The sequence below is a fragment of the Triticum urartu genome, chromosome 3A, assembly GCF_056163025.1.
Source record: "Triticum urartu cultivar PI428250 chromosome 3A, HENAU_Tu73, whole genome shotgun sequence".
Classification (NCBI taxonomy): Eukaryota; Viridiplantae; Streptophyta; class Magnoliopsida; order Poales; family Poaceae; genus Triticum; species Triticum urartu.
The window spans coordinates 469,260,872-469,332,960 of record NC_141875.1 but is presented as its reverse complement, the minus strand read 5'-3'; positions in this window follow the sequence as shown (position 1 = coordinate 469,332,960).

The window sequence follows — 72,089 nt, the reverse complement described above, 5'->3', positions numbered from 1 at the left end:
ACGAGTATGATTCTAGCAAAGCATTCTGTAGGATGCCCCTTAAAGTTAGGTTGGATGAATAGTAATATCAGAGATAAAGGGGTTACCTTAGTCCAAGAACCTAGGGTTAAAAATCCTAGTCGGCTTTGTCAGTGGACACAGAGTCCTTCACAATTCTGCTATCTTTGTCTTGTACGACTAGTCATCCATGGGTCTTCGTAAATGCGTCATGGGCCGACCAATGTGGCACAGGACGGAACCGAACGAAGGGCCTCACCTCGACCCACCGGACCTCACGCGGTGACACACCCTCTGCCCCCACGTCTCATTATCTTCTCACACCCACACATACCAACACAAACACCACACACACAGAAAATTTCTCCTGGTGCCTCTATTCCCCCCCTTGCATATACACACTCAAGGGAATGGAATCTCTTGTCGTGACGTCTATTCGTCTCTCTCTCTAGACCACTCTCATTTCTCGTGCTATCTCTCCCACGCCCCCCGTCGGCCCCTCTATCCATGCCTCTCTCGAATACGTGATACACACACACACCTCTCTAGGCCCCGCCAAATGCATCAACTACACATTCACACATGTTACATCACGTACCCCATTGATCTAAAAAGCCCTCTCTTCATGTTTATTTCACATACAACATTTCTTTTGAATAAAGTGTGGCCAAAAAATTATTTTAGTGTTTCTACATATATACAACATTACAAAGTTATATGGAGGAGTACGAACGCTAATTTGCATTGCATGGTGCCCACAATGATATTTATTCCGCACTGTGAATTTGTATATTTTTATACTATATACAAAGTTAGTCATAATAAAGAGAAACAAAGAGCATCTCTCTCTCCATCGCATACCCCCCTGTACGCCCCTTTCACGTATGCACACAAAACTATCTCCAGGTCCTCTAAAAGTAAGCCCCCAGAAAATTCACGCATGTTTCATCTTTCTCTCGCGATATATGCAATGACGATCATTGTATTTGAAGCGAAAGCACGATACATACATTGGACTTCAGAATCCACTCATTACGGTCACCATTTACATTTACTGGTTATTATACAGTCACGGGCTCACCGTACAACTATGTATTTGCTCATGACATGACTAGTTGACCTGTTAAACGCTCCACGTGGCACCTCTATTGTTGCATCACATTATCTCTACCATCGTGCCCACCTGTCGACTTGTATCTACTCTACATCTACACTCTTATAAAATACATAAAATACACTCTTATAAAAAACATAGTTGGTGATGATGGTGTGCCTGCCATCCTGCAATATAGGCCGTCCGATTTATATCTGACGGATAGGAAAGAAACTATGGCAATTTTGCAAAAAGGTACCCACACACCTCTCCACATTTGCAAATAAGGCCTTCCCTCGTTCATCCTTTTCTCTCACAACATAAACAAGTCATACAAATGCATCTTGATGTTACGTGCAACGCACGGGCATCTTGCTAGTAAGAATGAAAACAAACGACAAAAAAATATTTGGACGGTGGTTCGAAGTCATGACCGCGGGCACAGTGAACAAGGTGGCCTTGTATTGGTATGCTGAGCCGTATGTTTTAACACACAGGAGCTGGTGTGGTGATTATACACACACGCACGCATGCACACGAACTGCATCCACGCAACACTCACACAAACACATGCACCCACGCACGCAACACTCACACGTACACACGCAGCCATGCACACACGCAACACTCACACGCACACACGCAACACTCACACACACACATGCATGCACACACCAGTACACCACACGACCAACACACACTCTCACGCTCAAGTGCTCAACCTAAACGTGCATGCGCACACATCAGGCCCTGACAGACACATACACAACCAGGTGATTCCCGCGCACGGGTTGGAGCCTTGTCGAGCCTGCGTAAATTTGTGTTTATCTGACATTTTGCCTATGCGAACTGACAGGTGGGACCCACAAGGAACATGGTCAATTTAACTAGTCATCATGACGCCACGCAGACTATTTGGCCGGTCAACAGAGTGCAATCCGATGCTGAACTGTGAGCAAGTGACCATATAATCACCGCAAAATGTATATAGTGACCGTAATCAGCTTATTCTGAAGTTCGGTGACCGTATTACGCTTTTCTCTCTGTAGGCCCTCCAAAACTACATCTCTAAATGTTCTTGCATGTTACATCTAACAACTATGCAATACAGCACTACTACTACACTCTAACACAATAAATCATATGTGTTTTTAGTTTTACTAGATATCATATTGTTACTTATAATTATTCAGTTTGCATACATTAAAATTGCCTTTGAAATGTATGGCCAGTATCATCTACCGCACGGGAAAAATCCCGCCCTTTCCTATTTAATCGGGTTTGTATCGATGGATCATGCGAAACACCAAAACTATAGTACTATACAGTACAAGTGACAGTTCACTGGGCCGTCGTGTCGTCTACTCCTTCGTCGTAAGAGTGGAGCGCTCGCTTTCATAAATCTTGTAGTCCCTTTCGCTGACATGTGGGACATCAAGCTACCGGGTCCACGCGCCATACCGGAATACAGTGCAGAGTAGCCGGGGTGAAGCACCCCAGTCATGGCGCCGGCGTAGTAATGAGAAATGAGGCGTCAAATCACAAAGCTGCACCTTTCCCGCAGTTAAGTTGGAGGGACGAAGCAACCACCATTTCACTCGTTGCTAAATCCGCTTCTCCCTCATCTTCTTCAACTTAACCACGTGTTGCTTGTGTCGTTGTTCTGCCTCATGTGGGACGCGGATCGGCTTGGTAAAGCACTGACACATGGGACCGCATGTTAGCAAACCGCCAGGACAACGTCCTCCAAAAATAAGAAGCATAATCCTAGACTTACAAAGGGCTACGTAGCTGCTACGTATACTTTCCATCTAATCTATACGCCCCCCTGATTTTCAGGTGGGGTGGGCATAATCCTCTCCTTTAATCCAATCAAATAGTCCCACATCACATCAGTTCGTAACTTTACGTAAACCATTACGTGGATGTAGCATTGCTCAAATAAGAAACCTCCCCCGCCATCCGCGCGGCAAAATCACCTCCTTTTTACTAATCTTGATTTTATAATTTTTTAGATCAATATAATTGAGATTTGTATAGATAGCACACATGAGCAAAACCAAGTGGTACAGTTAAGGGCATCCACAATGTGTAGCCAAATGTGAAAATAGCTTTTGGCATCGTGGGAACCATTGTGGACGGTGTTGCCAAAGCCAAAAAGATGGAACCGAAGCTCCCTGATTGATTGATTGATTGAAGGAATAGAAAAATGCAACATCTCTCCTCTTTCTCCATGCTTGGACGCATGTAGTACAGTATAGAGCACAGATTCTACTCCCCTATCCCTTCTATCACAAATCACAAAGCAGTGAGGCGTCAAATCACAAAAGCACGGACGAAGCAACCATCATTTCACTCTTCTTTGACTCCGCTTCTCCATCATATTCTTCGAGAAACCATCTCACTGCACTAGTACTCCTAGTAGTACTAGTAAAGGACTTCCTGGATGCAAATAAGGCGGTTGTCTCGGCTTGTAGGCGGCACTTGCGAATGACTTACCGTGGTCTCCCTCAATGGTGTTCTCCGTTGAACGCACTTCGCCAAACCACCAAAAAAAGATATCGTCGACGTCACCGCAATGGGGAAGGAAGTCAAATATAGTTACTACCTCCATTTTTTTGTACACAAGGCCAGTATATCAAAATTACAATTTACAAAGGGCTACTAACACTAATCGAGGCAAAATTGATGGGGTTAGCAACCAAGGACATTAATATCCCATGCATGCATGCGGAAGTGAGAAGGTTGGTTTGCATGGCGCTGCATTAATCAAGCGATGAGGAGTGAGATGGTTAGCTCTTTGGTCTTTGGAGAAAAAAATACGCATTAATTGACACGTGAAACGAGGATTTGTATCGATTAAATCCCGCGAAGGAAAACCCCGCCTTTCTTTTTTAACACTAGTACTCCTAGTACGTACATACTTATCCTGTTTGGGTCTAGGCCTTGCATTGCCAAACTTCGCCACACATTTTCCCCAAGCTTGCCTAAAGTTTTCAAAATGAGAAGGAGGTACACTTGCGCACGGCTGTCGCAGTCGCACCGCACCCTCACACGGTCGCTCCTGCACGCCGCGGTCGCACCGCACCCTCACACAGTCGCTCCTGCATGCCGCAAACCCAACCAAGGGAACGCACCCTCACTGACACGTGCTGTTGTATGTGAACAAACCAAACCCAGCCATCCTATCGCTGACACATAATTTTCGTTCATAGAGTATGTTTATCCAACCGCATGTTGGGGAGTATCCGTATGGCCCGTGTGGTGGTCTGTTGGGGAAGAAGAAGAGGTGAGGAAGAAGGAAAGAAGGGTTAGGAGACGTAGGATATTCACCCAACCGCCTGAAATGGTAGACTGACCCAAGTCAGGCGACTTGCATAACAAATATATGTTTTTACACAACAAAAGATCCATAAAAACAACAACATAAAGAAAAACTATCACTGCTCGTGGAAAGAGACGGCCTCGTCGTCTTTGGCTGCCGGCGCGAACCAGTTGTCGCTGCCGACGTGTGTCTCCGCACCATGGTTGTCCTCGGCCTCCAGCTACTCGTTCAAGCAGAGCGTGCGGGCGCTCTGCACGAATGAGAGCACAGCCCGGTTTAAGTCGAGGATGTCTAGCGTCCGCGTCGAGTCTAGCGTCCGCCGCTCGATTCAAGTCCAGGACGTTCGGTTCCTCCTGCAGGAGGGCGTCGATGAGAGCGGCATCCACGCGCTCTGTGTCGAGTCGAGCCTCTGCCGCCCGGTTCAAGTCCAGGACGTCCGGTTCTGCCTGCAGGAGGGCCTTGATGGCAGCGGCATCCGCGCGCTCCGCCTCAAGTTGAGCCTCCGCCGCCCGGTTCACATCCATGACATCCGGTTCCGCCTGCAGGAGAGCCTCGATGGCAGCGGCATGCGCGCGTTCCATGTCGAGTTGAGCATCTGCCTCTCAGTCCTCCTTTAGTATCGCCATGTTGAACCGCTGGTCCGCCTGCACCATGGGGGACTCGGACGCTGGCACGAATTCGACGTCCATCGTCTCATACCCATCGAGGGCCTTCTGCGCCGCGACCTCCGCCATGAACATTGGATCGGCTTCCTCCTCCTCGTATCTTAGCTCCAGAGAACTCGGGTTGGCCCGCCGCAAAGCGAGCTTGGGAACAGAGGTCTGTGGCGCCGATCGCTGCCGCGATTTCTGCGCGGCGCTCCGGCGTCAGCATCTTGTAGTAAGTGATCTTGCAGCACACCATGGCCTTCCGGCGAACTAGAGGACGCTTGATGCGGGCTAGGGGATCGAAAGGTGGGGGAATGGGCTGGAGATTTTGTGTGGTTTTAGGGAAGTGGCTGGCGTAGGCCGAGCAGCGAAGGTTCTGGTGTGAATAGTGGTTCTGGTGACGACCAGTCAATCGGTTTTGACTATACATCGCTCTTGTCGCATTCGCGTTGCAGCCCGACACGCTGGACCCTCCACGTCGCTCACCAAATGGAACGCGCTTTGTCTTGCATTTTCGCTTGCTTGTGGGACCGCAGTTGAGAGCAAACCGACGTCCCTCCCCCTCCCCCGTCCGCGTCATTTATTATACCACCACTCCCTCCATTTTATGCGGAGTAAATAAAACAGGGGGAGTATACTATGGATGAGGATCCCCTAACGTGGTCGAACCCATTGAGTAACTGACATGCGGGGCCTAGCAAGCATGGGGTCCGCCAGTAAGTGACCGAAAAGGAGGGTAAGGCAGGGATACCTACGTCAGAGGATCCACTTCCACTATACTACTTTGACCAAATGTTAGAGTAATAATATATGACATGCAACTTACACAAATGTTAGAGTAATAATATATGACATGCAACTTACACAAAGCATACATGGTCTAATGCGTTTTTCGAGGCTAACTTTGACCAAATGTTAGAGTAATAATATATGACATGCAACTTACACAAAGCATACGATCAAATTCGTATGTGAAAGGAGTTTCCAATGATATAATTTTCACATTATACATCTCATGTACTATTAATCTTATCAATAGTCAAATTGGAAACCATCTCGAGTACAAATCTAGGAGTGCGTACGAATCTAACAATATTGATTGGGCGTTGTTGAATGTTGATACCTTTTTGATCAAAGTAGAGATACTTTGACTACACATAAAACTTATATGTAAACTAGAAAGGATAGGAGGGAGTATATTGTACGTTCAAAAACGAAACGAACATTGAATACCCTTTATATATGATTTGCGGATGCTATGATCACCGGTTCAAAATTTTGAATCCGCCTTAGGTATCACGTGCCACCACTCGTTCCCTCTCGATTTCATCTCGGGGTCCGGAGATCTATTGAAAGAGGACTAGGGTGGGTACATGCGAATGATACTCGGCGGAATGTTCAAATGAGGCATGCGGGAGGATGGACTCGATTGGAGGGCGACTTGATCAATGGAGAAGAGGGTTGGAGAGGAATGAGAAATAAGCAAACGCCATATGATTATACTTGAACGACTCAAATAAACAATAAGTTGTCTCGCTTGTCCTACATAGTGAAAGGCCTAATGCGCAACACGGAGCACTGACGCTTGAATATGGCCAGGAAAACAGGGAAACCGACATGTGGGGCACACCCGTCGGGATGACGTAGCGCAAACTAGTCCAATGGAGGAGCTGGCCCAAGATCTCCTCGCCACCGACGACCGTTCATGTGGGTCATTGGGGCCAACAACGGGGCGCAGCTCTAGCACCGCCTCTGGACACGGCGACCGCGCTGAGCGACACGCTCATATCGTCGCTAGACATGGTCGATTTCAGTGTGCCGAGGGTGGCATTAGTGCTGTGGCACGACCAACGGTATGTTGGGTTTGTGCCCAAGGTTGCCCCATCAAAGCATTGGGTAGCCAAAAATTTGGTTGAGGTATTGGTTGCCCATGATTTGGCCGACATTGGCAAGAAAAATGAACTAGAGTTGGCTAGAGTTCATTGGCATGCCAAAGAAATGGCAACCATCCAAACAAAGACCAATCTTTGGGTCATGACCAAAATTTTGGTTGAGGTATTGGTTTCCCATGATTTGGCCGACATTGGCAAGAAAAATGAACTAGAGTTGGGTAGAGTTCATTGGCATGCCAAAAAAATGGCAACCATCCAAACAAAGACCAATCTTTGGGTCATGACCAAAATTTTGGTAAGGTGCACATTGGCCACAATCCAAACACACCCCAACACCCGGCTCGTCGAGGATGCACGGGGCGTCGCGACGTGTCCACGGAGTGGTGTAGCGCGACCAACTGCATCCTCTGGACCTGAGACCATGACGGGTCATCTTGCTTTTTCAATGACATGCCGGGATCGCATGTGAGCAAAGGGCATCTCCAACGTTGCCACGACTGCAGTTGACTACCCTGGCACACCAAAACCCTTGTCCCTCGCGTCATCGCGCGGTGCGTTCCCAGCTGGCGCCAGGTGCCCGCATTCATGCCATCCGTTCGTATGTCGTCGTTAAGAGGCTCGGTGCCCGAGGAACCAACTCTGACGACTTAATGACGCACCCGGACGCTTGGCCTCACCGGAATGCGCTACTTAAAGCGGCAACGCCCAGCTAACCTCCACACCATAGCGCATCATCCTCCTACCTGGCACCACATCCGCCATGACCGCAAGTGCGAACGCTCTGCGGGAGAGCTTGTCTTCGGGGATGAAGCTCGAGGTCGCCGCCCTCGCTCAAGTCACCTCTCGCAATGCAATAGCGGTGTAGCCGGACGCGGACGCTACCACACAAGCGGTGGCCATGCTGGCGGCCGACAACGGGAGCACCGTCAGCCACGTGTCCTACTTGCCGACGTCCAACGTCCGGCACCGCCGAGGTCGGGGACTCCTCCGAGGATGAGTAGGGCATGGGAGGCGGCAGAGCATGGTGTGCCAACTGGCTGGTCCGTACCCCGTGTTCGACTCTTCCTCGCCAGAGACCGCACCTTCACTTCACGGGTCTTGAACCCCGCCCCCATATGTAGAGATCGCAGATGGAGGACGTCGGTCGCCGCCATAGAATAGGTTTAGGGTCGGGTTTCTTTTATTTTTCTGTCCTATAAAAGTTCGAAATGTAATGAAAATCTGTCGTGTTTGCATTAATCTCGGCCGGTGTATATAAACTTTCACAATAATATACATTTTATAGGAGTACTAGCAAGATGCCCGTGCGTTGCACGAAAGATCAAGATCTTGTGGGAGAAAAGGATGAACGAGGGAAAGCCTTATCTGCAAATGTGGAGAGGAGTGCGGGTAAATTGTCATAGTTTCCTTCCTATCCGTTAGATATAGATCGGACGGCCTATATTACAGGATGACAGGCACACCATCATCACCAACTCTGCTTTTTATTGAACCGAGACAAATCTAACATGCAAAGTAAAATAAACACATAGGGTCTATACGTTCACAAATTATCTTAGGCACTCCAATAGTACGTCCACTACACATTCACGCATTTCACATCTTTCTACATCTACGGGAACCTATGAAAGGGTTAACGTAAATTGCCTCTCTCTCTCCTCCCCTGATTTTCATGGTGGTGGGCCCCTCCCTTCCCCAATCTACAATCAACATCTCACACGTTTCACACTACGTTTATTACGTAACTGGGATTGTGTAGGTGTAGCATTACCCGTCCTAAAAAAACCAACTAAGCCAACCTCCCAGCATATCGCGCGGGAAAAGACCCCGCCGCGCCGTTTTAGTCGGGATTACCGGATTACTAGTAGTAGTATCGATGGAACGCGCGAAGCAACAAATTTTTTTGAAGGGGCGAAGCACCTAGTTTAAAAGGAAAAAAAGCGCTACACTCACAGCACTCCTGTCGCGGTCGCATTGCACCCCATACACGTTCGGTCCTCCACACGGCTCACGCAAACGGAACGCGCTTCGGCTTGCCTCTTCACTGACACGTGGGACTGCACTTGGAGAAACCGACCATGCGCCAAACTCCCCCCGCCCACCGCGCAAAAATCCTCCCCCCCACACTGTGACGCCCCCGATTTGACCGTACACTAATCATGCACGCAATTGTGTACGATCAAGATCAAGGACTCACCGGAAGATATCACAACACAACTCTACAAATAAAATAAGTCATACAAGCATCATATTACAAGCCAGGGGCCTCGAAGGCTCGAATACAAGAGCTCGATCATAGACGAGTCAGCGGAAGCAACAATATCTGAGTACAGACATAAGTTAAACAAGTTTGCCTTAAGAAGGCTAGCACAAACTGGGATACAGATCGAAAGAGGCGCAGGCCTCCTGCCTGGGATCCTCCTAACTACTCCTGGTCGTCATCAGCGGGCAGCACGTAGTAGTAGGCACCTCCGGTGTAGTAGGAGTCGTCGTCGACGGTGGCGTCTGGCTCTTGGGATCCAACATCTGGTTGCGACAACCAGGTAGAAGGGATAGAGGGAACAGAAGGAGAAAGCAACCGTGAGTACTCATCCAAAGTACTCGCAAGCAAGGAGCTACACTACATATGCATGGGTAAATGTGTAAAGGGCCATATCGGTGGACTGAACTGCAGAAAGCCAGAATAAGAGGGGGGATAGCTAATCCTGTCGAAGACTACGCTTCTGGCAGCCTCCGTCTTGCAGCATGTAGAAGAGAGTAGACTGAAGTCCTCCAAGTAGCATCGCATAACATAATCCTACCCGGCGATCCTCTCCTCGTTGCCCTGTTAGAGAGCGATCACCGGTTGTATCTGGCACTTGGAAGGGTGTGTTTTATTAAGTTTCTGGTTCTAGTTATCATAAGGTCAAGGTACAACTCCAAGTCGTCCTGTTACCGAAGATCACGGCTATTCGAATAGATTAACTTCCCTGCAGGGGTGCACCACATACCCCAACACGCTTGATCCCATTTGGCCGGACACACTTTTCGGGGTCATGCCCGGCCGCGAAAGATCAACACGTCGCAGCCCCACCTAGGCACAACAGAGAGGTCAGCACGCCGGTCTAAACCTAAGCGCACAGGGGTCTGGGCCCATCGCCCTTAGCACACCCGCACGTTGCGAACGCGGTCGGAAGCAGAACTAGCCCCCTTAATACAAGAGCAGGCTTACGTTCCAATCCGGCGCGCGCCGCTCAGTCGCTGACGTCACGAAGGCTTCGGCTGATACCACGACGCCGGGATACCCATAACTACTCCCGCGTAGATGGTTAGTGCGTATAAGCCAGATGGCCAGACTCAGATCAAATACCCAGATCTCGTTTAGCGTGTTAAGTATCCGCGAACGCTGACCAGGGCCAGGCCCACCTCTCTCCTAGGTGGTCTGAACCTGCCCTGTCGCTCCACCTCAACGCAGAGGAGCCGGAGGGAGAAAGTTACATGTTCGATAGGTTAGGGGGGTGTGGCGGACGAACGGGCTGCGTATCCGGGTTCGTCTCGTCGTTCTGAGCAACTTTGACGTACAAAGTTTTTACATCCGATCTACGGTTTATTTTATATTAATTTCCAAAGTTTTTAATTCATTTTTAGAATTAACAGAATTAATTTAATTTAAAATTGCCATTATGATGTCAGCATGAGGTCAGCGTGATGTCATCAGTCAACCAGTTAGTTGACTTAGTCAAACTGACAGGCAGGTCCCACATGTCATTGGCTGAAGACTAATTATCTGTTAACTTTTAATTAGCAGGTTTAATTAGAGTTAATTAGTTAACTAAATAGGGTTAGTTAAGTTAATTACTTCACTAATTAATTAATTAATTATTAATTAATTTTATTAAGTCATTTTTTATTTCCTTTTTCTTTTCTTCTCTTTTTTTTAACGTTCTGGGGCCGGGCCCCACATGTCTGTGGCCCATCGGGGCCTAGAGGGCGCGGGCGAGCGGGTGCGGGCGCTCGCCCGAACGGGGCGCGGGCAAGGCCGTGGCCGGCGATGGCCACCGGAGCGGCGGCGCGGCACCAGCAAGGGGAAGCAGGGGCGAGGCCAGGTGCAGTCGTGGTCGGCGGAGAGGCGGGGCCGCAAGGGCCACCGCAGGCGCGGCGGGCGCTAGGGAGGCGCAGCGGCAGCAGCGATGCGCGGCCACGGCGGGGCTCGCGCGGTCGCGGTCGAGGGACAGGGGAGAGGGAGGGGGTTTGCTCACTTCGGAGAGTAAGGTCTGGGCAACGGGGCGCGGGGAGCGACTCGGGGAGGAGGACGAGGAGGTCCGGCGTGGGGAGGAGATCCGGCGAGGTCGACGAGGCGACGGTGATTTGGGGAAGACGGTGAGGGGCTCCGGCGACGCAGTTCTCGTGCGGCGGGGCGAGGTCCCGCGTCAGCGTGGTCATGGACGGGCGGCGGGGCGCCGATGGGGCGACAGGAGGGGGCCGGCTCTACGAGGGGGGATGACGGCGACGTGGAGGCGGCGCTGGGGCGATGGGATCGGGGGGTTGCCCCGATCCAGATCGGGGAAGGGTGAGAGGGAGGAGTGGGAGAGAATGGGGGCGACGTGGGGGTGGGGGTTAGGGTTTCAGGGGGATAAGGTGGAGTGGGAGGGTCCGGCCGGGCCAGTGGGCTGGTCTGGCGGCCCATCGGCCTGTCGGGCCGAGGCCCAGATGGGGGTTTCCTTCCGTCTTTTTTTTTGTTTTACCTTTTGTCTTTTCTTTTTATTTATTCTTTTCTGTTTTAATTCATTTAAAAGCATCTAGGCTTTTTATAAAAATGCGTTTACTTCACCATAATTACCGATGCAATAATAGACATAGCCCAAACATTTTATTTTTAATATTTGAAAACTTTTATTGTCGACTTTAAATTTAAGTTAGAATTTGACGCGGTTTCGAATTATCCCGAGATTAGTAACAGTAATCGCAGATGTCACGGCATCATTAGGAGAGTTTTACTGTAGCCAAATTATCCGGGCGTTACAAATCTCCTCCACTACAAGAAATCTCGTCCCGAGATTTAGGAGGTAGAAGGAAACAACGCGGGGTATTCATCACGCAGGCGATCCTCGCGTTCCCAAGTGGCTTCGTCTTCAAAGTGATTCGACCACTGGACTTTGAGGAATTTGATCGCCTTCTGACGTGTGCGGCGTTTAGCTTGGTCAAGAATGCGGACCGGATGCTCTTTATAAGAGAGGTCCTGTTGCAATTCGAGCACTTCATGATCCACCACTCGGATTGGATCCTTGAAGCAACGGCAGAGTTGTGACACATGGAACACATCGTGAACCTGAGAAAGGTTCGGCGGAAGCTCGAGTTGATATGCCACCTTTCCACGCCTTTCGAGAATAGTGAAGGGACCGATATAGCGAGGAGCTAGCTTGCCCTTGATCCCGAAGCGGTGAGCACCCTTCATTGGTGTAACTCGAAGATAAGCCTTTTTGCCAGGTTGATAGACCATGTCTTGGTGATGACGGTCATACTGACTTTTCTGACGTGACTGAGCAATCTTGAGATTCTCGCGAATAATGCGGACTTGTTCTTCGGCCTGTTGGATAATATCCGGACCGAAGAGTGGATGTTCCCTCGTTTCTGACCAGTTTAGAGGGGTTCGACACTTTCGTCCATATAGCACTTCAAAGGGGGACATCTTCAGACTAGCTTGATAGCTATTATTATAAGAGAACTCGGCATATGGAAGAGATTCCTCCCATTTCTTGCCGAATGATATTACACAAGCTCGAAGCATGTCTTCGAGAACTTGGTTGACACGTTCAACCTGTCCTTGCGACTGACGATGAAACGCAGTACTGAACGACAGATGAGTTCCCATAGCTTCTTGGAAACTCGCCCAAAACCTTGAAGTGAATAAACTGCCACGGTCTGAACTGATAACCAGTGGGATACCGTGAAGTGAAACAATTCTGGCCATGTAGAGAGTAGCAAGCTGACTAGCAGTGATTGTCTCTTTGACCGCCAGAAAATGGGCAACTTTGGAAAGCCGGTCAATGACGACAAGAATAGCATCATTACCTTTCTGCGATTTGGGAAATCCAGTGACGAAGTCCATTTCAACATGGTCCCATTTCCATTCAGGAATGGAGATAGGTTGCAGAGTTCCAGCAGGCCTTTGATGCTCTGCTTTGATTCGGCGACAAACATCACACTCAGCAACATAACGAGCAATGTCCTGCTTCATATTAGACCACCAGAATCTTTGACGAATATCTTGGTACATCTTTGTACTACCAGGATGGATGGACAGAGGCGTATCATGAGCTTCTTGCATAACCCTTTTAGTCTTATCCAGGTTTTTCTTCGAACATGGTACCACTAGGCAGCCTTTGAAATACAAGGCACCATCGTCAGCAACAGTGAAGAATGAGGGCTTTCTTTTTTTGAGGTCGCGCTTAATCTTGAGGACTTCATCGTCACATTTCTGTATCCATTTGATGGTGTCCACAAGATCTGGTTTCGCAACCAGGGTATTGAGAGAACCCTTGGAAACAACATGGAGGTTCCGTTTGGGGAAACCTTCGGGAGGGGGAGCGAGTGATCCCGGAGGAACAATATGGAGGTTCAGCCTTCTAAATTCTTCGGCAAGCGAGGGCTGAACTTTGTGGACCTGGAGGTGGTTGCAGTAAGACTTGCGGCTCAAGGCATCAGCCATTACATTAGCCTTGCCGGGGGTATAGGATATACCCACGTCAAAGTCTGCAACAGTCTCCATCCATCTTTGCTGGCGTAGGTTCAAATCTGGCTGAGTAAACAGACACTTCAGACTTTGATGGTCGGTGAAGATCTCGCAACGATTACCGAGAAGGTAATGTCGCCACTGCTTCAGTGCATGAATGACAGCAGCAAGCTCGAGGTCGTGAACTGGGTAGTTTTCTTCATGAGGGCGCAGTTGACGAGAGGCATAAGCAATCACTCTGCGCTCTTGCATTAGAACACAGCCTAATCCTTGACGAGAAGCACCGCAATAAATGACGAAGTCCTTCTTAGTATCAGGTGGAGCAAGTACGGGGGCAGAAGTCAACTTGTCTTTGAGCGCCTGGAAACTTTCCTGACACTTGTCTGTCCAGTCAAACTTGACACCCTTATGCAACAGATTAGTCAGAGGCCTGGCAATCTTGGAGAAGTTCTCGACGAATCGACGGCAATAGCTGGCGAGACCGAGAAAACTTCGGACTTGCTTGACGTTCTTCGGAGGAGTCCAATTGAGAATATCCTGAACTCGTTCAGGGTTGACGGCAATACCATCCTTGGAGATGACATGCCCAAGATAGGTTACTTCGGGGAGCCAGAATTCACACTTGGAATACTTAGCATACAGTTGATGTTCTCGAAGCTTCTCCAGCACAAGACGCAGATGTCCAGCATGTTCTTCCTCGTTCTTGGAAAATACAAGGATATCATCCAGATAAACCACGACGAACTTGTCGAGGTAATCCATGAATATATAATTCATCAGACGAGAGAAGGTGGCGGGAGCATTCGTTAAGCCGAATGACATGACGGTGTACTCGTATGACCCATACCGAGTCACGAAGGCGGTTTTTGGGATGTCCTCTTCACGAACACGGATCTGGTGGTAACCCAACCTCAAGTCGAGTTTGGAGAACATTGATGAGCCAGCCAGTTGATCATAAAGGTCATTGATCCGAGGGAGAGGATATTTATTCTGAATGGTAGCTTGGTTTATAGGACGGTAGTCTTGGACTAATCGGTTTGTCCCATCCCTTTTCTTAACAAAGAGAGAAGGTGCTCCCCAAGGAGAGCAACTTGGGCGAATGAAACCTTTGACAAGAGATTTGTCGATCTCCTCCTTAAGCTCAATGAGTTCATGCGGCGGCATCTTGTAGGGTCGTTTAGCTATAGGGGTAGTGCCGGGTTTCAAGTCGATGACGAATTCGACAGCTCTAGCAGGGGGAATCCCTGGAAGTTCTTCCGGGAAGACGTCTTGGAATTCACGAACGATGGGAATGTTTTCAATGCCCTCGAGTGGTGCAGCGTTCAACGCATTCAAGGCATAAAGACGTGCCTCGGCGTTCTGAACTAGATGAGCTTGGTAAGCAATTATTTCATCAGAAGGGTGTAGCAGATGGACGACCTTAGTGGCGCAAACTATAGAAGCAGTATGCGCTTTCAACCAATCCATTCCCAGAATGAGGTCGATGCTACAGGACTTTAGTACGATGGGGGAGGCAAGGAATTCCAGTCCTTCAATTTCAACGGGAACGTTGTGACTAACCATAGAGGTTTGACACTGGCCCGCAGGAGTGTGTACCACAATCGCAGTGTTCATCTCTTCGTATTTAATACCATGCATGAATGCAAACTCAGCTGATATGAATGAATGTGATGCTCCTGTATCAAATAAAACAGATGCTGGTACTGAATTTACGAGGAGTGTACCCATCACGGTAGCAGGCTGGTCTAGAACTTCATTGAGATCAACATGGTTGGCATGAACACGACCATAAGACTTGGCACTGTTGTTGCGAGGCTGGTTGCTTCCACGGCCAGTTGCTGGGAGGGCCAGTTGATTCTGGTTCTGATTGCAATCCCTAGCACGGTGACCTGGCTGACCACACTTGTAGCAGAGACCATTATTGGGAGTGGGAACAGGAGCTTGTGGTGGTGGAGCTGGAAGTCTTGGCTGCCTAGTTGGAGGAGCAGGCAGACGAGGTGCAACATAGGTCTGCCTTGGGGCAGGTGCATTTGGCTGGTACATACTGTTGGGAATCCATATCTTACGCTTCTGTGAAGACGGGCCCGAAGATGAGCCCGTGTCACGGTTGCGCCTGTGAGAGCCCTGGTATTCCTGCAGACCAGTTTCGACATTGATGGCCTTGTTCACCAGAGTGGCGAAATCAGCAAAGTCATGCACTAGAAGTGCGAGCTTGATGTCAGCTTGAAGGCCATCACGGAACTTCTCCTGTCTACATGCATCAGTGGAAATGTCTTCTTCAGCATAGTGGGACAAGTCAAGAAACTCCCGCTGGTAAGCTTCCACAGTTTTGTTGCCTTGGGTGAGGTTGCGGAACTCACGCTTCTTCCGGTCCATGACTCCCCGAGGAATGAAGCGAGCACGGAAGGCAGCTTGGAAGTCTGGCCAGGTGATGATTGTTCCAGCTGGCAGAGTACGCCTGTGGCTGTCCCACCATTGAGCCGCGGGTCCTTTCAGGAAGAAGGAAGCAAAGGTGACATAGCTGGCAGGGGCTACATCAGCAGACTCCATCTCATAGGTGATGTCATAGAGCCAGTCGTCAGCATCCAGAGGCTGAGTTGAGCTGCGGTACACGGTTGGGTTGAGGCGCATGAAATCTTGCAGAGTCACTTGGGTTGGCTGCTGGTTCATATTGGGGCGAGGAAACTGAGCCATAATATTCTCCATGAACTGACGATTCAGCTCAAACTGTTGCATCATCCCAGCCATGTACTCAGGCGGTGGTGGGGCGTTGCCACGACGACCATGACCACCTGGTCTAACCATCCTGCTAATATTTAACAGGGATAGTTCAACATTGAGAAATTTGCAAAAACAAGAATCATTCATGATGAAACATGCACAACGAAAGGAGCACGATAGATACTACATAGTAGTCGGTTTATCTTACAAAAGAGATCATGCATAGAGTTCGTTACACAGTGTTCAGTACATAGGCTAAGACATCATAGGCGGCACACAGGCTCGCGGCGAATGCAGCTAACACTAATAAGCAAGTCTATGTCAGTCCCATGCGGTACTGCGGAGGTAGGTGTAGCCCGACAGCTGGTAGTGACGCGAAGGGAAGACCTCCACGCGAGTAGCCTGGGGTACGCGGATACTCTGGTGCGGAAACCGATGCGCAGGTGGCAGGAGAGGACCTAATGCAGGAGAGTAGCCTCCCACATCTGGCCAGCCGACGCCCTGGGGCATCACGGTCCGGGCAGGGTAGATCGCAGAACGCGACAGATCACCAGAGCGGACAGAGGGGTGCAACAGCGTCAGAGCACGATACAGGTGCTGACGGGTGTGTACAACTCGTGGCGAAGAGCTCGGTTAGCTCTATCCAGACCATCAGCATGCAGAACCAGGTTCTGATGGAAGAATGGCTCTCGGGTGACAGTGGAGTAGGCAGCAGTGTAGTAACCCCCCGCACCAACATCGGATGCGATAGCAATGTGCCTGAAGGGGGAGGTGTCCAATTCCTGATACTCTCCACGAAGACGTGTCAGAGCAGCATAAGCAGCATCGTGGACCGCCATATCGATAGTCACTCCAACACCATGAGCAGTGTGCAGCACGGTAGTGGAGTCATACTCCCGAGAGTAGAGGTGGACGATGGCACGGTACTGCTCCTGGTTGAAGTCCTGATACTCCTCATAGACGGTGTACTCAGGGTGCCAGCGATAACCCAGATAGGTCATCATCTCAACCAACACAGCAGGTGATCCTGAGGCACCAATGGCCGTCGTGTGGCGCACGACCTGCCTCGTGGGTTCCATCTGAAAACAAGGATGTTTTCACAGGAGTCAAATGACAATGTGGATAATGTTCAAGTACTACTCTAAAGAATAACTAGGGCTTATCCAACTTTGGGGTGAACGTGGTCATGGGATCCTAGTGTTAGAGTTAGTAAAATTGTTTAACCTGAGTAGGAGAGAGTTCAGTGTCCCAAAGTAAGGATCGAGGAGTAAAAGAGCCTAATACCACCCAGATGGCGATGTGGGCCCGTAAGGCAGACAGCCATGTTAGTAAAAGTTTTTGAAATGTCTAGACTCAACTTCGGCCAAGGAGTGTGGAAGGGGGATTCCTACAGGCAGTCGGCTCTGATACCAACTTGTGACGCCCCCGATTTGACCGTACACTAATCATGCACGCAATTGTGTACGATCAAGATCAAGGACTCACGGGAAGATATCACAACACAACTCTACAAATAAAATAAGTCATACAAGCATCATATTACAAGCCAGGGGCCTCGAAGGCTCGAATACAAGAGCTCGATCATAGACGAGTCAGCGGAAGCAACAATATCTGAGTACAGACATAAGTTAAACAAGTTTGCCTTAAGAAGGCTAGCACAAACTGGGATACAGATCGAAAGAGGCGCAGGCCTCCTGCCTGGGATCCTCCTAACTACTCCTGGTCGTCATCAGCGGGCAGCACGTAGTAGTAGGCACCTCCGGTGTAGTAGGAGTCATCGTCGACGGTGGCGTCTGGCTCTTGGGATCCAACATCTGGTTGCGACAACCAGGTAGAAGGGATAGAGGGAACAGAAGGAGAAAGCAACCGTGAGTACTCATCCAAAGTACTCGCAAGCAAGGAGCTACACTACATATGCATGGGTAAATGTGTAAAGGGCCATATCGGTGGACTGAACTGCAGAAAGCCAGAATAAGAGGGGGGATAGCTAATCCTGTCGAAGACTACGCTTCTGGCAGCCTCCGTCTTGCAGCATGTAGAAGAGAGTAGACTGAAGTCCTCCAAGTAGCATCGCATAACATAATCCTACCCGGCGATCCTCTCCTCGTCGCCCTGTTAGAGAGCGATCACCGGTTGTATCTGGCACTTGGAAGGGTGTGTTTTATTAAGTTTCCGGTTCTAGTTATCATAAGGTCAAGGTACAACCCCAAGTCGTCCTGTTACCGAAGATCACGGCTATTCGAATAGATTAACTTCCCTGCAGGGGTGCACCACATACCCCAACACGCTTGATCCCATTTGGCCGGACACACTTTTCGGGGTCATGCCCGGCCGCGAAAGATCAACACGTCGCAGCCCCACCTAGGCACAACAGAGAGGTCAGCACGCCGGTCTAAACCTAAGCGCACAGGGGTCTGGGCCCATCGCCCTTAGCACACCCGCACGTTGCGAACGCGGCCGGAAGTAGAACTAGCCCCCTTAATACAAGAGCAGGCTTACGTTCCAATCCGGCGCGCGCCGCTCAGTCGCTGACGTCACGAAGGCTTCGGCTGATACCACGACGCCGGGATACCCATAACTACTCCCGCGTAGATGGTTAGTGCGTATAAGCCAGATGGCCAGACTCAGATCAAATACCCAGATCTCGTTTAGCGTGTTAAGTATCCGCGAACGCTGACCAGGGCCAGGCCCACCTCTCTCCTAGGTGGTCTGAACCTGCCCTGTCGCTCCGCCTCAAAGATCCACTCGCGGGTGCTCCTACGAGCCGACCCATCTTTAATCACCACATGTATCAAGTATAAAGTACATAGTATAAACCCGCGATCACCTCCCGAGTGATCACGGCCCGATAGTATAGCACAGCAGACGGACAAGAATGTAGGGCCACAGATGGAAATACTAGCATCCTATACTAAGCAAGTAGGATTGCAGGTAAAGGTATCAACAGTAGTAGCAAGGATAGGCTATGCATCAGGATAGGAATAACGAAAACAGTAACATGCTACACTACTCTAATGCAAGCAGTATAGAGGAGAGTAGGCGATATCTGGTGATCAAAAGGGGGGGCTTGCCTGGTTGCTCTGGCAAGAGAGAGGGGTCGTCAACACTGTAGTCGTACTGGGTAGCAGCGGCGTCGGTCTCGGTGTCTAGCGAGAGAAGAGGGGGAAGAAACAATAAATATAATGCAAACAAATGCATGACGATGCATGACATGACAAAGCGGGGTGCTAGGTGTGCCCTAACGCGGTACGAGGTGGTACCGGTGAAGGGGGAAAATATCCGGGAAAGTATCCCCGGTGTTTCACGTTTTCGGGCAGAGGAGCCGGAGGGGGAAAGTTACGTGTTCGATAGGTTAGGGGGGTGTGGCGGACGAACGGGCTGCGTATCCGGGTTCGTCTCGTCGTTCTAAGCAACTTTGATGTACAAAGTTTTTACATCCGATCTACGGTTTATTTTATATTAATTTCCAAAGTTTTTAATTCATTTTTAGAATTAACAGAATTAATTTAATTTAAAATTGCCATTATGATGTCAGCATGAGGTCAGCATGATGTCATCAGTCAACCAGTTAGTTGACTTAGTCAAACTGACAGGCAGGTCCCACATGTCATTGGCTGAAGACTAATTATCTGTTAACTTTTAATTAGCAGGTTTAATTAGAGTTAATTAGTTAACTAAATAGGGTTAGTTAAGTTAATTACTTCACTAATTAATTAATTAATTATTAATTAATTTTATTAAGTCATTTTTTTATTTCCTTTTTCTTTTCTTCTCTTTTTTTAACGTTCTGGGGCCGGGCCCCACATGTCTGTGGCCCATCGGGGCCTAGAGGGCGCGGGCGAGCGGGTGCGGGCGCTAGGGGCGAGGCCAGGTGCAGTGGTGGCCGGCGGAGAGGCGGGGCCGCAAGGGCCACCGCAGGCGCGGCGGGCGCTAGGGAGGCGCAGCGGCAGCAGCGGTGCACGGCCACGGCGGGGCTTGCGCGGTCGCGGTCGAGGGACAGGGGAGAGGGAGGGGGTTTGCTCACTTCGGAGAGTAAGGTCTGGGCAACGGGGCGCGGGGAGCGACTCGGGGAGGAGGACGAGGAGGTCCGGCGTGGGGAGGAGATCCGGCGAGGTCGATGAGGCGACGACGATTTGGGGAAGGCAGTGAGGGGCTCCGGCGACACGGTCCTCGTGCGGCGGGGCGAGGTAGCTCCGGGCGAGGTCCCGCGTCAGCGTGGTCGTGGACGGGCGGCGGGGCGCCGGTGGGGCGACAGGAGGGGGCCGGCTCTGCGAGGGGGGATGACGGCGACGTGGAGGCGGCGCTGGGGCGATGGGATCGGGGGGTTGCCCCGATCTAGATCGGGGAAGGGCGAGAGGGAGGAGTGGGAGAGAATGGGGGCGACGTGGGGGTGGGGGTTAGGGTTTCAGGGGGATAAGGTGGAGTGGGAGGGTCCGGCCGGGCCAGTGGGCTGGTCTGGCGGCCCATCGGCCTGTCGGGCCGAGGCCCAGATGGGGGTTTCCTTCCGTCTTTTTTTGTTTTACCTTTTGTCTTTTCTTTTTATTTATTCTTTTCTGTTTTAATTCATTTAAAAGCATCTAGGCTTTTTATAAAAATGCGTTTACTTCACCATAATTACCGATGCAATAATAGACATAGCCCAAACATTTTATTTTTAATATTTGAAAACTTTTATTGTCGACTTTAAATTTAAGTTAGAATTTGACGCGGTTTCGAATTATCCCGAGATTAGTAACAGTAATCGCAGATGTCACGGCATCATTAGGAGAGTTTTACTGTAGCCAAATTATCCGGGCGTTACACACACCCAAAAATTCCCCCCCAAATCTAATTCAACCACCCTTCGGCCAACTAGCCAATAATATTCCCCAAACCCCCTCCCCCCTGTCCCCCTCCACTCCATTCGCTCCGCCAAATCCGCCCTCCCCGCCGCGCCGATACGCTGGCGCCGCGGTTCAGTGATCCTCTCGCTCCCATAGTACGCTCTCGTAGACTGCCGTCCTCTAGCCGCACCGCCACCTTTGGCTACGTTCTTGTGGAGGTGCACGATGGTCAGCGCTGCCACCGCTGGTGACATTCGTCTGGAGACGCACGACGGTCAGCTTCTCCCACGGTACACGCATTCTAGACTAAGGCCCCGTTCATGTCGGTGTAGCGCTGAATGTTAGCTGATAGACCCTGATAATCTCACTGTTTGCCGAAGTAGTTTACTGTCAATATGCTCTGCTTAAGAAGCTTCCTTGCCCTGTTCTGCACTCAATCTGCTTAGCTTAGATGGCATGCCACGGCCGATTAGTTGCTAAAATATCCTGCCATATATTTATTGTGACGTAGATTGCCATGGTCTAGTAGCCAATCTGTTAGGTGAAATAGCTCCACATAGTTTTATACTCTATCTTTGTTGCTGCGATGGCCTTCGATAGTTCGATGGCTGTGTGCTCGGCCTTATTGACTGCTGAAACAGCCTGCCATAATTTGGCACTCAAATCTGTTTGCTGAATTAGCTTTACATATATTTCGTTACTTAGATTTGCTCGTCCAAATATCTTGCCATAGCTTTAGACATCGACCTAGGTATTTTTTTCTGGACTTCATAAAAAAGCATATATGTTTTCCCTATAATATCTACTAGAAGAAATAATTTGTATGTCTAACAGATGGACATGACTTGGATAACTTCTGCTCGAAGATTCTCCGCTGCATATGTCGAGGGGGTTGAAAACTTCATGAACTTTATCAGAGCTGAGTACGATGGTCCGAAATCAGATGTGCTCTGCCCGTGTAGCAGTTGTATGAATTCAGTTACAAGACCCCAGTAAACTGTGCAAAATCATCTACACTTGTATGGGATGTCGGTCACATATACTAGGTGGGTTCATCATGGTGAAGCTGTGAACGCCAATGTTATTGACTACGTGGAAGCAGTAGATCACCATCTTGATCTACCTGATGCTCAGGTGGAAGAGGAGGAGGAGGTGGTGGTGGCGGAGTGTAACGCCCTCGATGCGGCTATAGCTCCCACGTGTCGAGGCACGACTTAGAGACATAACCGCATTGAAAGCAATGTCGCAAGTTAGGCAATCATCACAACATCCCATGTAATATAAATAGTAAAGGGGAGATACATAGTTGGCTTACACTCGCCATGTCAATCAAAGTACATAAATAGCATTACAACATCCAAACACTCATGGCCCGACTACGGTGCCAAAATAAAAGATAACCCAACATGCGACACGGTCCCGATCACCCCCAACTGGGCACCACTACTGACCATCAGGGAAAGACACGTAGTATCGTTGAGAGTCCTCGTCGAACTCCCACTTGAGCTCAAGCGCGTCACCTGGAGCGGAATCATCAGGCCCTGCATCTGGTTTGGAAGTAAACTGTGAGCCACAGGGGCTCAGCAATCTCGCACCCTCGCGATCAAGACTATTTAAGCTTAATAGGAAAGGCAAGGTAAATATGTGGAGCTGCAGCAAGCAACTAGCATACATGGTGGCTATCCTGTTCGCAAAAGAGAGCGAGAAGAGGAGGCAAAGCGCGAGCGAGAAACTAGGGAACAACCTACGCAAGCATTACTCCAACACCGTGTTCACTTCCCGGACTCCGCCGAGAAGAGACCATCACGATAACTCACACTGTTGATTCATTTTAACTAAGTTAAGGTTCAAGTTATCTACAACCGGACATTAACAAATTCCCATCTGCCCATAACCGCGGGCATGGCTTTCGAAAGTTCAAAACCCTACAGGGGAGTCCCAACTTAGCTCCTCCCGAGACGTTCCGATCAGACTCGGTATCTCGGTTCTACAAGACACTTCGACAGGTTAAAACAAATCCAGCAACACTGCCCGAATGTGCCGACAAATCCCGATAGGAGCTGCACATATATCGTTCTTAGGGCACACTCAGATTGTCCAAACTTCCGGTAGGCCAGCCTAGAGTTGCCCCTGGTAGCCACCGGCGGCTGACGAGGTGGACCAACACTTAGAGGAGCACTGGCCCGGGGGGGGGGGGGGGGTTTAAAATAAGATGACCCTCGGGCTCCGGAAACCCAAGGGAAAAAGAGGCTAGGTGGCAAAAGGTAAAACCAAGGTTGGGCATTTCTGGAAAATCTTTAATCAAGGCGAACTATCAAGGGGTTCCCATTATCACCCAACCGCGTAAGGAATGCAAAATCCGGGAACATAACACCGATATGACGGAAAACTAGGGTGGCAAGAGTGGAACAAAACACTAGGCGAGAGGCCGATCCTTCCACCCTTTACCAAGTATATAGATGCATTAAGATAACATGGCAATATAATGATAACCCAACAAGTAAATAAAGTTCCAACAAGGAACGGTCTCCAATCTTCACCTGCAACTAGCAACGCTATAAGAGGGGCTGAGCAAAGCGGTAACATAGCCAATCAATGGTTTTCTAGGACATGGTGGGTTAGAGGCTGAACATGGCAATTTGGGAGGCATGATAAGCAAGTGGTAGGCATCGTAGCATAGGCATAGCAAAAGAGCGAGCATCTAGCAAAGCAAAGATAGTAGTGATTTCGAGGGTATGATCATCTTGCCTGCAAAGTTGTCAGAGTTGACTGGATCCTCGAAAGTAAACTCAACGGGCTCCTCATTAGCAAACTCGTCTCCCGGCTCTACCCAAACAAGACAAACGAGCAAACGGAACACAATCAACCAGGTGCAAAGCTCAAACAATATGATGCAAGGATGGTATGCTATGCGGGATGCGATGCGGGATGCATATGCAAGATGTGACAAGGAATGCATGAACCTGGCCTCAACCTGGAAATCCAAGTGTGCCACTGGAAAGATGAGATGAAATCGCTTGAAAACGATATAAAGAACGCCGGAATCGGAGGTACGGTTTGGAAATGGCAAGCGATTCAAATATGGCCACGTTATGCGATTTACAGCAAGTAACCATCTAAATGCAACAAGATGAACATGCTACAACACCCAAACATGGCATCAAAATACATGGCAGGAATCCATTCATGAAGCTTAACAAAAGTCTAGCACTAAGCTACGGCCAATTCATCCATTAACAGGTTCAAACAAGCATGGCAAAAATGCATTTGACAAACAGATCTCAGACTTAGTGAAATTAACACTTGTCTGGAATTTCAGATCAGATAGCACTATTTGGAGCAACAAAACTACATGCTAAAGGACCTGAGCATGGCAAAGTAAAGCATGGCATGGAGCTACTCAAAGAGCTTAACAAAAGTCCCTTAGTAACCTTGAGCCAAAAGGGATCAGAAAATACGATTGCAAGCATGTGAACATGGCAAAAACATAATCAGTTCTCACACTTGGTGAAAACTGGAAATGCTGAAACAGATATCAAGTAGGCATGTTTACGAGCTCGATGCACTCACTACAGAGCAAGTCATGACAAGCTAAGCATACATCCATCAAGAATACACAAAATACAAGCTAGATATGGCAAGAACAATAACATAGCATGCACGGATCAACTACAACATCATCGGCAAAATCGCTAACAAGTAGACAATCTGCCCAGATTCACGAAATGACAAAAGTAGAGCTCGATTGACTCAAGCTAGGGTGCTCCATAATTGCAAACAAAGACATGGATGTATAGATCACTACAAGATTAACAAAACATCCTTACTGATCATCCTCAAAAGAGGCACGAATCACTAGGAAACAACAAGAACATATGGCCATATGAGATAAACAGATCAAGGACTTAGTGGAAACTGCTAAGTCCCTGAAATCAGCATTACCAAGTGCCTCACTTAGCAAGCTTGTGCTAGTCGCCACACACATCACAAAAATACATGGGTTGCACCTCTGGAAAGATGGCAAAACCCTTAACAAAACATATGTAGAGCTCATGGGCATATCATGCACACATTAATCATGGCAAAAATGACAAATATCTAAATGGAGCAGCAGATCTGACAATTATCTCAAGTAGCACTCTATAACAGCATTTTGGGCATCAAGATGAACTCAAATGAAAATGATGCAATGAGATGAAATGATGTACTCTCTGAGACGAACATTTTGATATGCTATATGACAAAATTGGAGCTACGGATGCGGAGTTATAGCACGATGAAAATTTCATAAAAGGCTAGGGTTAGGGCAAAAGTCAACCCTCGAGATTTTTGGATCCAGATCTGCACGGACTTCGAGGCGCTCGCCGGAATCAATGTTCACCGGAGTTGTGCCGGGGACTTGCCGAGGGGTGGAGGAGGCGACCGGATCAAGCGGGGCTGGCCGGAGCTTGGGCCAGGGAGGTACGGGACGGCGGAGGACGACGAGGGACGGCGCGTGGCGGCCGGACGGACTTGCGGTTGTCGCCGGACGACGGTGGCCGGCGATGGCGGCGAAGGGCGGCGTCGGGCGGTCAGGGCGGAGTGCGGGCAGCGCGGCGAGGGAGGTAGGTGGCGGCGGGGCGCGGCCCGGTTGGCGGCGCGGGAGGGCCGGCGGCGGAGGAGAAAAATGGTTAGGGTTTCGCCCGTGAATTTTCGGAGGGGGTTCTTTATATAGGCATAGAGGGAGCTAGGAGAGTCCAAATGAGGTGCGGTTTTCGGCCACGCGATCGTGATCGAACGCTCTAGATGATGGAGGAGGTTTTGGTGGGTTTTGGGCCAAATTGGAGGGGTCTTGGGCTACAACACACACGAGGCCTTTTCGGTCCCTCGGTTAACCGTTGGAGTATCAAACGAAGTCCAAATGATACGAAACTTGACAGGCGGTCTACCGGTAGTAAACAAAGGCCGCTTGGCAAGTCTCGGTCCAATCCGGAAATGTTTAATCCCCACACATGAAAGAAAGGTAGAAATGACCACCGGAGGAGAACGGAGCGCCGGAATGCAAAATGGACAACGGGGAAAATGCTCGAATGCATGAGATGAACACATATGCAAATGCAATGCACATGATGACATGATATGAGATGCATGACAACGACAACAACACACGGAGACAAAAACCCGAACCCAAGAAAATAAAATAACTTAAGCCCGGAAACGGCCAGAGTTGGATTACAAATTAGGAAAATTATATCCGGGGTGTTACACGGAGCCAGTGAGTTTGACCAACATTGAAACAATGCTACAAAATGCTCGTGCATTCCGTGAAGTTTCACCTGCAGAAGAACAATGCAATCTTGTTGTCACCCTAGGAAATAAGCTGTCAGTATTCTCAGCTATGGTCACCTTTCTTCAGGTGAAGACATCTGAGCGGATGACCAACAAATCATTCGATGCGATGTTGGCTGCTTTCCGCAAATCTTTCCCAGATGCATCTGAGATGCCACACACCTACAGTAAAATGAAGAATTTCCTTTGTGCAGTTGGAATTGGATATGATATGATCCATGTTTGTAAGAATAATTGTGTTCTATTCCGGAAGGATTATGCCAACTTAAGTGAATACCCGAAATGAAAATCATCAAGATGGAAAGATGGCGATGCTGTGAAGAGGATTCCACATAATGTTCTGAGACATTTTCCAATTACACCAAGATTGCAGAGGTTGTTTCATGATGCTGAAGCAAGAGAGGATGTACTGTGGCATTCTAGGAACCAGGAGTACAGAGATCAGAATGTAATGAGCCATCCATCTCATGGTAGTGAGTGGAAAAGCTTCAATGATAAACACAAAGATTTTGCTGCTGACCCGGGAAACATTAGACTTGGCTTAGCTTCAGATGGATTTAACCCGTTTGGCCACCAGAGCGCCACATATAGCATGTGGCCAGTGCTTGTTATCCCTTACAACATGCCTCCAAATGTCTGCACCAAAGAATCAAACTACATGATGGCCTTGCTCATCCCAGGTCCAAAAATTCCTGGAAAGGATTATGGAGGAACTTCAACAGCTATGGAAGGGTGTTCTCACTCGAGACCTATATAGCAGCCCACCAGCTGATTTCTTTCTGCATGCTGTTATAATTTGGTGCATCCATGATTATCCGGCTTTGGGCATTATGTCAGGGCGAACGACACATGGTAACAATGCATGTGTTCGCTGTGACAGGAATCCGCTGTCATACGCAATACTTAGCAAGATCTGTTACATTGGACACCGCCGTTTCCTTGCCAAGGACAAGCTGCATCCTAGAAAATACCGAAGACATGTGTTCAATGCAAAGCATGAAAACCGTGATGCGCCAAAGAGGCTCACCGCCGATGAGTTGCAAGTGGAATTAGAGAAGGTCAGGCATATTACACTAGGAAACCATCCTGGTAATGGTAGCGGGAAAAGGAAGCGTTGCAGGGTAGAAGAGAGATTATTGTTTACCCGCAGGTCCACTTTGTGGGACTTGGAGTATTGGAAAGATTTGGATCTGCGGCATAATCTTGATGTGATGCACATCGAGAAAAATATATGTGAGAACATTATCGACACACTTCTTAATATTGAAGGAAAGACGAAAGATACCTTAAAATCTAGGATTGATTTGACACACCTGGGTATCAGAAAGGATTTGCAGGTGCAAGAAGAAGGTAAACCACGAGATATGGCACCAGCTGTGTACGTCTTGGACAAGGTAAAAAGAAAAGAATTATGCGAGGTCCTATCACGTGTGAGATTCCCACATGGATTTGCTTCCAACCCTGAAAGGAGAGTCAGTGCAGATGGAAACAAGGTACAAGGGTTGAAAACTCATGACTGCCACATCCTACTTCAAAGGGTTTTACCTGTTATCCTTAGAGGATTGGGCCGCCCTGACTTATACAAAGCAATTGCAGAGTTGGGACAATTCTTCAGGGAACTCTGCAGTAGGAATATAAGGATAGATGCTTTGGAGCATCTTAGAGACAAGATACCAACTATCCTATGCGACCTGGAGAAGATATGTCCTCCAGCCTTCTTTGATGTGATGGTGCATTTGGCTGTTCATCTACCTGATGAGGCACTACTTAGAGGTCCAGTACAGTATGGATGGATGTACCCTATTGACAGGAGGCTAGGAACTTTCAAGGGCTATGTTAGGAACAGAGCTAGACCCGAGGGTTCCATTGCAGAGGCCTACATTGCTATAGAAGCATTGACATTCTGCTCAAAATACATTGAAACAGCTGATCAGCTTAGCAAAGAGGTGGGTCAAGACAATCCCGGGCTCAATGTTTTCGATTATTCTGTTCGAGTTACAGGGAAGAGTTGTCAAGAGGACAAACCTAAAGATTTGGACAAAATGGTTTGGTATGTGTTGAATAACTGTCATGAGATACTACCTTATATTAAGTAAGTGCAGTACTGCAGCTTATACATCGTAATCTACTAAACTTGCAGCACATTCTTATATGTTTAGATGTTTGACACGATCACTATGTTGTGCAGCATCTAACAAGAGGAGTTACTGCCGCAAAATCCAGGAAACATTGACAAACTAGTTATGGCAGGATTTGCGAAATGGTTCAAGAACCATGTAAGCTTTTGAATTGCACTGTCAGTTTTTTTAATATATTGAGTACATAAGATGATCAACTTGTCTATTTTCTAACCATAGGTTAAGAAGATGCGGGAGGATGGGCAGGCAGTTGACGATGCCCTTTACTCACAAGCAATGGGTCCTGATACTCGGGTGAGACATTATGAATCTTGCGTTGTTGGAGATGTGCGCTACAACACCCTTGCACGAGACGAAGGCAGGAAGACACAAAACAGTGCCATCATGAGCACGGATACGTATGACAAAGAGACAACTGAAATGTATGCTAACATAATAGACATTGTTCAGTTGCAGTATATCTCCAGTTTCGAGGATCGTCGGTGTGTGGTTCTGTTGTGTTGTCATTGGTATAACATGTTTTCTAGGATTGCAAAACCCAGAGCTGATGATTATTTCAAATCCATCAATGTCAAGGCGGTGTACTAGACCAATGAGCCTTTTATTTTGGCAAATCAAGCAACACAGATATTTTTCTTGGAAGACACATTTGCACGTATCGATGACTGGAGAGTATTGCAAAGGTTTGAGCAGAGGAATTCATTTAATGAAGTTGCACAACAAGATGATGCTTACACTGCTCCTGATGTACAAGATAACACAGATGTTCCTAATATCTTTGAGAACCATCACGTCAATGACACCGGCGAAAAGATTGCCTGTTGTGCTGTGGACATACAAGAGTTGATCAAGAAGAAGCCAACGTTCGAGGACGTTGAGGACGAAGAAGAAGATGACACCATGGGGAATTACGATTCAGACTGATACACATGGCGAAGATGTTGACGGCTGCTGCTGCGGATGATGATTACATTGCTTTTGTCGTATTTGCCTGTCAGAAGACGTTTTTTATCTACTACGTGAAATTGTGTTTGCTATGACAACTGAAACCTGATGAACATGTTGTTTAGTATTTTGCTATGAGAACATCACTTGTTATGTATGCTGATTTGTGTTTGGTGATTGTATGACAACTAAAACATGATGACATTGTTGTTTACTTGTACTCATATTTGGCTATGAAACTTGAATTTGATGACATAGTTTGCTGTTGGACTGCAATTTGCTCGACGTCTTCGAATGAGAACAAAGCTGACCCGACAGGGCCTCTGCTATTTATTTATTTATATGAGCAAAAGGGGATACCCCCTGATTTCTGTTAATAGAAATCATTAGATGTTCACAACACTACGCCCAGCCCGCCAGGTTTCATTCATTACTAGTTTCAGCAAAGTGCTCATGTCGTAGCCACTGAATACATCACGAGTGCTACATACACTGCAAATAAAGAGACAATCATCCTACAGAGCACATCAATTTTGCCCATTATCTTCACAAGATCTTTCATCTCCTCATTGCTGCCAAGGCCGTTCAACAGCTGTTGCTTGGCCATGATCAGAGGAACTGCATCTTTAACCTTCTGCTCTGCATCTTCCTCTTCTGCCGTTCCTTCAGTTACTTGTCCAACACGCCAACCTGCTGGTATTGGGATTCCTTGGCTAAACAAATAATCAGCGTAGTTGCATTCCCCCACATCAGCAACTTCCTAGAAATACAAATCACACGAATCTTCCCTTTTCTGCACAAATCAAATTGGAAGATCATCAACCAAACTATTAAAAAAAATCAGCAACTGAAAGCAGCAGAACAAAACTTAAACATATTATTACCCCATGATTCGGGCATTTGTAGAAGACTCGGCCAGGGTTGCGGATTGTGGTTGAGACGCGACAGATGACTCTGTGTGATTTGCAGCAGTGGCACCACACCAACGGCAGCGGGTTGCGATGAGCAATCGGCTGCGGTGCGCGTGCCGGTGGGGGTGTGATGAGACCCACAGGCGATGGTACGGGTGGCGACTTGGCGCATATCTGGTTGTTGCCTGCTGAAGAGCAGGTGGACGAGCAGCCAGTGGACATGGCTGCTGCGACCAGAGCTTCTGATGCTAGGCAGAGTAAGTAGAGAAGAGGAGAAGCGAACGTTGGATATGTCAGTTTCATTACTTGCAGAGTAGCATAGCACCATATATAGTCATAGTCTAGGTTTGGATTCGAACCAGCTACAGGAGCACGTCTTTCTTTTTTCTAAAACTCGGCAACGTCTCTTTACTGGTACACTACCTTGTTCTATACGCCTTCCCAAGTCTTTGATTTTCTTTCCCTTTTTTTGCGAGGAAGGAAGGAGGACAAAATTGAGAGTTCCTGGGACTCGAACCCAAGACCTCTCGGTTGAAAACCAAGGGTGCTAGTCACTTATGTGGCAAACGTTCCCTATGAGGAGGACGACAGACGAACGCATTTTCCTCGCAGTTTTCTTCCTATATATAAAAAAGTATGCTACTTGGTGTCCGCTTAATCAACAAACGATTGTGCCAACCTTGACCGTTGGATTGACATTCAACGTCTGTCGCGTTTATTCAGTCTCTTCTTCCTCGAGCCGCCAAAGCCAAACCAGCGCCGGCGGGACCGCCTCCCACAGTTGGCTGTGATCTTCCCTGGCTCCTGTCGTTCCCGTTCGAGGCCTCACCATCGTCCTCTGCCTTGGTTCGATCGCTGCGCACCGCCCTCCGGTGTTGTCAACATGGTCAACAACCGAGAGGAATAAGGAGATGACTGTACATGGTGAGGATGACAGTAGGGACCCAGCAGCGCGCGGCAGTAATTTTGTTTTTTCGGGACGGAGAAGGGTATCAACTGGGTTGTGCGGGACCCGTGGCCCGTCTAGCCCAGGCTTTTATTTCATATGTTTAGCACATGACCGGCCCAATTTGTTTTTTTCCTTTCTGAAAATGGCTAGCCAGCTATTTTGTTTTTTACAGAATAACCAACGTAGGCCTACTTGCTTTTCTACGCCCTGCTGGGCCGGAAATCTTTCAAGACGAGGAGGGATGCATTTTGCCCAGAAAATGGGCTATGAGTAATAAGAAATGGGCTATAAGTAATAATAAATGGGCTGTAAAATGAAAAAATACAGTAAACAGGCAATTAGTTCCAAAATACTATTTTCTTTCGGATTTTGATATTTTAAATTTCATTGTTTTTGTGCAGGTAAAATTTCATTGAATTTAAATTAAGGTATATTTAGATTTAAAATTAATTTGAATCTGGCTAGAAATTTTGGGTTGTATGCTGTTTGGGACAGATTTGGAGGCTGACTTGTGGGTCTACTAGGTTGACGTGTACTTTGGCTTTGTCAACTTAGTCCACAAACGATTCTAGCAGTAGCGACCGTTGGATGTTAATCCAACGGCCATGCTGCTTCTTCAATATCTGATCTTCTTGCTCTAGTCGCCCAAACCAGCTCTGGTGGGACTTCCTGCTCCCGCCTCCCGTGGCCGGCTGTGCTGCCGCACAGGCCGCACCGCCCCACCCTACTTCATTGTTGGCCAGGCCATTCCTCTACTCACCCACACCTCCTGTTATTTTCCGGCGATGGCAGCCGGGCCAGTAAACCCTCGTACTCCCCACCGCGTGGGCAACCATTGCCGAGTCTTCCCCGGCTCCGTGTCATTCCCTTCCTAGGCCTCACAGTCGTCCACCGCCATGGTGCTCTCGGCGCGGCCTGGTCAACATGGTCAACGAATGACATCCATCGGCCGTGGACTGCACACGCAAAATAATGGTTCCTCCACCTGACAGTTGGGACCCACCGGAAGGGCCTCTGTATTTCGCGAAAAAAATGTTCCCCCGCTGACATGTCAGACCCACCAGCTATATCTTCGCACGCAAGGAAGTGCCTCCTTATTACGCACAAAAAAATGTTCCCCCGCTGACATGTCAGACCCACCAGCTATATCTTCGCACGCAAGGAAGTGCCTCCTTATTACGCACAAAAAAATGAATACCCCCTGCTAGCTGGGACGCACCATACTGGGAGGATGACTTGTGGGCCAAATAAGTTGACGGGGACGGAGGGCTTGTCAACTTAGTCAATATGAACGATTCTAGCTCCAATGACCGTAGGATGTCCATCCAACGGCCGTAGTACTTCTTCAACCTCTGGTCTTCTTGCTCCAGCCGCCCAAAGCAGCGCCGGTCATGCTGCATGCTCCTGCCTCCTGTGGCCGACTGTGCTACCGCGGAGGCCTCACCGCCCCTACTATTCCCACCGCTGGCCAGGCCGTGCGGCGACGGCAGCCTCACACCGCAGCCGAACCAGTGAACCCTCGTACTCCTCTCCGTGCGGGCTTCCACTGTTGTGTCTTCCCCGGCTCCGCGTCGTCCCCTTCCTAGGCCTCGCCGTCGTCCACCGCCGTGGTGCTCTCGGCACGGCCTGGTCAACGTGGTCAAGGAACAACTTCCATTGGACATGGACTGTACGTGGAGAGGTTGACAGCTAGGTCCATGGTCGCAGCAAGGAAGTGCCTCCTTATTACGCGGAAAATAATGATTCCTCCACCAGACAGCTGGGACCCACCGGACGGGCCACTGTATTTCGCGGAAAAAACGTTTCCCCCTGACTGCTGGGACCCACCAGCTTCATCTTCGCATGCAAGGAAGTGCGTCCGGGCAAAAAAACGATTCGCCCCCCTGACTGCTGGGACCCACCAGCTACACCTTCGCACGCAAGGAAGTGCGTCCGGGCAAAAAAAAACGATTCGCCCCCCCCCCTGACTGCTGGGACCCACCGGCTACATCTTCGCACGGAAGGAAGTGCGTCCGGGCAAAAAAACAATTCGCCCCCCTGATTGCTGGGACCCACCAGCTACATCTTCGCAGGCAAGGAAGTGCCAGACAGTCGGGACCCACCTGGTCGAAGTGTACGTAGCATTGTCATTCTGGTCGTGAAAGTGCACGTACATACTGGTCGATGTAGAGGCGCGCATGTGTCGTAGTAGAGGTGCACACGTAGCATGTACACGTACGTACAACGGCCAGGGTGCAAGAAAGAAAATACGGCCACGTATGTGTACATACGGGCGGGGGCTCGAACGCCTACTCGCGCATACGTACGGCCAAGGCTCGTCTACATGGCTGGGTTGGAACAGAGAAACAGCGTCGTCGTCTTGTTCATGGGGAGGCAACGGAATGCGTCGTGTTCATGGGGAGGCAACGGAATGTGTCGTGTTCATGGGGAGGCAACGAAATGCGTCGTGTTCATCGGGAGGCAACGGAACGCGTGGGAGCCAACCGGCTGGGTCAGAACGGAATGCGTGGTCGTGTTCATCGGGAGGGCTTGAACGGAACAGGCGATGGAAAAGAGGCCTGGCGTACCGCAAAACGGAGGAAACGGACCTCCTACGTTCGGAACGGGGTCCTGTTGATCGGGAGGGGTGTGGCGTACCCTAAAACGGAGGAAACGGACCTCCTATGGTCGAAACGGGGGTCCTGTTGATCGGGAGGGGTGTGGCGTACCGCAAAACGGACGAAATGGATCTCCTAAGGTCGAAACGGGGGTCCTGTTGATCGGGAGGGGTGTGGCGTACCGCAAAATGGACGAAACGGACCTCCTACGTTCGAAACGGGAGTCCTGTTCATCGGGAGGGGTGTGGTGTACCGCAAAACGGGACTCCACGGGATACTGTTCATCTCCACCGTCGACCTCCTCCAGCCTCCACGGGCTACCATCGACCTCCTCCAGCCTCCACGAGCTCCTGTTCATCCAGCGTCCAACGCGCGCTACTCCACCGGCTACTGTTCAACTACCCCTCCACGGGCACCCCTCCACCGTCTACTATTCATCCAGCCCTCCACACCACGGGGTCCTGTTCATCCAGAGGCAATGCCACCGCTCACTGTTCATCCACCCCCCCTCCCACAACGCTCACTGTTCATCCAATCGATCGGCTTCAGTTAGCAGCAGTAGCGAAGGAATCGCTCGATCGGGTTCAGTTAACAGCCATCGATCGATCGCTCGGGTTCAGTAACGCGTAGCCTGCAGTGCAATCGCTCGGGTTCAGTTAGAGCCCAACGCCTCGCTCGGGTTCAGTTAGAGCCAACGCCTCGCACACACGAGCGTACGTGTACGACAGAAACACGCATCGCTCGGCCCCGACCTCCCAGCGTAACCGGGAACTCCCCGAAATTTTCCTCCCCCTCGCTTCTACCACAGTTTTTTCCGTCATGGACGGCCCAAAGAATGTCATGCAGTTGCGTCTCCGACCCGCCCAGGACGAAAAGCCCATGTTCTGTCATGATTTTTGTCATAGAAGTAGGAGCCCACCACATCTATGATGATACCGGGTTTTGTCACAATTATCGCCATAGAAGTGTCATATGTATGACAGGAAAAAAATTCGTTCAGCCCAAAATGTCACGGATGTGTCTTTTTTTGGTAGTGCACCTTGCCCTCCTCCACCGGTGCCTGATACGATGCCGGTGCCAGCATCCTTGGTAGCACGAGGTCCGCTGAGTGTTCGGGATGAGGGGCTGGACACCTTATCCGTTCTGCTTTCTTTATCCAGCCCTGGAAAGAGATGGTTTGCTCAGTGTCTTACCACAGGATACCTGATTAGGAGGTGTTCGGCGGACGGGTACTTACCGTGGTATCCGGATGATTATAGTCAAGGCTGATGTCTTTGGTACTGTCCGGCCATTGTTTTCGTTTCCCGAAAAATAATTTCCACATCCCTTTTTGCATAGTGCCGAAGAAGTGTTGAAGTGTATGCGTCCCTTTGGGATTAAACTCCCAAATGCGGAGAGGTCGCCTTTGGCACGGCAAGGTCCGACGAACCAACATTACTTGAATAATGTTGATTAGATCAATGTCCCTCTCGAGGAGGGTCCGAATGCGGATCTGCAGAGTCTATACCTCATCAATTGATCCCCAGTCCAACCCCTTTATTGATCCATGATGCAAGCTGGGTCGGAGGGCTGGGTCGAAACACAGGCGCAGCCGCCCACTTGGATCCAACGGGCTCGGTGATATAGAACCACTCCCGTTGCCATAAGTCAGAGGACTCGGTGAAGGATCCTTTTAGCCAGAGAGCGCTATTAAGCTTGCTCACGGTGGAGCCACCACACTCCACCTGCTTCCCTCCTATCATCTACGGCTTCACATTGAAGGTCTGGAGCCACAAGCCGAAGTGTGGAGGGACTCGAAGGAAGGCCTCGCAGGTGACGATAAACGCCGAGATAAGAAGAACAGAGTTCGGGACCAGATCATGAAAATCCATCCCGTAATAGAACATGAGCCCCTGAACAAAGGGATTAAGGGCAAAGCCTAACCCTCGGAGGAATTGGGAGATGAACACGACCCTCTCGCCGGATCTGGGGGTAGGGATAACCTGCCCTTCGGCGGGGAGCCGATGGAGGATTTCCGTGGTCAGATATCTCGCCGCCCTAAGCTTCGCAATGTCCTCCTCTATAACAGAAGAGACCACCCACCGACCGGGAAAGTTGGATCCGGACATGACTAAGGCTTGCGGTGGTCGAAACTTGGGTTTTAGAACTCGAGATAACAAGGGCTGAGGAAGAAGCAAACATGGAAGAGAGGGGGACGGGTCTATACCCCTTCATAAAGGCCGTGAATATCTAAACGCCAACTCTCGGGCCTTAAAATTTGCCTATTTCCAAGGAGTTGTACCACAGAGACGGTTGGATTACCCATGTCTCTTTTGATAAGAATCCCTCAACAAAGGGGACACGATCTCGACTTGGATAAGATGTGCCAATAAAGCCGCACCTCAAAACCCGGGGCTGCAGGCTAACAACGGGTTTAAAATAATGTCCCGACGGTGACGTGGCATCGTGCTATGAACAATTGTCGGTGAATTGGATTTATAAATTATTGTGCCCTCTGTGGGGGCATACAAAACTTATGTTACAGGTTCGGACATGATCAGTACGTCTGAAGACTATCTTGGAGTTCGGAAGGAGGAACCCGCCTTGCAATGCCGAAGATGGATCTACGCGTCGGATACCTTGTCATTGAAGCCAGGTTCAGGGGCTACTGAGGGAGTCCTGGACTAAGGGGTCCTCGGGCGTCCGGCCTGTTAGCCATGGGCCGGACTGATGGGCTGTGAAGAACACGAAGACCGAAGACTGCACCCATGTCCGGATGGGACTCTCCTTAGCGTGCAGGGCAATCTTGGCGACCAAATATGTAGATTCCTTTCTTTGTAACCGACCCTGTGTAACCCTAGATCCTCCCGGTGTCTATATAAACCGGAGGGGGAGATTCATTACCATAGTCATACAGGCTAGGCTTCTAGGGTTTAGCCATTACGATCTCGTGGTAGATCAACTCTTGTAATACTCATATTCATCAAGATCAATCAAGCAGGAAGTAGGGTATTACCTCCATAGAGAGGGCCCGAACCTGGGTAAACATCGTGTCCCCTGTCTCCTGTTACCATCGACCTTAGACGCACAGTTCGGGACCCCCTACCCGAGATTTGCCGATATTGACACTGCAAGAGCCCCTCTGGGATTGGATATGTCTCTCTGTCTCTGTCTGTTTCTGCGTTCCCTGATTCTGCCCTTTCACCGTTTCTTAAATTCCCGGAGATCCGTAACTCTAATTGGGCTGAAATTTTAACACGATTTGTATCCGGATATTGGCTTTCTTGCGGCAAAAGAAGGGCACCAACCGCCTTACGGGGTGGCCACGAGGGCCCAGGGCGTGCCTGACCCCCTGGGGCGCGCCCCCTGCCTCGTGGCCCCCTCGGGCATCGTCTCTTGTTGATTCTTCTTCCCAAAAATCACATATATTCAGAAAAAATCTCCGTCAGTTTTTATCCCGTTTGGACTCTGTTTGATATGGATTTTTTGCAAAACAAAAAACATGCAACAAACATGAACTGGCACTGGGTACTGGATCAATATGTTAGTCCCCAAAAATAGTATAAAAAGTTGCCAAAAGTATATGAAAGTTGTATAATATTGGCATGGAACAATCAAAAATTATAGATACGACGGAGACGTATCAGTGATGCCTTGATACATCCATTTTGCATCATGTTTTCCTACTGTTATTTATGATGTTTTTATGCATAATAATGCTTTTTGGAGTAATTCTAATGCCTTTTCTCTCATAATCTGCAAGGTACACATAAAGAGGGAGAATTCCCGCAGCTCAAAATCTGGACCTGGAAAAGCTATGTTAGGCTACCTATTCTGCACAACTCCAAACAAGCTGAAACTTTACGGAGAATTTTTATAGAATATATGAAGAATATTGGAGCAAATAAATACCAGAGGGGGCCCACCAGGTGGGCACAACCCACCTAGGCGCCAGGGAGCCCAGGTGCGCCCTAGTGGGTCGTGCTCACCCACGCCCACCTTCGATGCCCATCTTCTGGTATATAAGTCATTTTGACCTAGAAAAAAAATAAGGGGAGGACTTTTCAGATGGAGCGCTGCCGTCTCGAGGCGGAACTTGGGCAAGAGCACTTTTGCCCTCCGGCGGAGCGATTCCACCGGGAGAACTTCCCTCCCGGAGGGGGAAATCATCATCATCATCATCACCAACAACTATCCCATTTTTGGGAGGGCAATCTCCATCGACATCTTCAACAAAACCATCTCATTTCAAACCCTAGTTCATCTCTTGTGTTCAATCTTGTTACCGGAACTATAGATTGGTGCTTGTGGGTGACTAGTAGTGTTGATTACATCTTGTAGTTGATTACTGTATGGTTTATTTGGTGGAAGATTATATGTTCAGATCCAATATGCTATTTAATACCCTCTGATCTTGAGCATGATTATCATTTGTGAGTAGTTACTTTTGTTCTTGAGGTCACGGGAGAAATCATGTTGCAAGTAATGTGAACTTGATATGTGTTTGATATTTTGTTAGTATGTCTGTTGTGATTCCCTTAGTGGTGTCATGTGAACGTCGACTACACGACACTTCACCATATTTGGGCCTAAGGTAATGCATTGTGGAGTAGTTATTAGATGATGGGTTGCGAGAGTGACATAAGCTTAAACCCTAGTTTATGCGCGATTCTGTAAGGGACCGATTGGATCCAAAAGTTTAATGCTATGGTTAGGATTTATCCTTAATACTTTTCTCGTACTTGCGGATGCTTGCGAGGGGGTTAATCATAAGTAGGAGGTTTGTTCAAGTAAGAACAACACCTAAGCACCAGTCCACCCACATATCAAATTATCAAAGTAGCGAACACGAATCGAATCAACATGATGAAAGTGACTAGATGAAAGTCCCGTGTACCCTCAAGTACGCTTGGCTTACTATAAGAGACCATTTTGGCCTCTCCTTTTCCTCAAAAGGATTGTGCTACCTTGCTGCACTTTTGTTACTATTATCGTTACTTGCTCGTTACAAAATATCTTGCTATCAAACTACTCTATTACTTACAATTTCAGCACTTGCAGACATTACCTTGCTGAAAACCACTTATCATTTCCTTCTGCTCCTTGTTGGCTTCGACACTCTTACTTATCGATAAGAGCTACAATTGATCCCCTATACTTGTGGGTCATAATGGCCATTTTCTGGCACCGTTGGCGGGGAGTGAAGCGCCTTTGGTAAGTGGAATTTGGTAAGGAAACATTTATATAGTGTGCTGAAATTTAGTATCACTTGTTACTATGGAAAACAATCCTTTGAGGGGTTTGTTCGGGGTATCTTCACCTCGAACGGAACCACAATTAGCTACCCCTCAAGCTACTGCACCTACTGAAAATATTGAATATGAAATTCCTTCGGGTATGATAGAGCAACTGGTAGCTAATCCTTATGCAGGACATGGAACCGAACATCCTGATATGCACTTGATATATGTGGAACAAATTTGTGGATTGTTTAAGCTTGCAGGTTTACCCGGAGATGAAGTTAAGAAGGAGGTTTTCCCTTTATCTTTGAAGGGAAAAGTATTGGCATGGTATAGGCTATGCGATGATATTGGATCTTGGAATTGGAATCAGTTGAAATTGGAATTACATCTAGTTCATCGTTTTCGGAATTACATATATAATTTTTGGCCTCGTGAAGGAGAAAGTATCGCTCTAGCTTGGGGGAGGCTTCAGTCAATGTTATATTCATGCCCCAATCATGAGCTCTCAAGAGAAATTATTATTCAGAATTTTATGCTCGGCTTTCTCGTGATGATCAATCTATGCTCAATACTTCTTGTACTGGTTCTTTTATGAAGAAGACTACTGAATTCCGGTGGGATCTTTTGGAAACAATTAAACGCAACTCTGAAGATTGGGAACTTGACAAAGGTAAAGAGTCAGGTATTAAGCTTAAGTATGATTGTGTTAAATCTTTTATGAATACCAATGTTTTTCAAAAGTTTAGCACTAAATATGGACTTGACTCTAAGATAGTATCTTCTTTTTGTGAATCTTTTGCTAGTCATGTTGATCTCCCTAAGGAGAAGTGGTTTAAATATCACCCACCTATTAAAGAAGAAACTAAAGAACCGGAACTAGCTAAAGAAGAAACTATACTTTATAATGTTGATTCAGTTGTTCCTACTGCTTATATTGAGAAACCACCTTTCCCTGTTAGGATAAAGGAACATGCTAAAGTTTCAACTGTGGTTAACAAAGTTATATTAGAACACCCAAACCTAATGAACAAATTAAAGTAGAACCTAGTGTTGCTATGGTTAAGGATCTCTTGGAAGAAAATGTAGATGGGCATGTTATTTACTTTTGTAATCAAGCTACTAGAATTGTGAAACCCGATAGAACGGATAATCATAGACCCATTATTGGCATGCCCATTGTCTCAGTTAAAATAGGAGATCACTGTTATCATGGTTTATGTGACATAGGAGCTAGTGTGAGTGCTATTCCCTATACCTTATATCAAGAAATTATGAATGACACAGCACCCGCAGAGATAGAATACATTGATGTTACTATTAAACTTGCTAATAGAGATACCATATTGCCAATTGGATTGTTAGAGATGTTGGAGTCTTGTGTGGGAAAATAATATACCCTACTGATTTTCTTGTTCTTGGTTCCCCACAAGATGACTTTTGTCCCATTATCTTTGGTAGACCTTTCTTGAACACCGTTAATGCTAAAACTGATTGCAAGAAGCAAACCGTCAGTGTTAGCTTTGGTGATGAGTCTCATGAGTTTAATTTTTCCAAGTTTAGTAATAAGCCTCATGAAAAAGAATTGCCTAGTAAGGATGAAATATTTGGTCTTGCTTATATTGTTGTGCCTCCTACTGATCCTCTAGAACAATATCTACTAGACCATGAAAATGATTTCCATATGCATGAAAGAAATGAAATAGATAAGATTTTCTTTGAACAACATCCTCTGCTTAAACACAATTTGCCTATTGAAACTCTAGGAGGTCCTCCTCCACCTCAAGGTGGTCCTATGTTTGAATTAAAACAATTGCCAGACACTTTGAAATATGCTTATGTTGATGAGAAGAAGATATATCCTGTTATTATTAGTGTTTACCCTTCAGAACATGAAGAAGAAAGATTATTGAAAGGTCTAAGGAAGCATTGAGCTGCCATTGGATATACTCTTGATGATTTAATGGGCATTAGTCCCACTCTATGTCAGCACAAAATTAATATGGAACCTGATGCTAAATGCGTTGTTGATCATCAACGTCGGTTAAATCCAAAGATGAAGGAAGTGGTAAGAACAGAAATATTAAAACTTCTGGAAGCAGGTATAATCTATCCTATAGCTGATAGTAGATGGGTAAGTCATGTTCATTGTGTCCCTAAGAAAGGAGGTATTATTGTTGTTCCTAATGATAAGAATGAACTAATTCCACAAAGAATTGTTACAGGCTATAGAATGGTAATTGATTTTTTAAAACTAAATAAAGCAACTAGAAAAGATCGTTACCCTCTGCCCTTTATTGATCAAATGCTAGAAAGGTTATCTAAGCACACACATGTTTGCTTCCTTGATGGATACTGTGGTTTTTCACAAATACATGTTTCTCAACCTGATCAAGAAAAGACCACTATCATTTGTCCCTTTGGAACTTATGCTCATAGACGTATGCCTTTTGGTTTATGCAATGCACCTGCTACCTTTCAAAGATGTATGACTGCTATTTTCTCTGACTTTTGTGAAAAGATTGTTGAGGTTTTCATGGATGACTTCTCTGTTTATGGGAAGTCATTTGATGATTGTTTAAGCAATCTTGACCGAGTTTTGCAGAGATGTGAGCAAACAAATCTTGTCTTGAATTGGGAGAAGTCCCACTTTATGGTTAATGAAGGTATTGTCTTGGGTCATAAAATTTCTGAAAGAGGTATTGAAGTGGACAAAGCTAAGGTTGATGCAATTGAGAAAATGCCATGTCCTAAAGATATCAAAGGTATTCGTAGTTTCCTAGGTCATGCTGGTTTCTATAGGAGATTTATCAAAGACTTTTCTAAAATTTCTAGGCCTCTTACAAACCTTTTGCAAAAGGATGTTCCTTTTGTTTTTGATGATCATTGCTTAGATGCCTTCGAAACACTCAAGAAAGCCTTAATTTCTGCACCTATTGTTCAACCACCTGATTGGAACTTGCCATTTGAAATTATGTGTGATGCTAGTGACTATGATATCGGTGTTATTCTAGGACAAAGAGTTGATAAGAAACTAAATGTTATTCAGTATGCTAGTAAAACTCTAGACAGTGCTCAATGAAATTATGCTACTACTGAAAAAGAAATTTCTAGCAGTGGTTATTGCTTGTGATAAATTTAGATCTTACATCGTTGATTCAAAAGTAATTGTTCACACCGATCATGCTGCTATAAAATATATTATGTAAAAGAAAGATGCTAAACCTAGACTTATTTGATGAGTTCTCTTGCTACAAGAATTTGATTTACACATCACTGATAGAAAAGGTGTTGAGAACCCCATAGCTGATAACTTGTCTAGGCTTGAAAATGTGCTTGATGACCCACTACCTATTGATGATAGTCTTCCTGATGAGTAGTTAGCTGCAATAAATGTTGCTCATAACACTCCTTGGTATGCTGACTATGCTAATTACATTGTTGCTAAGTATTTACCACCTAGCTTTACATACCAACAAAAGAAAAATTCTTCTATGATTTAAGACATCACTATTGGGATGACCCACATCTTTATAAAGAAGGAGTAGATGGTATTATTAGACGTTGTGTACCTGAGCATGAACAGGGACAAATCCTACGGAAATGTTACTCTGAAGCATATGGAGGGCATCATGCTGGAGATAGAATTGCTCACAAGGTATTGCAATCTGGATTTTATTGGCCTACTCTCTTCAAGGATGCTCGTAAGTTCATCTTATCTTGTGACGAATGTCAAATAATAGGTAATATCAGTAAGCGTTAAGAAATGCTTATGAATTATTCACTTGCTGTTGAACCATTTGATGTTTGGGGATTTGATTACATGGGACCTTTTCCTTCCTCTAATGGGAATACACATATTTTGGTTGTTGTTGATTATGTTACTAAGTGGGTAGAAGCTATTCCAACCAGTAGTGCTGATCACAACACTCTCAATTAAAATGCTTAAGGAAGTTATTTTCCCAAGGTTTGGAGTCCCTGGATATTTAATGATTGATGGTGGTTCACACTTTATTCATGGTGCTTTCCGTAAAATGCTTGCGAAGTATGATGTTAACCATATAATTGCATCACCTTATCATCCTCAGACTAGTGGTCAAGTTGAACTTAGCAATGGAGAAATAAAATTAATTTTACAAAAGACTGTCAATAGGTCCCGGAAGAATTGGTCTAAGAAATTAGATGATGCACTTTGGGCCTATAAAACAACATATAAAAATCCTATGGGTATGTCTCCTTATAAAATGGTTTATGGAAAAGCTTGTCATTTGCCTCTTGAGTTAGAACATAAAGCATATTGGGCAATCAAAGAACTCAACTATGATTCGAAACTTGCCGGTGAAAAGAGGTTATTTGATATTAGTTCATTAGATGAATGGAGAACCCAAGCTTATGGAAATGCCAAGTTATTTAAAAAAAGTTATAAGATGGCATGATAAAAGAATCCAAAAGCGTGAGTTTAAAGTTGGAGAATATGTTCTTTTGTACAACTCTCATTTTGGATTCTTTGCAGGAAAACTTCTCTCCAAATGGGAAGGACCATACATTATCGAGGAGGTTTATCGGTCTGGAGCTATCAAAATAAATAATGCAGAAGGTACTAACCCGAAGGTTGTTAATGGGCAACGAATAAAACATTATATCTTAGGTACACCCATTAATGTTGAAAGTAATATTATCCAAACTTTGACACCGGAAGAACACATAAAAGAGTCCTCTCGGAACACTCCAGAATCGTGAAAATAAGGAGGTATGTGATACGGTAAGTAAACGGACTCCAAAAAATCTGCAAAAATATTTTTGTCAGTTTTCAAATATAACAAAAATTAGGAAAATAATAAACAACCAGGAAGCGTACCCTGGTGGGCACAAGACATCAGGGCGCGCCTGGCTTGCCAGGCGCGCCCAGGTGGGTTGTGCCAGCCAGGCGCGCCCTGGTATCTTGTGCCCACCTCGGGTACTTTCCGGACTCTGTTTTCTACAGTTTTCTTGTCCCCCAAGATAAAAAACTTTATATATCCCCCGAGCCTATTGATCACCGTATCATGGAGAAATCTTTTGTTTTCTTTTCCTTGTTGTTTTCTGTCAGATCCCACCTCCCATGGCCGCTTCAAGCTCCTCCAAGGACAAGTTCTTCAAGAACGTCATCGACCCGTATTTGCGGGAGGTGGTGCAACACCCTCAAGTCATCCAGATGCATGAGGGGGTGCTTCACATCCGCGATGTGCAAGGTCCCAAGGGAATGGGAACCGTGGATGCCAGGCTTGAAGTTATGGAGCAGGAGGTCTTCCGGTGCAAGGGGATGGTGGAGCGTGGACTCAATGCCAATCGCCTCATGATCACAGACCTTACCCGTGATCTCAAGGTGGATGGCAAGTCCATGAAGGACATCTCTTTACCCTTAATGAGCAAACCAACATCCTCCAAAGCCAGATCTACGATCTCCAAAACCATGTCTTTGAATATGAGGCGAGGTTCAAAGGTATTGTTTACACACGAACACGTCACCGTGTACCCTCGACGCCGGGGGTGATGCACCGCAGCTCATGTCGAAGGAGACCCGTCTGGAAGCGCGGTACGCAAGCAATCCGGTGGGCGCTTTTGAGGACCCGAAACCCCACGCACCCGAGAGGGACCCCGTCTGGACGCGCGACATCTCTGAGCTTCCCTAGGTCGATTCGCTCGCCCCTAGAGCCTTGAGGATCACTGCCCTTCAGCACGAAGAACGAAGAACGAGAGAGAAAGAACAAGGGAGAGATGTCAAAACTAGGGTAAAAAAGTAGTATATTGATTTGTCGATTGTGTGTTGTTCAATCGGTTGTCACCTCTCATCTATTTATTTATTAGGCGGTTGGACTTCCCGTACAAGAAAAGGACTAAAAATTCCATTAAAACATCAAAAACCCTAGCCTAACTCAGACATGAATCTTTGGCAATTTTTCGGATCAACTCGGTCTCACCGATGGTTTGCCTCGGTCCCACCGAGTGAACGTGGCCAACTCTCTGTAACTTTCTGTAATTTCCCGGATCAACTCGGTCTCACCGATTGGTTTGCTTCGGTCCGACCAAGTTAACATTGCCAACTCTCTGGTAATTTCTCGAACCAACTCGGTCTCACCGATCAAATCAACTCGGTCGGTCCGAAATGACTCTGCAACTTATGTTTCTGACCTTGTTTTGCCTCCACAGGTTGCATACGACCTTGGATTAAGATGATTTTTATATCAAAATCAACCATTCCGACGAGACGCATAACTTTCGTGTTGATACATTTTCCATAAGAGGCCATCTTAATTGAGTTTCTGGCAATTTCATAATCCGATGTCAATATGAGCATCTCTGAACTTGTCATAACTTTTGCATCCGAGCTCCGTTTTAGACCATCTTCATATACATCTTGATCTTCTCGAAGAGAGAAATCCCATGGTGACTTCCAATTATAAGTTTGAATTAATCTTGACATAGCTTTAAGAAACTTTTATGATTGTGCCACTTTTCGGCGTCAACACATGCCCCCTGTTTTTCGGCAAAGCTAGCGTGCCAAAAAATAAATTGTACCATGTTTGTTCTAAGGATGATGTCAACACTCCGTCGACCATTTATATGTGCTTAGGGAGATAATTTCTATATCGTCCATGTTTATGCTTAGGACGATAATTCTATATCGGCAATTGATTTTAACTTCTTGTTTACATCATACCTTGTAACCGTTTACCACCAATGGGCTTTAAAGAGATGGGAATGAACCCGTTCCTTGTAGCACTAAGGAAATCAAACTCCGAGAGGTCACGCCCTGTTAAGCAAGTAACATCGGGATGATTCCAATCCACCGATGCATCGGCCAAAGCAACACAAGCCGAATTATCCACATGAATGACTTCTACCTCATCGTCAAACCATTGTATTAAGAAATGATGCATGGTAGATGGCACGCATTGGTTAGCATGAACCCAATCGTGGCCTAATATAACATTATAGTTACCTTGCACCTCAGCGATAAAGCATGTGGTGGCAAAAGTTTTGCTTCCCACAGTGAGTTCCATGCACATCACGCCTTTGGCCTCTGTCTTTTCTTTACCCTCAAATCCATTAAGTACCATATTGGTCTTCATCAGTGCATCATCATGTAATCCTAACTTCTTGAAGACCAAATAGGGCATAAGATTGACCGCAGCACCACCATCAACGAGCATTCTAGTAACCGGTGATCCGTTAATATGACCTTTGACGTACAAGGGCTTCAAGTGTTTCACCAGTTCTTTTGGCTTCTCAAAAATAGCATTCTTAGGACTAAAGCCCAGATGGCCACCTCCCCTTCTTCACCTATAGCACGAAACTCGACAGGTAAGTAATACACCATATTAATATCCATACCTTCCCAAACCGGCGTAGATTCATAACCCACCATCTCATCTTCATCTCCCAATGTGTATATTGGGCTTAAAGTTTCCTCAACTGAAGAAAATGTTTCAGATGGTGTGGACGATGTAATAGGGATCGCATTGTCCTCTTCTGGTGGTGTAGGTGTTGCCATAGCTAATGTAGAAGCACTTGCATTTTCTTTTTGCTTAGGCCTCCACACTTTTTTCTGATTGCCATGGGACGAAATTCATTGAACAATTCGTCCCTTTGCATCTCTTCTCACCGCTCCACCTTCTCGTGGTTCCTCATACATTGTAATCTCCTTTTCATGGTCTTAGTTAAACCGGGAGGGCACCACTTAGGTTGAATATATTTGGGATCCCTAGGTTTGGACTTGCTTGGAGAAATTTTTGTTGTCCGATTAGCACCATACCTCAAACGGCCTTGTGTGGGATAATAAAGCCTCTCGCGAGCAGGCCTTCTAGGTGCTGCCCACCCCATATGAAAAGCATAAGGAGCCATCTGGAGCTACCCCCATCCTCCATTGAATTCTCCCATGTAATATGGCGCATAGGGGGTTGTGACATCCATAGTGCCGGTGCCCACGACCCATATCTCCTTGCATAGTGTCGAAACTCTTGCTCCGGAGGCGATCTTGAACGCTTTGAATGTGATAGCCGATTAGAGCTAGAACTAGCCACTTGACTTGCATATTTGGATAGCAGCATATCAAAAGTTGGCTTGATTCTCTTGCGCTTAGCTTCACTCTTTTCCCACTTGCCAATTTCTGAATTCTTAGGCTTGATAAATTTGACATGAGCATATTCTTGTACTTCTAGTTGCCCCCCCCCCCGAGTGCATGATTTTTTATGGTGATCTTCAATACTTCCTTCCCATCGGGTTGCTTATCAAGCACAACCTCTCTTCCCAAGACATTGTTGCCCTCCTTGCCTTTCCTGGGTTCACCAATAACAATATTATCTTTATTAGTAGATTCAGCTATGCTAGGTCGAATTAACATTTTCTTTTCCTCCAAGTCCATGGTGTTTATCGGGAAGGGTTGTTTATCAACTTGCATCTCAGCAAAATTCGATCGTCTTTCATTAATGGCCGATTGTATATGTCATCGAAAAACATTGCAATCGTTAGCAGCATGATAAAATGAATTATGGTACTTGCAATAAGCACGCCGTTTTAGCTCGTCAAACGGCGGTATGGTGTGTGATATTCTAATCATCTTATCTTGCAAGAGAGCATCAAATATTTTATCATACTTAGATATATCGAAAGTAAACTTCATCTCCTCATCATGATTCTTGTGAATCATCTTAAGAGCATTGCATGTATAGGGTTTGGCCTTTGAGGACCAAACAAACTCGGTAGTATAGACATCAACCTCATCGTCCGAATTATCATCATTGTATTCAACCATATGCATTCTAGGATGATCTGTTGTAGACCTATGAACCTCTTTACTTCGACTCTCTTGAGCCAAAGCTTTTTGTAAGACTTGGTTAATATTCAAAAACTCACAACTTTCTAGCCTCTCTTTAATATGAGTTTTCAAGCCATTAAGAACAAGATCCGCCAAGTCTCTTTCAGTTATCACTAAGCTATAACATTGGTTTTTTATATCTCTAAATCTCTTGACATAATCGGTGACCGATTCATCATGTTTTTGCCTAACCGATGTAAGATGTGACAACTTAAGCTCATTATCGCCGCTATAAAAGTGATCATGGAACTTTTGCTCTAATTGCGACCATAAGATAATTGAACCATGTGGTAAAGCAGCAAGCCATGAAAATGTGGTGCCAGTTAAAGATAAGGGAAATAAATGCACTTTCAGTTCTTCTGGAACCTGCTTCACCCAACTGCGCTAAATACTGACTAACATGCTCCCATGTTGTTTTTGTGCCCTCTCCACTAAATTTGACAAAATTGGGAACCTTATAACCTTGAGGGTACAAAACTGCATCAAAGTGTTCAGGATAAGGCTTTTGGTACACACGATTCTTTACTTTCGGCTCGTTTCTGAAAGTTTCTAGAAATATCTTATGCAAATCCTCCCTTAATTTAGCTAAAATTGGATCCGAGGTAGATGAAGATGTTTGCGGCAATGATATAGGAGCAACCTGAGTACTAGCTAGTGGTGCAACTTGTGGGATGGGTGCCGGACCATAATTCGGCAGAAGACCAAACATGATTGTGCCTATGGGTGGTGTGACAAAATGATTCGGCGTTGACGCCGAATTGGGCACACTCATAATAGGATTAGGATATGTAGGTGCAGCCAAAAGCTGGTTGGTTTGACTAGGGTAAAATTGAACGACATATTATATTGTTGTTGCATAGGTGGTGCCGATGAAATAGGTAAAGTTGGACTAGGGTTTTTAGATATGCCAACAGTACCACTAGATGACAGAGGCATATTTTTCTGAGCATTAGCACTAGTCACAAAAGAATTGTATGCCATCACATTACCCTTACTAACAAGACTCTCAAACACAGCCAATTGCTCTGGAGAAAAAACTTTACTCACAGTGATTTCATCTTGTTCGTCAATGAGAGGAGGGAAATTGACGTTTCCAACTGGAGTGATGTTGCCTTGGCGGTACTTCTTGAAACTTGAAAGAAACGCCTCCGAATCCTCCTCCTCGTGCTTTTGCTTGAGTGCCTCAAAAGCCTCTCCACGCTGCTTCTTGCGTGCTTCATAGGCTTGGCGATGTTCATCCGATAGTTCATCAAGACCAGGCTTAATGATGTTATCAGCGCTAACTTCTGAGGGATTGGGGAGATCCGACATGGTTGATGATGATTCTTGATCTTTCGTCCCTAGCAGAGTCGCCAAAAAGTGTGTTCGCACACGAACACGTCACCGTGTACCCTCGATGCCAGGGGTGATGCATCGCAGGTCACATCGAAGGAGACCCGTCTAGAAGCACGGTACGCAAGCAATCCGGCGGGCGCTTTTGAGGACCTGAAACCCCACGCGCCCGGGAGGGACCCCGTCTGGACATGCGGCAGCTATGGGCTGCCCTAGGTCGATTTGCTTGAAGGAAATACGCCCTAGAGGCAATAATAAAGTTGTTATTTATATTTCCTTATATCATGATACATGTTTATTATTCATGCTAGAATTGTATTAACCGGAAACTTAGTGCATGTGTGAATACATAGACAAACAGAGTGTCACTAGTATGCCTCTACTTGACTATCTCGTTAATCAAAGATGGTTAAGTTTCCTAGCCATAGACATGAGTTGTCATTTGATGAACGGGAACACATCATTAGAGACTGATGCGATTGACTTGACCCATCCTTTATCTTAGCACTATGATCGTTTAGTTTATTGCAATTGCTTTCTCCATAACTTATACATGTTCCTATGACTATGAGATTATGTAACTCCTGAATACCAGAGGAACACTTAGTGTGCTATCAAACATCAGAACGCAACTGGGTGATTATAAAGATGCTCTACAGGTGTCTCTGATGGTGTTTGTTGAGTTGGCATAGATCGAGATTAGGATTTGTCACTCCGATTGTCGGAGAGGTATCTCTGGGCCCTCTCGGTAATGCACATCACTATAAGCCTTGCAAGAAATGTCACTAATGAGTTAGTTGTGGGATGTTGCATTACGGAATGAGTAAGGAGACTTGCCGGTAACGAGATTGAACTTGGTATGATGATACCGACGATTGAATCTCGGGCAAGTAACATACCGATGACAAAGGGAACAAACGTATGTTGTTATGCGGTTTGACCGATAAAGATCTTCGTAGAATATGTAGGAACCAATATGAGCATCTAGGTTTCACTATTGGTTATTGACCGTAGATGAGTCTCGATCATGTCTACATAGTTCTTGAACCCGTAGGGTCCGCACGCTTAATGTTCGATGATGATATGTATTATGAGTTATGTGATTTGATGTACCGAAGATAGTTCAGAGTCCCGGATGTGATCACAGACATGACGAGGAGTCTCGAAATGGTCGAGACATAAGGATTGATATATTGGAAGGCTATGTTTGGACACCGGGAATGTTTCGGATAGGTTTGGGCATTTTCCGGAGTACCTGGGGTTTACCGGAACCCCCCGGGGAGTTAATGGGCCTTAATGGGCCATGGTAGGAGAGAGGAGGAGGCGGCCAAGTGGGAGGCACATGCCTCCCAAGACCAATCCGAATTGGGGGGGGGTCGCCCCCTTTCTTTCTCTCCCTCTCCCTCTTCCTTCTTCTCCTACTCCAACTAGGGAAGGGGGAAACCTACTCCTACTAGGAGTAGGAATCCCCCCTTGGGGCGCGGCATAGGAGGCCGACCCTCCCCTCCTCCACTCTTTATATACGGGGGAGGGGGCACCCCATAGATACACAAGTTGATCTCTTAGCCGTGTGTGGTGCCCCCTCCATAGATTTCCACCTCGGTCATATTGTCGTAGTGCTTACACGAAGCCCTGCATCGGTAACTTCAAGATCACCGTCAACACGCCGTCGTGCTGACAAAACTCTCCCTCGACCTCAGCTGGATCTATTGTTCGAGGGACATCACCGAGCTGAACGTGTGCAGATCATGGAGGTGCCGTGCGTTCTGTACTTGATCGGTTGGATCTCGGAGACGTTTGACTACATCAACCACGTTACTTAACGATTCCGCTTTCGGCCTATGAGGGTACGTAGACACACTCTCCCCTCTCATTGCTATGCATCCCTAGATAGATCTTGCGTGATCGTAGGAATTTTTTTGAAATACTGCGTTCCCCAACAGTGGTATCAGAGTCAGGTCTATGCGTAGATGTTATATGCACGAGTAGAACACAAAGGATTTGTGGGCGTGGGTATATACATATTGCTTGCCGTCACTAGTTGTTTCTTGATTCGGTGGTATTGTTGGATGAAGCGGCCTGGACCGGCATTACATGACCGCGTTCATGAGACTGGTTCTACCGACGTGCTTTGCACACAGAATGCTGGTGGGTGTCAGTTTCTCCAACTTTAGTTGAATAGGATTCAATGAACAAGGTTCTTTATGAAGATCGAAAAGCAATCACTATACCATGTTGTGGTTTTTAATGCGTAGGTAAGAACGGTTCTTGATTAGCCCGTAGCAGCCACGTAAAACTTGCAACAACAAAGTAGAGGATGTCTAACTTGTTTTTGCAAAGCATGTTGTGATGTGATATGGTCAAGACGTGATTATATAAATTGTTGTATGAGATGATCATGTTTTGTAACACAGTTGTTGGCAACCGGCAGGAACCATAAGGTTATCGCTTTATTGTATGAAATGCAATCGCCATGTAATTGCTTTACTTTATCGCTAAGCGGTAGCGATAGTCGTAGTAGCAATAATTGGCAAGACGACAACGATGCTATAATGGAGATCAAGGTGTCAAGCTGGTGACGATGATGATCATGACGGTGCTTTGGAGATGGAGATCAAAGGCACAAGATAATGATGGCCATATCATATCACTTATATTGATTGCATGTGATGTTTATCCTTTATGCATCTTATTTTGCTTAGTACGGCGGTAGCATTATAAGATGATCTCTCACTAAATTTCAAGGTATAAGTGTTCTCCCTAAGTATGCATCGTTGCTACAGTTCGTCGTGCCGAGACACCGCGTGATGATCGGGTGTGATAAGCTCTACATTCACATACAACGGGTGCAAGCCAGTTTAGCACAAGCAGAATACTCGGGTTAAACTTGACGAGCCTAGCATATGCAGATATGGCCTCGGAACACTGAGACCGAAAGGTTGAGCGTGAATCATATAGTAGATATGATCAACATAGTGATGTTCACCATTGAAAACTACTCCATCTCACGTGATCACTTAGATGATTAGAGGGATGTCTATCTAAGTGGGAGTTCTTAAGTAATATGATTAACTGAACTTTAATTTATCATGAACTTAGTACCCGATAGTATTTTTACATGTCTATGTTGTTGTAGATAAATGGCTCGTGTTGTTGTTCCGTTGAATTTTAATGCGTTCCTAGAGAAAGCTAAGTTGAAAGATGATGGTGGCAACTACATGGACTGGGTCTGTAACTTGAGGATTATCCTCATTGCTCCATAGAAAAATTACATCCTAGAAGCATCGCTAGGTGCCAAACCCGCTGCAGGAGCAACTCCAGATGTTATGAACACCTGGCAGAGCAAAGCTGATGACTACTCGATAGATCAGTGTGCCATGCTTTACGACTTAGAACCGAGACTTCAACAACGTTTTGAACGTCATGGAGCATATGAGATGTTCCAGGAGTTGAAGGTAATATTTCAAGCAAATGCCCGGATTGAGAGATATGAAGTCTCTAATAATTTCTATAGCTGCAAAATGGAGGAGAATAGTTTTGTCAGTGAACACATACTCTGAATGTCTGGGTACCACAATCACTTGACTCAGCTGGGAGTTAATCTTCTGGTTGATAGTGTCATTGACAGAGTTCTTCAATCACTGCCACCAAGCTACAAAAGCTTTGTGATGAACTATAATATGCAAGGGATGGATAAGAAAATTCCCGAGCTGTTCGCGATGCTAAAGGCTGCGGAGGTAGAAATCAAGAAGGAGCATCAAGTGTTGATGGTCAACAAGACCACAAGTTTCAAGAAGAAGGGCAAATGGAAGAAGGGGAACTTCAAGAAGAACAACAAGCAAGTTACTGCTCAAGTGAAGAATCCCAAGTCTAGACCTAAGCCTGAGACAGAGTGCTTCTACTACAAAGGGACTGGTCACTGGAAGCGGAACTGCCCCAAGTATTTGGAAGATAAGAAGGATGGCAAAGTGAAAGGTATATTTGATATACATGTTATTGATGTGTACCTTACTAATGCTCATACTAGTTCCTGGGTATTTGATACTGGTTCTGTTGCTAATATTTGCAACTCGAAACAGGGGCTATGGATTAAGCGAAGATTGGCCAAGGACGAGGTGATGATGCGCGTGGGAAATGGTTCCAAAGTCGATGTGATCGCCGTCGGCACACTACCTCTACATCTACCTTCGGGATTAGTTTTAGACCTCAATAATTGTTATTTGGTGCCAGTGTTACGCATGAACATTATATCTGGATCTTGTTTGATGCGAGACAGTTATTCATTTAAATCAGAGAATAATGGTTGTTCTACTTATATGAGTAATATCTTTTATGTTCATGCACCCTTGATGAGTGGTCTATTTTTACTAAATCTTGATAGTAGTGATACACATATTCATAGTATTGAAGCCAAAAGATATAAGTTTAATAATGATAGTGCAACTTATTTGTGGCACTGCTGTTTAGGTCATATTGGTGTAAAGCGCATGAAGAAACTCCATGTTGATGGGCTTTTGGAATCACTTGATTATGAATCACTTGATGCTTGCGAACCATGCCTCATGGGCAAGATGACTAACACTCCATTCTCCGGAACAATGGAACAAGCAACAGACTTATTGGAAATAATACATACTGATGTATGCGGTCCGATGAGTGTTGATGCTCATGGCGGGCATCGTTATTTTCTGACCTTCACAGATGATTTGAGAAGATATGGGTATATCTACTTGATGAAACATAAGTCTGAAACATTTGAAAATTTCAAAGAATTTCAGAGTGAAGTGGAAAATCATTGTAACAAGAAAATTAAGTTTCTACGATCTGATCGTGGAGCTGAATATTTGAGTTATGAGTTTGGTCTTCATTTTAAACAATGCAGAATAGTTTCGCAACTCACACCACCTGGAACACCACAGCGTAGTGGTGTGTCCGAACATCGTAACCGCACTTTATTGGATATGGTGCGATCTATGATGTCTGTTACTGATTTACCGCTATCATTTTGGGATTATGCTTTAGAGACAGCTGCATTCACGTTAAATAGGGCACCACCGAAATCCGTTGAGACGACACCATATGAACTATGGTTTGGCAAGTAACCCAAGTTGTCATTTCTTAAAGTTTGGGGCTGCGATGCTTATGTGAAAAAGCTTCAACCTGATAAGCTCGAACCCAAATCAGAGAAATGTGTCTTCATAGGATACCCAAAGGAGATTGTTGGGTACACCTTCTATCACAGATCCGAAGGCAAGATATTCATTGCTATGAATGGATCCTTTCTAGAGAAGGAGTTTCTCTCGAAAGAAGTGAGTGGGAGGAAAGTAGAACTTGATGAGGTAATTGTACCTGCTCCCTTATTGGAAAGTAGTTCATCACAGAAACCAATTCCTGTGATTCCTACACCAATTAGTTAGGAAGCTAATGATGATGATCATGAAACTTCTGATCAAGTTACTACCGAACCTTGTAGGTCAACCAGAGTAAGATCCGCACCAGAGTGGTACGGTAATCCTGTTCTGGAGGTCATGTTACCTGACCATGACGAACCTATGAACTATGAGGAAGCGATGGTGAGCCCAAATTCCACAAAATGGCTTGAGGCCATGAAATCTGAGATGGGATCCATGTATGAGAACAAAGTGTGGACTTTGGTTGACTTGCCCGATGATCGGCAAGCCATAGAGAATAAATGAATCTTTAATAAGAAGACTGACGCTGACGGTAATGTTACTATCTACAAAGCTCGACTTGTTCCGAAAGGTTTTCGACAAGTTCAAGGAGTCGACTACGATGAGACCTTCTCACCCGTAGCGATGCTTAAGTCCGTCAGAATCATGTTAGCAATTGCCGCATTTTATGATTATGAAATTCGGCAAATGGATGTCAAAACTGCATTCCTTAATGGATATCTTAAAGAAGAGTTGTATATATATGATGCAACCAGAAGGTTTTGTCGATCCAAAAGGTGCTAACAAAGCGTGTAAGCTCCAGCGATCCATTTATGGACTGGTGCAAGCATCTCAGAGTTGGAATATACGCTTTGATAGTGCGATCAAAGCATATGGTTTTATACAGACTTTTGGAGAAGCCTGTATTTACAATAAAGTGGGTGGGAACTCAGTAGCATTTCTAATATTATATGTGGATGACATATTGTTGATTGGAAATGATACTTAATTTCTGAATAGCATAAAAGGATACTTGAATAAGAATTTTTCAATGAAAGACCTCGGTGAAGCTGCTTATATATTGGGCATCAAGATCTATAGAGATAGATCAAGACTCTTAATTGGACTTTCACAAAGCACATACCTAGATAAAGTTTTGAAGAAGTTCAAAATGGATTAAACAAAGAAAGGGTTCTTGCCTGTGTTACAAGGTGTGAAGTTGAGTCAGACTCAATGCCTAACCACAGCAGAAGATAGAGAGAAAATGAAAGTCATTCCCTATGCTTCAGCCATGGGTTCTATCATGTATTTTGTGCTGTGTACCAGACCTGATGTGTGCCTTGCTATTAGTTTAGCAGGGAGGTACCAAAGTGATCCAGGAGTGGATCACTGGACAACAGTCAAGAATATCCTGAAATACCTGAAAAGGACTAAGGATATGTTTCTCATTTATGGAGGTGACAAAGAGCTTGTCGTAAACGGTTACATCGATGCAAGTATGACACTGACCCGGATGACTCTAAGTCACAAACCGGATGCATATTTTTATTGAATGGTGGAGCTGTAAGTTGGTGCAGTTATAAGCAAAGTGTCGTGGCGGGATCTAAGTGTGAAGCGAAATACATAGCTACTTCGGAAGTACCAAATGGAGGAGTCTGAATGAAGGAGTTCATATCCGATCTAGGTTTCATACCTAGTGCATCGGGTCCAATGAAAATCTTTTGTAACAATACTGGTGCAATTGCCTTGGCAAAGGAATGCAGATTTCACAAGAGAACCAAGCACATCAAGAGATGCTTCAATTCCATCCGCGATTAAGTCAAGGAGGGAGACATAGAGATTTGCAAGATACATACAGATTTGAATGTTGCAGACCCATTGACTAAGCCTCTCTCACGAGCAAAACATGATCAGCACCAAGACTCCATGGGTGTTAGAATAATTACAATGTAATCTAGATTATTGACTCTAGTGCAAGTGGGAGACTGAAGGAAATATGCCCTAGAGGCAATAATAAATTTGTTATTTATATTTCCTTATATCATGATAAATGTTTATTATTCATGCTAGAATTGTATTAATCGGAAACTTAGTACATGTGTGAATACATAGACAAAAAGAGTGTCACTAGTATGCCTCTACTTGACTAGCTCGTTAATCAAAGATGGTTATGTTTCCTAGCCATAGACATGAGTTGTCATTTGATGAACAGGATCACATCATTAGAGAATGATGTGATTGACTTGACCCATCCGTTAGCTTAGCAGTATGATCATTTAGTTTATTGCTATTGCTTTCCCCGTAACTTATACATGTTCCTATGGCTATGAGATTAGGCAACTCCCGAATACCGGAGGAACACTTAGTGTGCTATCAGACGTCACAATGTATGGGTGATTATAAAGATGCTCTACAGGTGTCTCCGATGGTGTTTGTTGAGTTGGCATAGATCGAGATTAGGATTTGTCACTCCGATTGTCAGAGAGGTATCTCTGGGCCCTCTCGGTAATGCACATCACTATAAACCTTGCAAGCAATGTGACTAATGAGTTAGTTGCGGGATGTTGCACTACAAAACGAGTAAAGAGACTTTCCAGTAATGATATTGAACTAGGTATGATGATACCGACGATCGAATCTTGGGCAAGTAACATACCGATGACAAAGGGAACAAACGTATGTTGTTATGCTATTTGACCGATAAAGATCTTCATAGAATATGTAGGAACCAATATGAGCATCCAGGTTCCGCTATTGGTTATTGACCGGAGATGAGTCTCGGTCATGTCTACATAGTTCTCGAACCCGTAGGGTCCACGCGCTTAACGTTCGATGATGATATGTATTATGAGTTATGTGATTTGATGTACCGAAGATAGTTCGGAGTCCCGGATGTGATCACGGACATGACGAGGAGTCTCGAAATGGTCGAGACATAACGACTGATATATTGGAAGGCTACGTTTGGACACCGGAAAGGTTTCGGATAGGTTTGGGCATTTTTAGGAGTACCGGGGGTTTACCGGAACCCCCCGGGGAGTTAATGGTCCTTAATGGGCCATGGTGGGAGAGAGGAGGAGGCGGACAAGTGGGAGGCCGCGCCCCCAAGCCCAATCTGAATTGGGAGGGGGGCTGGCCCCGCTTTCATTCTCTCCCTCTCCCTCTTCCTTCTTCTCCTACTCCAACTAGGGAAGGGGGGAAACCTACTCCTACTAGGAGTAGGAATCCCCCCTTGGGGCGCGCCATAGGAGGCCAAACCTCCTCTCCTCCACTCCTTTATATACTGGGGAGGGGCCATAGATACACAAGTTGATCTCCTAGCCGTGTGCGGTGCCCCCTCCAGAGATTTCCACCTCGGTCATATTGTCGTAGTGTTTAGGCGAAGCCCTACATCGGTAACTTCATCATCACCGTCAACACGCCGTCATGCTGACGAAACTCTCCCTCGGCCTCAGCTGGATCTAGAGTTCGAGGGACATCTCCGAGATGAACGTGTGCAGACCGCGGAGGTGCTGTGCGTTTGGTACTTGATCAGTTGGATCGCGAAGATGTTCGACTACATCAACCGCGTTACTTAACGCTTCTGCTTTCGGTCTATGAGGGTACGTAGACACACTCTCCCCTCTCGTTGCTATGCATCCCTAGATATATCTTGCATGATCGTAGGAATTTTTATGAAATACTGTGTTCCCCAACATCGCTCGCCCCTAGAGCCTCGAGGATCGCTGCCCTTCAACACAAAGAACGAAAGAAGAACGCGAGAGAAAGAACAAGGGAGATATGTAAGAACTAGGGTAAAAGGTAGTATATTGATTTGTTAATTGTGTGTTGTTCAATCGGCCGTCACCTCTCATCTATTTATGAGGCGGTTGGACTTCCCGTACAAGAAAGTACAAAAATTCTGTTCAAAACATCAAAAACCCTAACCTAACTCGGAGCAATTTTTCGGATCACCTCGGTTTCACCGATTGGTTTGCTTCGGTCCCACCGAGTGAACTTGGCCAACTCTCTGTAAATTTTTTGTAATTTCTCGGATCAACTCGGTCTCACCGGTTGGTTTGCTTCGGTCCCACCGAGTTAACGTTGCCAACTCTCTGGTAATTTTTTGGATCAACTCGGTCTCATCGATCAAATCAACTCAGTCAGTCCAAAATGACTTTGCAACTTCTATTTCTGACCTTTTTTGCCTCCATAGGTTGCATACGACCTCGGATTAAGACGGTTTTTGTATAGAAGTCACCGTTTCGATGAGATACACAACTTTCGTGTTGATACATTTTCCATAAGTGTCATCCCTGGATCGGTATGCTGACACACAGTACTCAAGGATTATAACAGAGTTCAATCACACTTTTATTACATCGAGCTCCTCATAAAGAGTATTTATTACAATAATATGGGTAAAGGCCAGCTAATAAAAATTAACCGCGGAAGCTTCAAAGATAAATGAGTCCATCCAACTCCACGGCAAAACTAAGTGCAAGACAATGACCTATCGCACCTTACTCCTCATTTGAAAATTCTGCAACATGAGACGTTGCAGCCGTGTAGGTTAGCACATGGAATATGCTGGCAAGATCACACTATAGAGCAATAAAAAATAATAGCTATCACTACATGCATATTTGGCTGGTGGAGGCTCTAAATTTAACATTTGCATAAAGCTAATTTTTCCCTACAACAAAGGAATGGATTTTTATTTACTACCAAGTTTATGCCATTATTAAGAAGGTATCCCCAACTCAATCCCAAAATTTATCAAGTATCAATAATAATAATAATAATAATAACCCAAAAAATTCATTAAGTAAAGTGATGAGATCAACCAATAATTCAAATACCAGATACTCAAAATGTCCATAACCGGGGACACGACAAATCATGATTTGTTTATACACTTTGCAGAGGTTTGCGCACTTTTCCCCACAAGACTCGACCGCATCCATGATCGGAATATCGAGACATAGCCTTTCCGAAGAGGTCCCGTTAACTGATAGATAGGCCGATACACCTACAATTCCCGTACATCTGCTAGCCCATCATGGAAAGGTTTCCCAAAAATTACTTAATTAAGAAAGAGCCCATAGTGGCTTGTGGCTGCACACGGAAGTTTCTAGCATGAATAATCTTATGATCCCTTTGAGCCTGGGTGGTATTCCATAGTATGATCACATGGGTACCCCGGGATCTCCTAGGACAACACTGGATTCCCCAGGTGCCCCAACCAATCCACCAAGATGTGTATTAAAGTAGCCACCTTAAGTTTCCCTTAGTTATTATCTCTCACAACTTGCATGATTCTCACATACCAATCCCGTCTATGAGCATGGCTAAGTAATATGAGCATAACATATATTCCCGGGGTGATCAAAGGTATTAGGTTCCTACCTCATCAACTACATAGCAATAACCACATGTTCCCAATCCTACTCATGCAATATTTGAGGATGTAACTAATGCATAAAAACTGGGTAATAAAGGGTATGATCAAAGTGTAACTTGCCTTGTTGACGATCGGTAAATCCTAGAGATTCGTAGTAACAAGCTTCACACACCGGAAAATCTATCGTAGACAAACAATAGCATACATAAGCACTCAAGCATAAAATTCGAAGAAAAGATCTCGAAAAAGTTCAAAAACAGGCAAATAACTCTTGCAAAGAGAAAACAATTTTCAACAGTATGAAAATTATGTGGATTAGTTCTTAACAGAAAGTTTAGATCAAGAGCTTCAATTTGCAAAAAGAATCAACTAAATCGGAGTTACGAAACTCAAGTTACGATCAAAAAAAGTTCAAAATCAAATCTGTTTGAAAACAAATTTTAAACTTCCAAAAATATGTTTAAGTTGGTTATGTGGACAGAGGGGATCATAACAAGAAATTGGCATTGGTTTCGTTGGATTTGGATAAATGAGTAAAAAGTTGTGAGTGTTTAAAGATTAGGGGCTAACCTGTGAAGAAAATATTCACGAATGGGTCCCTGGCCGAAAACTGAAATAAAAAGAAAAAATCTATCGGACAAACATCCGCTACAGGAGACTAATGAACGAAACCGTTCGTTAACATATCTAAACAAACGAACGTTCGCTAGATAGATCGAACCGGAAAAAAACGAAACGAACCAAAACGAAAACCAGGAAAACCGAAAAAACCGATCTAGGGTTTTATCGGTTTTTCCAACGAGAACCGGCGACAAACTCCGATGGTCAACGGCGGCGGCTCCGGTGGCTGAGTCTCTCGGCGTTCTGGGAACAGGGGTCCCAGACTTGCCTGCCTGCGGCCCGTGGCGTGGCGCATCCAGCAGGCCGTACAGCCCATCTTCACCAACAAGGCACCCAAGACCCTCACGAGGGGCCAAGCCTCGCGAGGTGGACGACACGAGACCTCCTCTCGAGTAGCCTAGCCAGGAAGGCTCACGAGGAGTGGAGATATCAAGGTGGGGCAAACCTCACGAGGCTCTCGTGACGTGAGCCATGACGATCGACACCAGGCGGGCGCCAGGCGGGTGCCAGCGCGCGCAGCGTCCTTGTTTCCTCTTTGGTGCAAAGGAGGCAAGCGCAGCCGCGGATTACCGAGGCCTCAGGCAAAGGTTGCCATTTCAGTGCAACAAGACCAAGACCAGAAGGACAGCAAGACGGAGGTCATCAGGGAGCCCAAGACGGCGTCACCACCAGAGCCTTTCGCAGGTGCAGACCACCTTTTGACAGGATAGCTTGTACTAGCTGTCCCCCTTCAAATTTGCCCGCAATTGTTGGCTCCCTTCCCGCACGATATTTGGGAAGAGGACCAGGGCCTATATAAGTAGAGCTAGCCACCACCATAGGGGGGGCGAGGGGACGGCATCTCAGATTATTCTCTCACCCACACAAGTTAGCCACACACAAGACCAGCTCAACCTCAGGAGGTTGTTCTTCCCCTTGTATCGTTCATCATCAGCCCAAGAGGCAATCCACCACCACCACACTGGAGTAGGGTATTACACCACAAAGGTGGCCCGAACCAGTATAAATGTCGTGTCTTTCTGTGTTGCGAGTTCAGCGAGTTCGTCCGCGAGATCTTAGTGAGCTAGGGCGTAGATTGGTAGGAGGGAAAGACTTCGCGCGCACCCCAGTGTTCGAACCTTAAGGGTTTGCCGGAACCCCAAATCTGACAGAAGCGACGACGGAGGCTGTGGAGGCGTGGCGCGGCACGACGCAAGGCAGGAGATGGTGGTGGCGCGGCGCGGTGGCGGCTGGCTCTGGCGGCAGGGTTGCGGCGGGAGGCGGCGGCGGATGGGGTCCAGGGGCACCGAGGCGCAGCTTATAAAGGGGGGCGGCCTCGGGAGGTGGAGTCCCGGGCGGCGGCGGCTCCTCCCATGTCCTGGCCGGACTCGAGGAAGGCGGTGGCGGCACGGTTGGGCCTGGCCTAGCTCGGCTGGGCCGGCCTTGTCCGGCTGCGGTTGACTTTTTTCCGAACAGCGCAACGAAAAATAAATCAAAATAAAATAACATCCTAAAAAGTCTAGAAACAATTGTCACCATCCCCTCCTAATAAATGGGCTTAGGTGAACATTTGTCTAGACCTAAATGCCTAAAATAAAATAAACATTTTAGCACTAACAAAAATAATTAAACACGCAAATAAAATCAACTAAAATATACTTTTATTCAAAATTAAATTTCCAATATTTCTTTGTTGTTTTTGAAGAAGTCATATTATCTTCCATCATTATTTTATTTAGTTGCAAATATTGGAAAAATATTTTGAATAAATCACTTTGATCGAGTTGCAAATTTTGAAAATTTGAAAATGGATTTTTGAGAAAACCTCCAACTCTCTCAATTGGTCCTTGAGTTGCTTAAGGATTCTAGGATCAAAGATTCCAATAAAACCAATTCCAAAATGCATAAATGATGAATGCATATGAGTGATCTAAATAACATCCAAATTGAAAATTGGGATGTTACAAACCTCCCCCCCCCCTTAAGATGAAGCTCTCCCTCGAGATTCGGGTTGGCTAGCAAAAAGGTGTGGGTGGTCCTTCCGGAGGTCTTCTTCTCATTCCCAGGTGGCTTCCTCCTTGGTATGGTGACTCCATTGAACTTTGCCAAACTTGATGACCTTGCTGCGGGTAACTCGGCTGGCGAACTCCAGAATCTTGATGGGTTTCTCCTCATAAGTCAGGCCACTCTCCAACTGAATTGCTTCCAGGGGCACTATATCTCTCAGAGGAATATCGGCCATCTCTGCATAGCACTTCTTCAACTGGGAAACGTGAAACACATCATGAACTCCTGACAATCCTTCGGGTAATTCCAACTTGTAGGCAACTTCACCCATACGTTCCATAACTCTGTATGGTCCCACAAATCGTGGCGCTAACTTTCCTTTGACTCCAAACCATTTAACTCCTCGAAGTGGCCACACACGAAGATAGGCTCTGTCTCCAACTTCATAGGTTACCTCCTTGTGTTTAGTACCGGCATAACTCTTCTGCCTGGACTGGGCTATCTTGAGTCTATCACGGATCAACTTGACCTTCTCCTCAGACTCTCTGATTAAATTTGGTCCGAACAATTGTCGATCTCCAACTTCATCCCACATCAATGGTGTCCTGCACCTCCTTCCATACAAAGCTTCAAAAGCGGCCATCTTCAATCTAGCTTGGGACTTGTTGTTATATGAGAACTCTGCGTAAGGCAAATTATCGTCCCAACTAGATCCATAATCTAGCGCACAAGCTCTCAACATGTCCTCCAGAATCTGATTAGCTCTCTTGGTTTGCCCATCTATCGTCGGATCAAAGGCTGTACTAAACTCTTGCATGGTACCCAAATTTTGGTGTAACTGATTCCAAAACTTCGAAGTAAACTGTGTTCCTCTATCTGATATGGTGGTCCTCGGAACTCCATGCAGACATACGATCCTGGTCATATATATCTTGGCGAACTTAGTGCTCGTATAAGTGGTTTTCATAGGGATAAAGTGAGCCACCTTGGTCAAGCGATCAACTACAACCCAGATGGAGTCATATCCTGAACGAGTTCTGGGTAATCCGGTGATGTAATCCATGCCGAGCTTATCCCACTTCCATTCGGGTATCGGCAAAGGCTGAAGTAACCATGCTGGTTTCTGATGCTATGCTATAACTCTCTGACGTACGTCGCATATTGCTACATACTCGACGATATCCTTCTTCATACCTGTCCACCAGAAATGTTCCTTATAATCCAGATACATCTTGGTGTTGCATGGGTGAATCGAGTAAGGCGAATCGTGAGCCTCCTGAAGAATTAACTTCCCGATCTCTTGGTCATTGGGCACATAGATGCGATCTTCAAACCATAAAGTTCCGTGTTCATCCACAAGAAAACCTTTGGCCTTTCCTTTATTCATCTTTTCTTTTATCTCTGCAATTTCCTTGTCAATCTTCTAGGCTTCACTGATCTTTCCCAACAAGTGGAATGAATTTCCAACGCTGCAACAAGACCAAGACCAGAAGGACGACAAGATGGAGGTCATCGTGGAGCCCAAGACGGTGTCACCACCAGAGCCTTTCGCAGGCGCAGACCAACTTTTGTGAGGATAGCTTGTACTAGTTGTCCCCCTTCAAATTTTCCCGCCATTGTTGGCTCCCTTCCCGCTCGATATTTGGGAAGAGGACCAGGGCCTATATAAGTAGAGCTAGCCACCACCATAGGGGGGGGGCGAGGGGACGGCATCTCATATTACTCTCTCACCCACACAAGTTAGCCACACACAAGAACACCTCAATCTCAGGAGGCTGTTCTTCCCCTTGTATCATTCATCATCATCTCAAGAGGCAATCCACCACCACCACACTAGAGTAGGGTATTACACCACAACGGTGGCCCGAACCAGTATAAACCTCGTGTCTTTCTGTGTTGCGAGTTCGTCGAGTTCGTCCGCGAGATCTTAGTGAGCTAGGGCGTAGATTGGTAGGAGGGAAAGACTTCGCGCGCACACCAGTGTTCAAACCTTAAGGGTTTGCCGGAACCCCAAATCCGACATTTGGCGCGCCAGGTAGGGGTGCGCCGGGGCTCCTCTCCATAGACCTGTGCCCCGCGCCGCCACACTTCGCTCCCATGGCGGGGCACCCGCCTCTGTGGCCGACACCAGCAGCAGGGAGTCTGGGTACCGAGCCCTGGCCCCCGCCCTGCGGCGAGTGTTGTGGCCAACCAAGTTCAAGCCGGAGATGCCGCTGCGTTACGACAGCGCGGCAGACCGGGCGCCATTCCTGCTGGCGTACGAGGAGGCCGTCCTCGAGGCCGGAGGCGACGACAAGATCATGGCCAACTGGTTCCCCACGGCCCTCACCGGTGAGCCGCACACCTGGCTGCTCAACCTCCCGGGAACCACGGTGGCATCCTGGGGGGAACTCCGCAACCTCTTCACTGCGCACTACACGGTGCCGGTGCACCACGCGGTTGCGGCACTGCTGGGTGGCTCTCAAGCACCGCCTTCAGATCGCCACGTCAAACCTTTCTTCCGTCAGATTGGGGCAGCCACCAGGCGCCCGGGGGCTCCGCCGAGTTGGGCCGCGCCGGAGGCCGACCTCACCTTCGGCTCGGAAGATCACCCCGACTCCACCGCCAGCTCGGGGATGCTCCCGATGCTCTGCAAGCCCACCATCTGCAACGTGGCCATTACCAAGACCCTCGTCGACGGCGGCGTCGGCCTCAACGTGCTCTCCGTAGAAGCCTTCAGCCTTCTTCATGTGCCGCTCGAGCGGCTCAGCCTCAGCAAGCCCTTCACGAGAGTGGGTGGTGGATCTGCCCACTCTCTGGGGCAGATCCGTCTCCCTGTCACCTTTGGCACGTGAGACAACTATCGCACCGAGCTGGTGGACTTTGACATCGCCCGCATTGGTTACCCGTACAATGCCATCCTCGGGTACCCGGCTCTCGCTCTGTTCATGGCAGCGACTCACCTGGCCTACAACCTCATGAAGATGCCAAGGAGCAAGGGCGTCCTCACCATCAAGGGGGACACTAAAGAGGCCGTGACGGCACTCAGGCTCGCTTTCAAAACCACGGCAGCGGCACAACCAGCCGGCACTAGTGCTCCCGAGGCCAAGGAGACCGCGCCCACCAAGAAGAAGCAGCTATTCACCCAAGACAAGGCGGAGACCAAGCAGGTGATGGTCAACGCGGATGGGTCTTCAGGAGCCACCTTCACCATAGGAACCAGCCTGGACCCGGGACAAGAAGCTTTGGTGAGGTTTTTGCGCGCGAACAAGGAGATATTCGCGTGGGAGCCCAATCAGCTAGTAGGGGTCCCGAGAGAGGTAATCCAGCATCATCTAAGGGTGTGCCCCAACGTATGCCCCGTGAAGCAGCGAGCAAGACGGTAGTCCACTGAGAAGCAGGCCTTCATCGTCTAAGAGACACGCGAGCTGGAGGCGGCAGGTACCATCCGAGAAGTTCGATACCCTAAATGGCTGGCAAACCCCGTCGTAGTACCGAAGAAAGGCGGGAAGGAATGGATGTGTGTCGACTTCACCAACCTAAACAAAGCTTGCCCCCAAGATCCATTCCTGCTCCCACCCATCGATCAAATCGTCGACTCCACCGCCGAGTGTGACTTGCTATGTTTCCCGGATGCATTCTCAGGATACCACCAAATCAAGATGGCGGTGGAGGATGTGGAGAAGAAAGCCTTCCTGACACCATGCGGGGTGATTGCTACACCTGCATGCCCTTCGGGCTACGCAACGCGGGCACAACCTTTCAGCGGTTGATGCACATCGCTTTGGGGCGACAGCTCGGCAGAAACACAGAGGCCTACTGAGGGAGTCCTGGATTAGGGGGTGTTCGGATAGCCAAACTATACCTTCAAGCCGGACTCCTGGATTATGAAGATACAAGATTGAAGACTCCGTCCCGTGTCCGGAAGGGACTTTCCTTGGCGTGGAAGGCAAGCTTGGCAATACGGATGTTCAGATCTCCTACCATTGTAACCGACTCTATGTAACCCTAACCCTCTCCGGTGTCTATATAAACCGGAGGGTTTTAGTCCATAGGACAACATACACATCAACAATCATACCATAGGCTAGCTTCTAGGGTTTAGCCTCTCTGATCTCGTGGTAGATCTACTCTTGTACTACCCATATCATCAATATTAATCAAGCAGGACGTAGGGTTTTACCTCCATCGAGAGGGCCCGAACCTGGGTAAAACTTCGTGTCCCTTGCCTCCTATTACCATCCGGCCTAGACACACAGTTCGGGACCCCCTACCCGAGATCTGCCGGTTTTGACACCGACATTGGTGCTTTCATTGAGAGTTCCTCTGTGCCGTCGCCATCAGGCCCGATGGCTCCTACGATCATCAATGGCGATGCAGTCCAGGGTGAGACCTTCCTCCCCGGACAGATCTTCGTCTTTGGCGGATTCGCACTGCGGGCCAATTCACTTGGCCATCTAGAGCAGATCGAAAGCTACACCCCTGGCCGTCAGGTCAGATTCAGAAATTTAAACTACACGGCTGACATCCGTGGGGACTTGATCTTCGACGGACTTGAACCACCGCCGAGCGTGCCACACTGTCACGACGAGCATGATCTAGCTCTGGCGCCGAATAGTGTCCTAGAGGCAGCACCCGCATCGGCTCCGACCCTTAGTTCGGAGCCAACCGCGTCGATCGAGGATGGGCGGTTGGACGCCACCTCGGGGGCTGTGATCCCAACGGCGGTTGAGCCGAACACCAGCCCCGTACTCTGCGAGACTCGTGACTCCACGGAGCCGGATTCTTCTCCGGACTCCGAACCCTCTGCGCCCCTGCCGATCGAATCCAATTGGGCGCCGATCATGGAGTCCACTACCGCAGGCATGTTTCAGCACTCGCCTTTCGGCGATATCCTGAAGTCACTGAAGTCTCTCTCTTTATCAGGAGAGCCCTGGCCAGACTACGGTCAGCAAGGTTGGAGTATGGACGATGAAGATATTCAAAGCCCACCCACCACCCACTTTGTAGCCACTGTCGACGATTTAACCGACATGCTCGACTTTAACTCCGAAGACATCGACGATATGGACGCCGATGAAGGAGACAATGAAGAACCAGCGCCTGTTGGGCCCTGGAATGCCACCTCGTCATATGACTTATACACGATGGACGCACCAAAAGATGACGACGAGGAGTGGAAGGACGCACCGAAGGCCTGTTCCCTCGAAAAGCAGTCAAAACAGCGACGCAAGCGCCGCCCCAAATCCTGCCTCGACAGAAATAGCGATCACACAGACCCAGCGCTGGAGTAGGGCGAACCACTGCCGGACAACGGCAATCCGGATATTCAAACCGAACAAACAAATCCTATCAGGGATAATGGTCCAGACGACATAACACCGGACAGGCACCCGGAGCATCAGAATGCCCGCGAAAGGCTCATTGCCACCGCAAAGAGCCTTAAAAAGCCAAAGCGAAGGCTCAAGGCCGCGCAAAACAAACTCCAATTCAGATGGAGTAAAATACTTAATACAGCAGCAATGTACGGCGATGATCGCCCCTCAAAGAGCTACCCAAAGCGGAAGCTGCTACCCGAATTCGATGAGGAGGTCTCCAGCCCCCCACAACCAAATATCAAGGCAACCACTTGGTCGGATAGACGACCCCTCTATCAACATAGAACGGCATACAATGCCGCTCACAATACAACACGCGACCCACGCGAGGGCTCGCACCCAAAGGACGGCGCAACAAGATCCATCTATGGACCACGCAAGCGCGCCCCAGCATACAATGCAACACAACAAGCATCAGAACAACGCGGCACACCCAGTTACAGGGGTGCCGCACACCCCCTATGTTTCACCGATGAGGTGTTGGACCATGAATTTCCAGAGGGATTCAAGCCCGTAAACATAAAGGCATACGATGGGACAACAGACCCTGGGGTTTCGATTGAGGACTATATCCTTCATATCCATATGGCTCGAGGAGATGATCTCCACGCCATCAAATACTTACCCCTCAAGCTCAAAGGGCCAGCTCGTCACTGTCTCAAAGGCCTCCCCGAAAGCTCCATTGGAAGTTGGGAAGAGTTCAAAGACGCCTTTCGGGCAAATTTTCAAGGAACTTATGTCCGACCTTCGGATGCAGACGATTTGAGTCATATAACCCAACAGCCCGGAGAGTCAGCCCGAAAGCTTTGGAACAGGTTTCTCACTAAAAAGAACCAGATTGTCGACTGTCCGGACGCCGAAGCCTTGACAGCTTTCAAGCATAGCATCCGTGACGAATGGCTCGCCAGACACCTCGGCCAAAATAAGCCGAGAATGATGGCCGCATTGACAAACCTCATGACCCGCTTTTGCGCGGGTGAGGACAGCTGGCTAGCCAGATGCAGCACCAGCGACCCCAGTACATCTGAAGTTAGAGATGGAAATGGGAAATCACGGCGCAACAGCAATAGCAAATGCCGGAATAAAGGAGACAACACGAAGGGCACGGCAGTAAATGCCGGATTCAAAAGCTCCTGGCCAGGCCAAAAGCCGCCCACTAAAGGCACCAGGGATGAACCGTCCAGCCTCAACAGAATTCTGGACCAGGTATGTCAGATACATAGTACCCCTAGCAAGCCCGCTAATCATACCCACAGAGAATGTTGGGTCTTCAAGCAGTCCGGCAAGCTCAACGCCGTACACAAGGGGGAGGATACACCAAATGAAGACGAGGACGAGCCTCCCAAGCAAGACACTGGGGAACAAAAGAAATTCCCCCCAGAAGTCAAAACAGTAAATGTACTACACATGATCAAGGGAAAAAACAATGCGGCACCCCCAGGAAAACATACCCAAGTGCCTGTCACCGCGAAGTCCTGCCAATGGTCGTCTCAACCGATCATTTTCGACCATCGCGATTACTCAGCAAGTATCCGACACGCGGGATGGGTTGCCTTGGTATTAGACCCAGTAATTGGCGGATATCACTTCACACGAGTCTTGATGGACGGCGGCAGCAGCCTAAACGTAATATAGCAGGATACAATCCGCGGGATGGGGTTAGACCCAACACAAATTCGCCATAGCAATACTACCTTCAAAGGAGTAACGCCAGGCCCAGGGGCTCGTTGTATGGGCTCCCTCCTACTACAAGTTATATTCGGCTCCCCCGATAACTTCCGTAGCAAGCATTTAACCTTCCACATCACTCCGTTTCAAAGTGGCTATCAAGCACTACTCGGGCACGAAGCTTTCGCTCGCTTTAATGCAATACCACACTACGCCTCCCTCACACTCAAGATGCCCGGTCCACGCGGCATCATCTCAGTGCACGGAAATATCAAGCGATCTCTGCGCGCCGAAGAGGGTGAGGCTGCCTTGGCAGCCACACATTAAAGGCGCCCGGACTAGCCAAAGCGCCCTATAGGTCGTCAAGACCTCAGACACAACTAATCGAGTCCGGCGCCGCTACTTATACCGAATAAATGGTCACACCCCTATTACAAGGGGCTCAACGTGCGCAGACATGTGGCCATTCCTCCTCATCTTGAATTATGCATAGTTTTTTAATTATCTTTTTGCACGACAACCTTTTTCACCTAAATTCCTCTCTTTTGCAGACGATCATCGTGCCACACCCGTCCAGGATACGGCACAACGGAGACACAGGCGCAGACGTGCAGCAAGGACCCGCTCCAAGGATTCTTTTTAGATTAAGACCCTGCGTAAACCTTTTTTACGGTCTCTTGTTGATACATATCCACCATTGAGAAGGATGCTGACGTCTTGGCATGTGGCCACGCCAGACCAATGCACGTACCTGGACATAAGGGGCTTCTTACGAAGGCCATTCTTTCGTCCCGGTTTATACCACAAAGACCGAATACCTTAGGGAGTGTTCGGCGTCGCGAGTTTGGCCCTATATGCATCAGCTCCGAATCATTGTCTTTGGTCAAATGTTGGGTTTGCCCGGCTCCTGTGTTTTGGTGCCTTACGTTCCGCTTTACCGGCTAAGGTAGCACCAGGAGAAATACTGCGATTGTGCCCTGGTTCATCCGGACGAGCACCTCAGTAGAGAAAGCCGAAAACTGACTGTCATGATCTAGCGCTAGACTGGTCAACCACTCGATGACCCATGGGAATGTTAGAATTCCTCCGCCTTAATGAAGGGCCGCTTTCCGGCCAGGCATATACGCACCCCGGGATCGGGAGAGTGCAGAGCCACCAGGGGCTATCTAGTAGCCCCACTGTCAAACTCCTATGGCTAAGTGAAAGTGTTAAAGCATTATTGTTCGGTTGCCTCGCTCGCTCTGCTATCACCACCTTAATAGGACCAAGACATTGGGTGTCAGATTTCGGGTTCCGGCAGACCCTTGAGGTTTGAACACCGGGGTGCGCGTGGAGATTTCGCCTCCTACCTACCTGCACCTCTCCGCCTCGCTAAGATCTAAGTTGTGGAAAGAACAACACGAATGACACAGGGTTTATACTGGTTCGGGCCACCGTTGTGGTGTAATACCCTACTCCAGGGTGTGGTGTGGTGGATTGCCTCTTGGGCTGATGATGATAAACAATACAAGGAAGAACAGCCTCGCGAGGGTCTGCTCTTGGCTGGGGCGATGAACTGCTGGGAGGAGTTCAGTCACCCTTCTCTCTCTCTCTGATTCTCTGATCTCCACTCCTCTCTCTCTCTCTCTCCGATTGTTTTTCCTCTACCTTTCTTCTCTTTCTTTCTCCTCTGCCTCCCCCCTAGGGGTGGCTAGTCCTATTTATAGAGGCCCTGGTCCTCTTCCCAAATATCGAGCGGGAAGGGAGCCAACAATGGTGGGCTAATTTGAAGGGGGGCAGCTAGTACCAGTTATCCTGACAAAAGTAGTCTTCGCCTGCACAAAGCTCTGGTGGTGACGCCGTCTTGGGCTCCATGATGACCTCCATCTTGCATTCCTCCTGTTATTGGTCTTGTTGCACCGAAATGGCAACCTTTGCCCGATGCCTCGGTACCCCGCGGCTGCGCTTGCTCCCTTTGCACCAAAGAGGAAAGGAGGACGCTGCGCGGGCTGGCACCCGCCTGGTGCCTTTGGTCGTCATGGCTTGCGTCATGGGCACCTCGTGAGGTACCCCGCCTTGATATCTCCGCCTCCTCGTGAGCCAGCCTGATCAGGCCGTGCCTGAGGAAGCTCCACGTCGTCCGCCCCGCGAGGCTTGGCCCCTCATAAGGGTCTTGGGTCTGTGTTGGTGAACATGGGCCGTGCTGGGCCCCCCTTTGAGCCACGCCGCAGGCCGTAGGCAGGCAAGTCTGGGGACCCCATTCCTAGAACGCCGACAGTAGCCCCCGGGCCCGAGGCGCGCCCGGACTTGGCCGTGCAGGGAGGCGGAAGGGCAAGAGTGAAGCGCCGCGGGCCCTAACAGCCTGTGGCCTTGGGCGCCGCATGGCGGTTGATTGGACGTGGGCGTCTCCACTTCCCCATGGCGCCTCGGCAACTGCA